The 63,583-nt window shown below is 52.9% G+C and overlaps 1 protein-coding gene across 1 annotated transcript; it reads left to right on the top strand.

The window, feature by feature from the left end:
• Positions 1-12,261: 12,261 nt before the first annotated feature.
• Positions 12,262-61,146, top strand: LOC144489403 (hypoxia-inducible factor 1-alpha-like). The gene is made up of 14 exons (XM_078207239.1): positions 12,262-13,233; positions 14,858-15,006; positions 15,226-15,310; positions 23,057-23,166; positions 24,155-24,357; positions 29,738-29,844; positions 35,027-35,174; positions 37,983-38,152; positions 40,477-40,733; positions 42,047-42,139; positions 44,957-45,591; positions 49,386-49,494; positions 52,651-52,774; positions 55,105-61,146. The coding sequence occupies exons 1-14, from the start codon at positions 13,014-13,016 to the stop codon at positions 55,248-55,250; spliced, it is 2,556 nt and encodes an 851-aa protein (XP_078063365.1). The 5' UTR covers positions 12,262-13,013; the 3' UTR covers positions 55,251-61,146.
• The last annotated feature ends 2,437 nt before the right edge of the window (positions 61,147-63,583 follow it).

The following is a 63,583-nucleotide window of genomic DNA, read 5'->3' as shown; positions in this document are numbered from 1 at the left end:
AAACTCAATTTACATGAATAATGGTTGGAATGCGAATACTTACAACTAATCAAGTCTTTAAGAAACAAAACAACGTGAGTGGAGAGAGCATCAAGACAGGCTAAAAAGATGTGTATTGTCTCCAGACAAGACAGCCAGTGAAACTCTGTGAGGGTTACAAATAGTGTGACATGAACCCAATATCCCGGTTGAGGCCGTCCTCGTGTGTGCGGAACTTGGCTATCAGTTTCTGCTCAGCGACTCTGCGCTGTCGTGTGTCGCGAAGGCCGCCTTGGAGAACGCTTACCCGAATATCAGAGTGGCTCTACGTGACTTATAGTGTGGCTTTTGCTACCAAATAAACCTGTTGGACTTTAACCTGGTGTTGTTAAACTTCTTACTGTGTTTACCCCAGTCCAACGCCGGCATCTCCACATCAGTGGTAAGTGTGCAGAGACAGGAAAGGGAGTGTCTGATTCTCTAACTGGAGAGGTCACTGGGTTTAGTCTTCACGAGCCAAGACGTTGGGTAAGCAATCAGACAATTCTGTACCAGTGAAGTTGAGAGAGGGAGGACGGTGTGTGGCTTCAGTGTAATGACTTCAATCAGGCCAGTGAGGTTGGCCGTTTGGGATACGAACTCCCTGATTACGGAGTCAATTGATGGGCCAATCAGGGAGTCTTTTCCTTGTCTTTAACCGGGCGTGTCAGTTCCTCTGGCACTTCCGGAGGTAGACTGCCGACTGCGAGCACTCTGTGCACTGCTGTCGGAATTGTAAATAAAGGAATTTTGGTGAAGGGGCTTCTGCCTCCGAGAATTTATTACACTCAGTGTACATGTAAACGCTAACACTCGGCTGGTCGAGAGGCAGAAAGTATGTGAGAAATCAGAGGAGGGGGAGGTGGGGGAAGGATAGATACTTCAGGGACACCAACGCAGGAAAATGGGAGGACTGCGACTTTAGTGGTAGTTATTGTCGGTGCGGACTCGACGGGCCGAATGGCCATTCCTGCTCTGTGTGACTCTGTGACTCTCTGATCAGCGGTAAGTGCGCAGAGGCAGGAAGGGGAGTGTCTGATTCTCGAACAGGAGAGGTCACTGGGTTTAATGTTCCAGCCGAGTCGCAGAGAGAGTCAGAGCTGTCACACGTGAGGGGAGGCAGGGAAAGTGGGTGAGAGGTCACGTCTCGGAGCCTCCAGGGTTCGGTTCACACTGATCTGGGCGGTGTTTGGTAACCGGGGACCTGGCTGTGGGAGGGACAGAAATCCGACACAGTGCCAGAGCGGAAGGCCAACGGGTTCAGACTGTTAGTGGCAGCGAGTATCTGACTGAGTCTGTCGCTGTGAACCAGATCTGGATTCCAGAGAGTTTAAACAATGCGCCTGTCTGCAGCCACCATTGCTGCAATCAACAATACACCCAAACCCTCAGCACTCACACCGAGAATTTTACTCTGTATCTAACCCCGTGCTGTAGCTGATGGGGGACAGTGTAGAGGGAGCTTTACTCTGTATCTAACCCCGCGCGATACCTGTCCTGGGAGTGTTTGATGGGGACAGTGTAGAGGGAGCTTTACTCTGTATCTAACCCCGTGCTGTACCTGTCCTGGGAGTGTTTGATGGGGACAGTGTAGAGGGAGCTTTACTCTGTATCTAACCCCGCGCGATACCTGTCCTGGGAGTGTTTGATAGGGACAGTGTAGAGGGAGCTTTACCCTGTATCTAACCCCGCGCGATACCTGTCCTGGGAGTGTTTGATGGGGGACAGTGTAGAGGGAGCTTTACCCTGTATCTAACCCCGCGCGATATCTGTCCTGGGAGTGTTTGATGGGGACAGTGTAGAGGGAGCTTTACCCTGTATCTAACCCCGCGCGATACCTGTCCTGGGAGTGTTTGAGGGGGACAGTGTAGAGGGAGCTTTACTCTGTATCTAACCCCGTGCTGTACCTGTCCTGGGAATGTTTGATGGGGACAGCGTAGAGGGAGCTTTACTCTGTATCTAACCCCGTGCTGTACCTGTCCTGGGAGTGTTTGATGGGGGACAGTGTAGAGGGAGCTTTACTCTGTATCTAACCCCGTGCTGTACCTGCCCTGGGAGTGTTTGATGGGGGACAGTGTAGAGGGAGCTTTACTCTGTATCTAACCCCGTGCTGTACCTGTCCTGGGAGTGTTTGATGGGGGGGACAGTGTAGAGGGAGCTTTACTCTGTATCTAACCCCGTGCTGTACCTGTCCTGGGAGTGTTTGATGGGGACAGTGTAGAGGGAGCTTTACTCTGTATCTAACCCCGTGCTGTACCTGTCCTGGGAGTGTTTGATGGAGACAGTGTAGAGGGAGCTTTACTCTGTATCTAACCCCGTGCTGTACCTGTCCTGGGAGTGTTTGATGGGAACAGTGTAGAGGGAGCTTTACCCTGTATCTAACCCCGCGCGATACCTGTCCTGGGAGTGTTTGATGGGGACAGTGTAGAGGGAGCTTTACCCTGTATCTAACCCCGCGCGATACCTGTCCTGGGAGTGTTTGAGGGGGACAGTGTAGAGGGAGCTTTACTCTGTATCTAACCCCGTGCTGTACCTGTCCTGGGAGTGTTTGATGGGGGACAGTGTAGAGGGAGCTTTACTCTGTATCTAACCCCGTGCTGTACCTGTCCTGGGAGTGTTTGATGGGGGACAGTGTAGAGGGAGCTTTACTCTGTATCTAACCCCGTGCTGTACCTATCCTGGGAGTGTTTGATGGGGACAGTGTAGAGGGAGCTTTACTCTGTATCAAACCCCGTGCTGTACATGTCCTGGGAGTGTTTGATGGCTCACAACACCAGGTTAAAGTCCAACAGGTTTATTTGGTAGCAAATACCATAAGCTTTCAGAGCGCTGCTCCTTCGTCAGCTGGAGTGGAAATGTGCTCTCAAACAGCGCACAGAGACACAGAAATCAAGTTACAGAATACTGATTAGAATGCCCTGCTTTCTTGCATGTTTGTAGAAACTTGATGTCTGTGTCGATATGCGTGATCTTCTAGGAGATCCTCTCCACTTGGAGCCGGCAGTTTGCGGTGTCGATGGTAGCCATGATGTGGAGCAGAGCTCCGAAAGCTTATGGTATTTGCTACCAAATAAACCTGTTGGACTTTAACCTGGGGTTGTGAGACTTCTTACTGTGTTCACCCCAGTCCAACGCCGGCATCTCCACATCGTGTTTGATGGGGACAGTGTAGAGGGAGCTTTACTCTGTATCTAACCCCGTGCTGTCCCTGTCCTGGGAGTGTTTGATGGGGGACAGTGTAGAGGGAGCTTTACTCTGTGTCTAACCCCGTGCTGTACCTGTCCTGGGAGTGTTTGATGGGGGACAGTGTAGAGGGAGCTTTACTCTGTATCTAACCCCGTGCTGTACCTGTCCTGGGAGTGTTTGATGGGGGACAGTGTAGAGGGAGCTTTACTCTGTATCTAACCCCGTGCTGTACCTGTCCTGGGAGTGTTTGATGGGGGATAGTGTAGAGGGAGCTTTACTCTGTATCTAACCCCGTGCTGTACCTGTCCTGGGAGTGTTTGATGGGGGATAGTGTAGAGGGAGCTTTACTCTGTTATTTGCTGAATTATTTGTTGAAATGTTGCCTCTGGTGACATTATCCGAGAGTGATGTTGGCGTGTAATCCTCCGCCAATTCCAGCAGCTCCATCTCAATGTTGCCACGTAACATGTCTCTCCCACCCCTCCCCCACCGACCCCCGCCCTCAGCGGTATTCCGCAGGGACCACTCCCTCTGTCACACCCTGATCCAGTGCTATATCACACTGCTGTCCTCAGCCCCTTTTGAATGGACCTACCTCGGATTAAGTTGATCTTTCTCTACACCCTAGCTATGACTGTAACACTACATTCTGCACCCTCTCCTTTCCTTCTCTATGAACAGTGTGCTTTGTCTGTATAGCGCTGCTCCTTCACTTGGTGATTAAGTTTATCTTTCTCTACACCTTAGCTATGACTGTAATGCTATATTCTGCGCCCTCTCCTTTCCTTCTCCCTTATGTATTCTATGAACGGTATGCTTTGTCTGTATAACACACAAGAAGCAATACTTTTCACTGTATCCCAATACATGTGACAATAATAAATCAAATCAAATCAACACCTTCCCTCACAATTAAAAAGTAAAGTTCATTTATTCGAGTCACAAGTAAGGCTTACATTAACACTGCAATGAAGTTACTGTGAAAATCCCCGAGTCGCCACACTCCGGCACCTGTTCGGGTACACTGAGGGAGAATTTAGCACGGCCAATGCACCCTAACCAGCTCGCCTTTCGGACTGTGGGAGGAAACCGGAGCACCCGGAAACCCACGCAGACACGTGGTAAACGTGCATACCGTTCATAGAATACATAGGGGAGAAGGAAGCAGACAGTGACCCAAGCCGGGAATCGAACCCAGATCCCTGGAGCTGTGAAGCAGCAGTGCTAACCACTGTGCTACCGCGCCGCCCAGTCCGCATCTGAACAGACAAGGGGACAGCGAATTTTAAAATGGTTTTCTTTTGTTGAAAAGAACTTTTAAAAAGTTAGCGTAACAGAAGCAAAGCAAAGTGAACTTGGAGACTGATTTCGCAGCCAGACCCTGGATCTGTTCTGAACTGAACTGAAACGTTTTAAAATCCAAACTATATTTCAACCCTTGTCTCGTTATTGGAAGTGTTTTTCGCAGACTGTCTCCAACAATCCTTGCAGCTGCTGTTGTTTGCCTGCGTTGTGTACCCTTCAGGAATGCAGACAGTTTTTAAGCTAACCCATCATGCCTTCTGATTCCACATGTAGTCAAGCCAGCTACAATTGTTCAGCTTAACAGAGTGAGTTGCACAGGCAGAAATATCTTAAAATGAAGTCTTTGCATTGTTGGAGCAAACAGGGCTAAGCAGGCACAGGATCGGGGAGGCCAAACGCAGACTGGGTCACCCGCTTTGCGGAACACCTTCACTCAGTCCGCAAGCACAGCGTCAACATTCCTGTCACTGTCATTTTAACTCCGCACCTTGCTCTCACACCCACATGTCTGTCCTTGGCCTGCTGCGATGTTCCAGTGAAGCTTCAACAAAAAAACGGCTTTATTCAACACGCATGAGGGAGAGCAGAGCTCGTGGCTGTAACTATAGCTTGCTCCCGAGCTGCTCTGCTAATTATTGATCCTGACATATTCTTATACATTTCGATTAGGTCATCAGATTGTTACTTTGAATTTGTTAAAGTTCTGTTTTGATCACATTATGCTGATCCATTGTCCTGTGTGTTTTAGCTTTAATCGTTTTCTGGACATATCCTGTCTACCTGTTTACAATATCAAAGTGTTGTATGAACGGTATGCTTTGTCTGTGTAGCAAACTGTCGGAGCAGCACCAGTTCGACACGTCACAACTTTTGGGATTCAACATCAGCCCGTAGCTTCCGATCGCTGGCGGAAAGCTGCAGGTCACCAGAAATAAAAGAAATATTTCCGCGCTTACCTGCTGTAGTCGGGCAAACCCAGGGAGTGTGGGCTGCAGCAGTGGAGGAAGGAAAGGAAAGGGTTAAGCAGATGGCCTGACTGTATTATTCACACTCACTGCAGGGAGACATGACAAATTACCGCATCCCAGACAACACGAACATAGTCACACCCTAGGTGAGATCGTTCCGAGGTTACAGCAACAATAAAAGAATTGATAGCACTCACCAAGGCTCCAAAAAGTCCGAAGGAGGCATTGTGCCTCTAGAAAACTAATCCAGTATCAGGAAGACAATTAACACACCATCGAAATCAGTTTGATTTTGATTCGATTTATTATTCTCACATGTGTTAGCCTTCAGTGAAAAGTATTGTTTCTTGCGCACTATACAAACAAAGCATACCGTTCATACAACGCTTTGATATTGTAAACAGGTAGACAGGATATGTCGAGAAAATGATTAAAGCTAAAGCACACCGGACAATGGATCAGCATAATGTGATCAAAACAGAACTTCAACAAATTTAAAGTGACAATCTGGTGACCTAATCGAAATGCGTTTTGTAACGCGAAAAAGTATAAGAGTATGTCAGAACCGATGATTAGTAGAGTAGCTCGGAAGCAAGCTGTAGTTACAGCCACGGGTTCTGCTCTCCCTCGCGTATGTTGAATGAAGCCGTGTTTGTTGGGGTTCTACATGGTCTCTGAAAACTCAGTCCGTTCATTCCCTCCCAAACCTATCCTGAAAAACTGCGCTGGAACTCCCGATGGGAGCATCAGCCATCGGCCTTTAGCGGAGCCATCTCCGCAGGCCCCAGCGGGACGCAGGAGGACCCGAACCACCGTTTCAATGCCCCATCCTTTTCAGATTTCCTACAAAATATAATTTTTCTCCGACAGCAATCAATCAAATATTTTTATGCGTCGGCACAACAGTTCTGTTGTCTCTGCACAAGGAGGTGAGGGAGGGATATTAGAAGGGGTAAGGAGGGGAGAAGGAGAGGAAAAGTTTAAGTTTATTTATTAGTGTCACAAGTAAGCCTTACATTAACACCGCAATGAAGTTACTGTGAAAATCCCCTAGTCACCTGTTCGAGTACACTGAGGGAGAATTTAGCATGGCCAATCCACCTAACCAGCACGTCTTTCGGACTGTGGGAGGAAACCGGAGCACCCGGAGGAAATCCACACAGACACAGGAGTGGAGGAAAGGGATGGGGAGGGGGAGGGGAGAGGAGGGAGGGGAGAGGGGGAGGGGAGAGGGGGAGGGGAGAGGGGGAGGGGAGAGGGGGAGGGGAGAGGAGGGAGGGGAGAGGAGGGAGGGGAGAGGAGGGAGGGGAGGGGGGGTGGGTAAAGGGAGAGAGGAGAGGGGAAGGGGAGAGGGAGAGGGGAGGAGGAAAGGGAATGGGGTTAGGGGGTGAGGGGGAGGGGAGGAGGGTGGGGAAAGGGGGAGGGGAAGGGAGGGGCAAGGGAGGGGGAGGGGAGGGGGAAGAGGGAGAGGGAAGGGGGAAGAGGGGGAGGGGAGGGGGAAGGGAGGGGGAAAGGAGGGGGAGGGGGAAGGGGGAAGGTGAAAGGGGGAGGGGTTGGGGAGAGGGGAGAGGGAGAGGAGGAGAAGAGGAGAGGGGGAAGGGTGAAGGGGACGAAGGAGGAGAGGGGGAGGGAAAGGGGAAGATGGAGGGGAGGGGGGAGAGGGGGAGTGGAGGGAGGGTGAGGATAAGGGGGAGGGGAGAGGGGGAGAGGGGGAGTGGAGGGGGGGGTGAGGATAGGGGTAGGGGAGAGGGGGAGTGGAGGGAGAGATAGTTCCCAGCAGCTTAAAAGAGATTTGCATTTGCCATCTTAAGGGATTAGACTTTCCTGAAGCGTTTGAACTTGCCGAGTTAGACAAGGAACATCAGGAAGACTCCTAAAATTGGGATAAAAACTGTTTAATATATATCGCAAAATCCAAATTTATTCCAGACACTAACATCCACCTCGTTGTAAATGAACACAGTATTTTGCTGGAATTAGTTGCCATGGCAAAATCGTAAAAATATTATTTTAAATCTTCCTTTCACATTCTGTGCATTCCGTCCGAGGCTAAACATCTTTTTAAAACATTTACCAACAACATCAACCCACCCAAAGAATGTTTGCTGCCTCTACTTGCTGGAGCCAGACCACAAAATAAGAGCGTAAATAAATAACGGCAGGAAAGCTCACCGAACAACAGCGCGAGTGATGGAGGTTACAGCGAGATCACAGCTCCGCGTCTCAACACCGCTGCTTCCCAAACCCCAATCCCAAATCAAACTTGGCGCTCTTTCAGCGCATGTGTCTATCCTCCCAGGAGGCGATGGCCCAGTGGTATTATCGCTCGACTATTAATCCAGAAATTCAGCCAATGTTCCGGGGACCCGGGTTCGAATCCCGCCACGGGCAGATGGTGGAATTTGAATTCAATATAAAATATCCGGAATTAAGAATCTACTGATGACCATGCAACCATTGTCGGAAAAACCCATCTGGTTCAGTAGGGGCGGCACGGTGGCACAGTGGTTAGCACTGCTGCCTCACAGCGCCAGGGACCCAGGTTCGATTCCCGGCTTGGGATCACTGTCTGTGTGGAGTTTGCACATTCTCTCCATGTCGGCGTGGGTTTCCTCCGGGTGCTCCGGTTTCCTCCCACAGTCTGAAAGACGTGCTGGTTAGGGTGCATTGACCCGAACAGGCACCGGAGTGTGGTGACTTGGTTAATTTCACAGTAACTTCATTGCACTGTTAATATAAGCCTTACTTGTTACTAATAAATAAACTTTAGCTTTATTTTTATTGTTTTCAGTCCAGAGTCAAACCTCTGTTTGAAAAGGGATGTTTTGCTGCAATTGTATAGGGTGTTGGTGAGGCCACACCTGGAGTATTGTGTGCAGTTTTGGTCTCCTTATCTGAGGAAGGATGTCCTTGCTATAGAGGGAGTGCAGCGAAGGTTTACCAGGCTGATTCCTGGGATGGCAGGTCTGTCATATGAGGAGAGACTAAGTTGGTTAGGATTATATTCACTGGAGTTTAGAAGAGTGAGAGGGGATCTCATAGAAACGTATAAATTTTACCATCATCCTTTGCTACTGCGAGACTTGGCCATTCCAGCACCCTCCTGGCTGCTTTCCCACATTCCACTATCCGTATATCCAAAACTCTTCTACCCCTCTGTGCCCTCTTCACTATCGGTAACCTCCTCCAGCCCCCACACCTCGTCCCTATCTTTGTAACCTCCTCCAGCCCCCTACAACCCTCCCTATCACTGTAACCTCCTCCAGCCCCTACATCCCCTCCCTATCTCTGTAACCTCCTCCAGCCCCCTACAACCCTCCCTATCTCTGTAACCTCCTCCAGCCCCCTACAACCCTCCCTATCACTGTAACCTCCTCCAGCCCCTACATCCCCTCCCTATCTCTGTAATCTCCTCCATCCCCTACACCCCCTCCCTATCTCTGTAACCCCCTCCAGCCCCACAATGCTCCCTATCTCTATAACCTCCTCCAACCCCTACAACCCTCCCTATCTCTGTAACCTCCTCCAGCCCCCTACACCCCTCTCTATCTCTGTAACCTCCTCCAGCCCCCTGCACCCCTCTCTATCTCTCTAACCTTCACCAGCCCTACACCCCTCCCTATCTCTGTAACCTCCTCCAGCCCCCTACACCCCTCTCTATCTCTCTAACCTTCACCAGCCCCGACACCCCTCCCTATCTCTGTAACCTCCTCCAGCCCCTACACCCCTCCCTATCTCTGTAACCTCCTCCAGCCCCACAATGCTCCCTATCTCTGCTCCAGCTCCTACACCCCTCTCTATCTCTGTTCCCTCCGCCAACCCTACAACCCTCTCTATCTCTGTAACCTCCTCCAGTCCCTACACCCCCTCCCTATCTCTGTAACCTCCTCCAGCCCCTACACCCCTCCCTATCTCTGTAACCTCCTCCAGCCCCTACACCCCTATCTCTGTAACCTCCTCCAGCCCCGACACTCCTCCCTATCTCTGTAACCTACTCCAAGCCCCTACACCCCCTCCCTATCTCTGTAACCACCACCAGCCCCTACACTCCTCCCTATCTCTGTAACCTACTCCAGCCTCTACACCCCCTCCCTATCTCTGTAACCTCCTCCAGCCCCTACACCCCCTCCCTATCTCTGTAACCTCCTCCAGCCCCTACACCCCCTCCCTATCTCTGTAACCTACTCCAGCCCCTACACCCCCTCCCTATCTCTGTAACCTTCTCCAGCCCCAACTCCCCAAGATCTCTGCGTTCCTCCAATTCTGCCCTTTGAGCATCCCCGATTATAATCACTCCACAATCGGCGGCCGCGCCTTCAGCTGCCTGGGGCCCAAGCTCTGGAATTCCCTCCCTAAACCTCTCTGTTTCCTCCTTTAACATAGAAAATAGGGGCAGGAGGAGGCCATTCGGCCCTTCAAGTCTGCTCCGCCATTCATCACCATCATGGCTGATCATCCAACTCAATAGCCTGAGACGCTCCTTAAAAGACTAAGTCGGTTAGGATTATATTCACTGGAGTTTAGAAGAGTGAGAGGGGATCTCATAGAAACTTATCAATTCTAACAGGGTTAGACAGGGTAGATTCAGAATGTTCCGAATAGTCCAGAACTCGAGGTCATAGTTTGAGGATAAGGGGTAAACCTTTTAGAACTGAGGTGAGGAGACATTTTTTCACCCAGAGGGTGGTGGGAGGCACGGTGGCACGGTGATTAGCACTGCTGCCTCACAGTGCCAGGGACCCGGGTTCGATTCCCGGCTTGGGTCACTGTGCGGAGTTTGCACGTTCTCCCCATGTCTGCGTGGGTTTCCTCCGGGTGCTCCGGTTTTCTCCCACAGTCCAAAGACATGCTGGTTAGGGTGCATTGGCCATGCTAAGAATCCTCCCTCAACGTACCCGAACAGGTACCGGCGTGTGGCAACTAGGGGATTTTCACAGTAACTTCACTGCAGTGTTAATGTAAGCCGCACTTGTGACACTAATAAATAAACTTTGAATGTGTGGAATTCACTACCACAGAAAGTAGTTGAGGCCAAAACATTGTGTGATTTCAAAGAGAAATTAGCTCAAAGAGAAATTAATAGATCTTGGGGCTAAAGGGATCAAGGGATATGGAGATATGGGCGGGGCGGAGATCAGGATATTGAAGAGACGCCGGGGTGTGGTGACCACGGGATTTTCATTGCAGCGTTAATGTAAGCCTACTTGTGACACTAATAAATAAATTTCCAATTTTGAATTCGATGATCGGCCATGATCAAGGTGAATGGGAGAGCAGGCTCGGGGGGCCGAATGGCCTCCTCCTGCTTCTAGTTTCTATGTTTCTAAAAGCTCTCTCTTTGACGGAGCTTTTGGTCGCCTGTCATAGAAATCATAGAAATCATAGAAACCCTACAGTGCAGAAGGAGGCCATTCGGCCCATCGAGTCTGCACCGACCACAATCCCACCCAGGCCCTACCCCCACATATTTACCCGCTAATCCCTCTAACCTATACATCCCAGGACTCTAAGGGGCAATTTTTAACCTGGCCAATCAACCTAACCCGCACATCTTTGGACTGTGGGAGGAAACCGGAGCACCCGGAGGAAACTCACGCAGACACGAGGAGAATGTGCAAACTCCACACAGACAGTGACCCGAGCCGGGAATCGAACCCGGGACCCCGGAGCTGTGAAGCAGCAGTGCTAACCACTGTGCTACCGTGCCGCCCACTGTCCCCCTAATATCTGTCTGGATGCGCGCTGTCTCGTACTTTGTTTAATTACACCTTGGGTGAATGAAGCCTCTTGGAATATTTAATGATCGAGTCACAGAGAGCCCCACAGTGTGCAAGGAGGCCCTTTGGCCCATCGTGTCTGGGCTGGGCCATCGTGCCAAAGGCGAGATGCAAGTATCGGTTGTTATTGTTGAAGATTTGAGAAGCGTGTGTGTCAGTCTCCTCCGTGTGAGGAATTTGCTGCCTTCCCCCCGACACCCCCGCAAGGATTCGGGGCGCGGGATGGGTGGGGGTTTGGCGGGGGGGGGGGGGGGGGGGGTGATGCAATGTTTGTTTGTGTAAAAGCTGAGTTTGCCTGCAGGGTAATTAAGGGCCGGCACGGTTTGTGTCGATTCTGTCAGCCAATTATCCTGCTCATAGAACATTCCAGTCTCCGACTGTACACAAACCAGTTCCAGCTGGTTTCGATGACCCTATCCACTTCTTAAACTGGTGGCTGGCGGAGGGAGGGGTTGGGGGCGGAGCAGGGGAACGGGTGAACGGGTTCATGCGGCTTTAGGCAACTGAGGAAAGTGTGGAACTTAACCCCTTGCTGGCAAGTCTGGGTGGAATTGGAGGAGCGCAGAGATCCCGACGTGGGAGGGAGAGGTGGAGAGTTGTTGGGGGAGTGGGGGGGGGGTGAGGTGGAGGGAGGGTGGGGAGGCTGGAGGTTCTGCGAGGCCACTTTTGAGATTTGAAAACAAGGATGGGAATTTTAGAATGGAAGGGTGACCGGATTGAGAGTCGATCTCCTGGACTAAAGACTTAAACTAAATAAAAATTAACTGAGGGACGGATTAAAAGGGGCAACCCCCTCCCCCCCCAACCCACCCAAAACAAAGAGAAGGGAACCACCCAAAACAAAATGAAACCAAGCATTAGGTTGAATGTGGCTAAAGGGGGGGCCATATTGGGAGTCAAGGGGGGGGGGGGGGCTCCTCGGCAGAATCGGCCTAATCTCCCCAGCGAAGGGTTAATGGGTTGCTGCCGCGGACTAATTGAGGCAGGCATGTGGTTTGTGAGGCCGCACAGGCCATTGGCTGGGAGATAATGAATGGCAGTCGGTGGAGTTTCGAACATAATGTTCTCAGGATTGTTTATTAAGTGTGTGGCAAAAAGCCAAGTTCCCCCCGCCCCGAGGGAGACCTGCTAAACAAACAGGAGGTGGAGCCTCATCACACACACACACACACACGCACAGAGAGAAAGACAAGAGAGAGAGAGAGAACCAACTGCTCTTTAGTTGCGACAAGAGATTGGGTGACTACAGAAGCCAAGCTCGCCTTGTTGCCCCTTTCGATCTCCCGTTAACTTAACCTTGAGGGGGCGGCGGGGGGGGTGGGGGGCGGGGGGAGAAGCCTGCAAGCGTGGGCAATTTGTGACTGGAATTTTCAGTCGGGGGGCCCAATCCGACAGAGAGGGTCTACTCGCTGCTTGAGGGTCTTCTGAGAAAAGTCCAGAAAACCGAAAGGAAGAGGTTTCCGAATTGGAACAGGCTGCACGGAGCCTCCTGAGGAAACAACGGGGGGCTCCAAGCTCCAATTAGGGGCCTAGTGTGTTAGGCTGACAGAACCCTTGCTTTGTCAATACTGGTCGGGGGTCGGGTCAAGGTTCATCGAGTGACCTTCCAACCCTCCAGTGAGTTTCGGCCAGGGTCGGGGGGGGGGGGCGGGGGGGAGGGAGGGAGGGAGGGAGGGAGGGGTGTCGCCTTTTCTTGCCACCGTCCCCACCCGCCCACCCACCTCCGCGGGCCGCCGGAGCCAGCGGGACTGGAGGGGTCATGGCCGCTGAGGTCCGAGCAGCCCCGGTCCGGGTGGCCGAGCAGAGGAAGGAGAAGTCGCGGGACGCGGCCAGGAGCCGGCGGGGCAGAGAGACGGAGGTCCTGTACGAACTGGGCCAGCAGCTGCCCCTGCCCCGCACCGTCATCTCCCACCTGGACAAGGCGTCCATCATGAGGGTCACCATCGGTTACCTGAGGCTGAGGAGGCTCCTGGAGGCAGGTAATCTCAGAAGGGGGGGGAGGGTGGTGGGGCGGGGGGGGGGGGGAGGGGCACTGCGCTCTGTCTGGGTGCTCTGGCGGGGTGGGGGGGATGCTAATGGGGGGGGGGGGGGCGTCACCCTCCTCCCACTCAGAAAGATGGAAACTGGAAGCAGGAGGAGGCCATTCGGCCCTTCAAGCCTGCTCCACCATTCATTTTGATTATGGCTAATCATCAAATTCAATATCCTGATCTCCCCCCTTCCCCCACAATCCCTTGATCCCTTTAGCCCCAAGAGCGATATCTCATTTCTTCTTGAAATCACCCAACGTTTTGGCCTCAACTACTTTCTGTGGGAGTGAATTCCACACATTCACCACCCTCTGGGTGAAGAAATTTCTCCTCGCCTCAGTTCTAAAAGGTTTACCCCTTATCCTCAAACTATGACCCCCTAGTTCTGCACTCCCCCCACCATTGGGAACATTCTTTCTGAATCTACCCTGTCTAACCCTGTTAGAATTTTATAAGTTTCTATGAGACCCCCTCTCACTTTTCCAAACTGCAGTGACTATAAGGTCACAGCTGACACTTAACTTCTCTCACCTCCCCCCCTCACTCCCACCCCTCACCCCCCCGCCCTCCCCCTCAACCCCCACCCTCCACTGCTGCATGACCCTTAATATCCTCACCAGTCAGTGCTGAGGGAGTGCCGCACTGTCAGAGGGTCAGTGCTGAGGGAGTGCCGCACTGTCAGAGGGTCAGTGCTGAGGGAATGCCGCACTGTCAGAGGGTCAGTGCTGAGGGAGTGCCGCACTGTCGGAGGGTCAGTGCTGAGGGAGTGCCGCAATGTCAGAGGGTCAGTGCTGAGGGAGTGCCGCACTGTCGGAGGGTCAGTGCTGAGGGAGTGCCGCACTGTCAGAGGGTCAGTGCTGAGGGAGTGCCGCACTATCAGAGGGTCAGTGCTGAGGGAGTGCCGCACTGTCAGAGAGTCAGTACTGAGGGAGTGCCGCACTGTCAGAGGGTCAGTACTGGGGGAGTGCTGCAATGTCAGAGGGTCAGTACTGAGGGAATGCTGCACTGTCAGAGGGTCAGTACTGGGGGAGTGCCGCATTGTCAGAGGGTCAGTGCTGAGGGAGCGCCACATTGTCAGTAAGGGCCACTAACTGGGGTCTCTCTATCCAGGGTAAGGGGCACTAGCTGGGTCACAGTATCCCCCAGTGTAAGGGACATTAACTGGGTCTTTCTATCCAGGGTAAGAGGCACTAACTGGGTTACTGTATCCCCCAGGGTAAGGGACATTAACTGGGTCACTGTATCCCCCAGGGTAAGAGGCACTAACTGGGTTACTGTATCCCCCAGGGTAAGGGACATTAACTGGGTCACTGTATCCCCCAGGGTAAGAGGCACTAACTGGGTCACTGTATCCCCCAGGGTAAGAGGCACTAACTGGGTCACTGTATCCCCCAGGGTAAGGGACATTAACTGAGTCTCTCTATCCAGGGTAAGAGGCACTAACTGGGTCACTGTATCCCCCAGGGTAAGAGGCACTAACTGGGTTACTGTATCCCCCAGGGTAAGGGACATTAACTGGGTCACTGTATCCCCCAGGGTAAGGGGCACTAACTGGGTCTCTCTCTATCTCCAGGGACTACGCGCCCAGCCTGTGCTGATTCGGACCGGCAGTTCGATGGGTTTTATCTCCGAGCCCTCGATGGCTTTGTCATGGTCCTAACAGAGGAAGGAGACATTGTTTATCTGTCGGAAAACGTCAACAGCTATCTCGGACTGACCCAGGTAATGGCAAGTGGCGACTGAAGGGTTAACAACCCAGCGGAGGTCCAGACCCTCGGCTTCCTGGGATGGCCAGCCTCCCTGGGTCTCTGGATTCCAATGTTGGGATGTAACATTGCGGGATGTCTGGGATATAATACAGAGCGATATTGGGAGTGTATTGGGGGTTTCAGGAGTGTAAATGTCCGGGCTTAGCTAACCTCTGTCTCTGTGGTTGAACAGTTGGATCTGGTTGGACACAGCGTCTTCGAGTTTGTCCACCCCTGTGATGAGGAGGAGCTGAAGGATCTGGTGACGCCCCAACCAGGTAACAATTAGCCCCACCCCCAGCCATTCCTGCCCAATGGGAGGGTGCCAGGGGGGTAGTGGGAGGGGGAGGGTTGGCAGGGAGAGGTGGTGAGGGGGCAGTGGGGAGTGAAGGGGAGTGGGGGGGGTACTGGAGATTGAGGGTACGGGGGAGTGATTTGATTTGATTTCCAGGTGCCCCGTTTCCTCCCACACTCCAAAGATGTGTAGGTTAGGGGGATTGGCCATGCTAAATTGTCCCTTAGTGTCCAAAGATATGTAGGTTAGGGGGATTGGCCATGCTAAATTGTCCCTTAGTGTCCAAAGATATGTAGGTTAGGGGGATTGGCCATGCTAAATTGTCCCTTAGTGTCCAAAGATATGTAGGTTAGGGGGATTGGCCATGCTAAATTGTCCCTTAGTGTCCAAAGATGTGCAGGTTGGGTGGATTGGCCATGTAAATTCCCCCTTAGTGTCAGAGGGACTAGCCATGGTAAATGCATGGGGTTATGGGGATAGGGCCTTGGTGGGATTGTGGTCGGTGCAGACTCGATGGGCCGAATGGCCTCCTGCTGTAGGGATTCTATGGATTTGATTTGATTTATTATTGTCACATGTATTGCGATACAGTGAAAAGTATTGTTTCTTGCGCGCCATACAGACAAAGCATACCGTTCATAGAGAAGGGAAGGAGAGAGTGCAGAATGCAGTGTTACAGTCATAGCTAGGGTGCAGAGAAAGGTCAACTTAATGCGAGGTAGGTCCATTCAAAAGTCTGACGGCAGCAGGGAAGAAGCTGTTCTTGAGTCGGTCGGTACGTGACCTCAGACTTTTGTATCTTTTTCCCGACGGAAGAAGGTGGAAGAGAGAATGTCCGGGGTGCGTGGGGTCCTTGATTATGCTGGCTGCTTTGCCGAGGCAGCGGGAAGTGTAGACGGAGTCAATGGTTGGGAGGCTGGTTTGCGTGATGGATTGGGCTACATTCACGACCCTTTTGTAGTTCCTTGCGGTCTTGGGCAGAGCAGGAGCCCAGACCAAGCTGTGATACAACCAGAAAGAATGCTTTCTACGGTGCATCTGTAAAAGTGGGGGAGTGGGTGGGGGAATGGGGGGGCGGGGAATGGAGAGTGGGGGAGTGGGGAGTGGGGAATGAGGAGTGGGGGAGGGGGGGGGCGGCGGGGGGAGAAGGAATGGAGAGTGGGGGAGTGGGAGGGGGGGCGGGGGGTGCGGAATGGAGAGTGGGGCAGTGGGGAATGAGGAGTGGGGGTGTGGGGGGGGGCGGCGGGGGGGGGGGGGGGGGGGAGTGGGGCAGTGGGGATACTGAGTGATGAGAGTGCCAGGGGGACTGCGGGAAATACATTTCTTGGAAGCGATGGTGAGGTTGTGTCTGATGACCCTGCGACGGGTTCTCCAGCCTTCACCAGACCCTGAGACAGGGAGGGAAGAACTGGAGGCGGTGAAACTCCCATCACCTCCCAACATTCCCTAAACTGGGACTAAGGAGAGACGTCACGGGAGGGAGCTATCAGAGTGGAATAATAACTCAACTAACCAGGCACTGACTGACGCTGACCAACCCACTCACTGACCAGCCGCTCACTGACCAGCCGCTCACTGACCAGCCGCTCGCTGACCAGCCGCTCGCTGACCAACCCACTCACTGACCAGCCGCTCTCAGACCAGCCGCTCGCTGACCAGCCGCTCACTGACCAGCCGCTCTCTGACCAGCCGCTCGCTGACCAGCCGCTCGCTGACCAACCCACTCACTGACCAGCCGCTCGCTGACCAGCCGCTCGCTGACCAACCCACTCACTGACCAGCCGCTCTCTGACCAGCCGTTCACTGACCAACCGCTCACTGACCAGCCGCTCACTGACCAGCCGCTCACTGACCAGCCGCTCACTGACCAGCCGTTCACTGACCAGCCGCTCACTGACCAGCCACTCACTGACCAGCCGCTCACTGACCAGCCACTCACTGACCAGCCACTCACTGACCAGCCGTTCACTGACCAGCCGCTCACTGACCAGCCATTCACTGACCAGCCGCTCACTGACCAGCCGCTCACTGACCAGCCATTCACTGACCAGCCGTTCACTGACCAGCCACTCACTGACCAGCCGCTCACTGACCAGCTGCTCACTGACCAGCTGCTCACTGACCAGCCGCTCACTTACCAGCCGTTCACTTACCAGCCGCTCGCTGACCAGCCGCTCGCTGACCAACCCACTCACTGACCAGCCGTTCACTGACCAGCCGCTCACTGACCAGCCGCTCACTGACCAGCCGCTCACTGACCAACCCACTCACTGACCAACCGCTCACTGACCAGCCGCTCACTGACCAGCTGCTCACTGACCAGCTGCTCGCTGACCAGCCACTCACTGACCAGCCGCTCACTGACCGGCCGCTCACTGACCAGCCGCTCACTGACCAGCCGCTCACTGACCAGTCACTCACTGACCAGCCACTCACTGACCATCCACTCGCTGAACAGCCGCTCACTGACCAGCCGCTCGCTGACCGGCCGCTCACTGACCAACAAGCTCACTGACCAGCCATTCACTGACCAGCCGCTCACTGACCAGCCGCTCACTGACCAGCCATTCACTGACCAGCCGTTCACTGACCAGCCACTCACTGACCAGCCGCTCACTGACCAGCTGCTCACTGACCGGCCGCTCACTGACCAGCCACTCACTGACCAGCCGCTCACTGACCGGCCGCTCACTGACCAGCCGCTCACTGACCAGCCGCTCACTGACCAGTCACTCACTGACCAGCCACTCACTGACCATCCACTCGCTGAACAGCCGCTCACTGACCAGCCGCTCGCTGACCGGCCGCTCACTGACCAACAAGCTCACTGACCAGCCATTCACTGACCAGCCGCTCACTGACCAGCCGCTCACTGACCAGCCATTCACTGACCAGCCGTTCACTGACCAGCCACTCACTGACCAGCCGCTCACTGACCAGCTGCTCACTGACCGGCCGCTCACTGACCAGCCGCTCACTGACCAGCCGCTCACTGACCAGTCACTCACTGACCAGCCACTCACTGACCATCCACTCGCTGAACAGCCGCTCACTGACCAGCCGCTCGCTGACCGGCCGCTCACTGACCAACAAGCTCACTGACCAGCCATTCACTGACCAGCCGCTCACTGACCAGCCACTCACTGACCAGCCATTCACTGACCAGCCGTTCACTGACCAGCCACTCACTGACCAGCCGCTCACTGACCAGCTGCTCACTGACCAGCCGCTCACTGACCAGCCGCTCACTTACCAGCCGCTCGCTTACCAGCCGCTCGCTGACCAGCCGCTCGCTGACCAACCCACTCACTGACCAGCCGCTCACTGACCAGCCGCTCACTGACCAGCCGCTCACTGACCAGCCGCTCACTGACCAACCCACTCACTGACCAACCGCTCACTGACCAGCCGCTCACTGACCAGCTGCTCACTGACCAGCCGCTCGCTGACCAGCCACTCACTGACCAGCCGCTCACTGACCGGCCGCTCACTGACCAGCCGCTCACTGACCAGCCGCTCACTGACCAGTCACTCACTGACCAGCCACTCACTGACCATCCACTCGCTGAACAGCCGCTCACTGACCAGCCGCTCGCTGACCGGCCGCTCACTGACCAACAAGCTCACTGACCAGCCATTCACTGACCAGCCGCTCACTGACCAGCCACTCACTGACCAGCCATTCACTGACCAGCCGTTCACTGACCAGCCACTCACTGACCAGCCGCTCACTGACCAGCCGCTCACTGACCAGCCACTCACTGACCAGCCACTCACTGACCATCCACTCGCTGAACAGCCGCTCACTGACCAGCCGCTCGCTGACCGGCCGCTCACTGACCAACCCGCTCGCTGACCGGCCGCTCACTGACCAACCCGCTCGCTGACCAGCCGCTCACTGACCAGCCGCTCGCTGACCAACCCGCTCACTGACCAGCCGCTCACTGACCAGCCGCTCGCTGACCAACCGCTCGCTGACCAACCTCTCGCTGACCATCCACTCACTGACCAGCCGCTCACTGACCAACCACTCACTGACCAGTCACTCACTGACCAGCTGCTCACTGACCAGCCACTCACTGACCAACCGCTCGCTGACCAACCTCTCGCTGACCATCCACTCACTGATCAGCCACTCACTGACCAGCCGCTCACTGACCAGCTGCTCACTGACCAACCCACTCACTAACCAGCCGCTCACTGACCAGCTGCTCACTGACCAGCCGCTCACTGACCACCGCTCACTGACCAACCGCTCACTGACCAACCGCTCATTGACCAGCCACTCACTGACCAGCCACTCACTGACCAGACGCTCACTGACCAGCCATTCACTGACCAGCCGTTCACTGACCAGCCGCTCGCTGACCAACCACTCACTGCCCAACCGCTCACTGACCAACCGCTCACTGACCAACCGCTCACTGACCAACCGCTCACTGACCAACCGCTCACTGACCAACCGCTCACTGACCATCCACTCACTGACCAGCTGCTCACTGACCATCCACTCACTGACCAGCCGCTCACTGACCAGCCGCTCACTGACCAGCCACTCGCTGACCAACCTCTCGCTGACCATCCACTCACTGACCATCCACTCGCTGAACAGCCGCTCACTGACCAGCCGCTCACTGACCAGACGCTCACTGACCAGCCGCTCGCTGACCAGCCATTCACTGACCAGCCGCTCGCTGACCAACCGCTCACTGCCCAACCGCTCACTGACCAACCGCTCACTGACCAGTCACTCACTGACCAACCGCTCACTGACCATCCACTCACTGACCAGCCGCTCACTGACCATCCACTCACTGACCAGCCGCTCACTGACCAGCCGCTCACTGACCAGCCGCTCGCTGACCAACCTCTCGCTGACCATCCACTCACTGACCATCCACTCGCTGAACAGCCGCTCACTGACCAGCCGCCCACTGACCAGCCGCTCACTGACCAGCCGCTCACTGACCAGCCGCTCGCTGACCAGCCGCTCACTGACCAGCCGCTCGTTGCCCAGCCGCTCACTGACCAGCCGCTCACTGACCAGCCGCTCACTGACCAGCCGCTCGTTGCCCAGCCGCTCACTGACCAGCCGCTCACTGACCAGCCCACTCACTGACCAGCCGTTCACTGACCAGCCGCTCACTGACCAGCCGCTCACTGACCAGCCGCTCACTGACCAGCCACTCACTGATCATCCCACTCACTGACCAGCCGCTCACTGACCAGCCGCTCACTGACCAGCCACTCACTGACCATCCCACTCACTGACCAGCCGCTCACTGACCAGCCGCTCACTGACCAGCCATTCACTGACCAGCCACTCACTGACCAGCCGCTCACTGACCAGCCCACTCACTGACCATCCACTCGCTGAACAGCCGCTCACTGACCAGCCGCTCACTGACCAGCCGCTCACTGACCAGCCGCTCACTTACCAGCCGCTCGCTTACCAACCCACTCACTGACCAGCCGCTCGCTGACCAACCCACTCACTGACCAGCCGCTCACTGACCAGCCGCTCACTGACCAGCCGCTCACTGACCAGCCGCTCACTGACCAACCCACTCACTGACCAACCGCTCACTGACCAGCCGCTCACTGACCAGCTGCTCACTGACCAGCCGCTCGCTGACCAGCCACTCACTGACCAGCCGCTCACTGACCGGCCGCTCACTGACCAGCCGCTCACTGACCAGCCGCTCACTGACCAGTCACTCACTGACCAGCCACTCACTGACCATCCACTCGCTGAACAGCCGCTCACTGACCAGCCGCTCGCTGACCGGCCGCTCACTGACCAACAAGCTCACTGACCAGCCATTCACTGACCAGCCGCTCACTGACCAGCCGCTCACTGACCAGCCATTCACTGACCAGCCGTTCACTGACCAGCCACTCACTGACCAGCCGCTCACTGACCAGCCGCTCACTGACCAGTCACTCACTGACCAGCCACTCACTGACCATCCACTCGCTGAACAGCCGCTCACTGACCAGCCGCTCGCTGACCGGCCGCTCACTGACCAACCCGCTCGCTGACCGGCCGCTCACTGACCAACCCGCTCGCTGACCAGCCGCTCACTGACCAGCCGCTCGCTGACCAACCCGCTCACTGACCAGCCGCTCACTGACCAGCCGCTCGCTGACCAACCGCTCGCTGACCAACCTCTCGCTGACCATCCACTCACTGACCAGCCGCTCACTGACCAACCACTCACTGACCAGTCACTCACTGACCAGCTGCTCACTGACCAGCCACTCACTGACCAACCGCTCGCTGACCAACCTCTCGCTGACCATCCACTCACTGATCAGCCACTCACTGACCAGCCGCTCACTGACCAGCTGCTCACTGACCAACCCACTCACTAACCAGCCGCTCACTGACCAGCTGCTCACTGACCAGCCGCTCACTGACCACCGCTCACTGACCAACCGCTCACTGACCAACCGCTCATTGACCAGCCACTCACTGACCAGCCACTCACTGACCAGACGCTCACTGACCAGCCATTCACTGACCAGCCGTTCACTGACCAGCCGCTCGCTGACCAACCACTCACTGCCCAACCGCTCACTGACCAACCGCTCACTGACCAACCGCTCACTGACCAACCGCTCACTGACCAACCGCTCACTGACCATCCACTCACTGACCAGCTGCTCACTGACCATCCACTCACTGACCAGCCGCTCACTGACCAGCCGCTCACTGACCAGCCACTCGCTGACCAACCTCTCGCTGACCATCCACTCACTGACCATCCACTCGCTGAACAGCCGCTCACTGACCAGCCGCTCACTGACCAGACGCTCACTGACCAGCCGCTCGCTGACCAGCCATTCACTGACCAGCCGCTCGCTGACCAACCGCTCACTGCCCAACCGCTCACTGACCAACCGCTCACTGACCAACCGCTCACTGACCAGTCACTCACTGACCAACCGCTCACTGACCATCCACTCACTGACCAGCCGCTCACTGACCATCCACTCACTGACCAGCCGCTCACTGACCAGCCGCTCACTGACCAGCCGCTCGCTGACCAACCTCTCGCTGACCATCCACTCACTGACCATCCACTCGCTGAACAGCCGCTCACTGACCAGCCGCTCACTGACCAGCCGCTCACTGACCAGCCGCTCACTGACCAGCCGCTCGCTGACCAGCCGCTCACTGACCAGCCGCTCGTTGCCCAGCCGCTCACTGACCAGCCGCTCACTGACCAGCCGCTCACTGACCAGCCGCTCGTTGCCCAGCCGCTCACTGACCAGCCCACTCACTGACCAGCCGTTCACTGACCAGCCGCTCACTGACCAGCCGCTCACTGACCAGCCGCTCACTGACCAGCCACTCACTGATCATCCCACTCACTGACCAGCCGCTCACTGACCAGCCGCTCACTGACCAGCCACTCACTGACCATCCCACTCACTGACCAGCCGCTCACTGACCAGCCGCTCACTGACCAGCCATTCACTGACCAGCCACTCACTGACCAGCCGCTCACTGACCAGCCCACTCACTGACCAGCCGCTCATTGACCAGTCACTCACTGACCAGCCGCTCACTGACCAGCCGCTCACTGACCAGCCATTCACTGACCAGCCACTCACTGACCAGCCGCTCACTGACCAGCCGCTCGCTGACCGGCCGCTCACTGACCAAGTGACGTTTCCAGTTTGGTGATGAAGCTGCACTCTGATTGGGTCTTTCTGACGGTAGGTTTGCCGATGAAACATGATGTTCACGCAGAGAGAGATTTCTTCATGAGGATGAAATCCACTCTGACCAATCGCGGACGCACGGTCGCCATCAAATCAGCAACCTGGAAAGTGAGTAACGTAACGGATAGTAAACCAATCACCATGACAACGCCCTAAGCAGGGCCTCAGGTTCCAGTCTATCTCCCCCACCCAAATCATTGACTTACACACGGAGAGAGGTTCCAGCATGCAGAGGGCACTGACCCTGTGCTGGGGTACAGTTCAAAGGGCATTGACCCAGTGCTGGGGTACAGTTCAAAGGGCATTGACCCAGTGCTGGGGTACAGTTCAAAGGGCATTGACCCAGTGCTGGGGTACAGTTCAAAGGGCACTGACCCTGTGCTGGGGTAGAGTTCAAAGGGCACTGACCCTGTGCTGGGGTAGAGTTCAAAGGGCACTGACCCTGTGCTGGGGTACAGTTCAAAGGGCACTGACCCTGTGCTGGGGTACTGTTCAAAGGGCACTAACTCTGTGGTGGGTACAGTTCAAAGGGCACTAACTCTGTGGAGGGTACAGTTCAAAGGGCACTGATCCTGTGTTGGGGTAGAGTTCAAAGGGCACTGACCCTATGTTGGGGTACAGTTCAAAGGGCACTGACCCTATGCTGGGGTAGAGTTCAAAGGGCACTGACCCTGTGCTGGGGTAACAGTTCAAAGGGCGCTGATGCTGTGCTGGGGTACAGTTCAAAGGGCGCTGACCCTGTGCTGGGGTACAGTTCAAAGGGCACTGACCCTGCGCTGGAGTAAAGTTCAAAGGGCACTGGCCCTGTGCTGGGGTAACAGTTCAAAGGGCGCTGACCCTGTTGGGGTAAAGTTCAAAGGGCGCTGACCCTGTTGGGGTAAAGTTCAAAGGGCGCTGACCCTGTTGGGGTAAAGTTCAAAGGGCGCTGACCCTGTTGGGGTCCAGGTGACTGTTGCGTTAGCAGATGGCGAGTATCTGCTTCAAGTTTGCAGTTCGGTGTTTAGTTCCAGGTGAGAGCCAGGGGAAGAGTTAATTCAGGGTCGTACATTGAGCAGACAGCTTTAACTGAAGTGTTTCACTCGATGCCTCTTGTCAGGTTCTGCACTGCACGGGACGCATGAGGAGGTGTGAGGTGAGCAGCAAGAATGCCGACTGCGAATTCCCAGAATTCCCAATGTCCTTCCTGGTGATGATCTGCGAACCGATTCCGCACCCGGCTAACATTGAGCTGACGTTGGACAGCAAGACATTCCTGAGTCACCACAGTCTGGACATGAAGTTCACTCACTGTGACCAGAAGTAAGGGAATAGATCAGCGGCAGCTTTACACACACCCGGGAAAGGACCAGTGAGTTGTATCCAGCTGTGGGCGCCGTACTCTGGGAAGGATGTGGCGGCGTTGTGAGGAACGATTCACGAGAATGGTTGCAGGACTGAGGGATTTCAGTTACATAGAAACATAGGGGATAGGAGCAGGAGGAGGCCATTCGGCCCTTCGAGCCTGCTCCGCCATTCATCACCATCATGGCTGATCATCCAACTCATAGAAATCATAGAAACCCTACAGTGCAGAAGGAGGCCATTCGGCCCATCGAGTCTGCACCGACCACAATCCCACCCAGGCCCTACCCCCACATATTTACCCGCTAATCCCTCCAACCTACACATCCCAGGACTCTAAGGGGCAATTTTTAACCTGGCCAATCAACCTAACCCGCACATCTTTGGACTGTGGGAGGAAACCGGAGCACCCGGAGGAAACCCACGCAGACACGAAGAGAATGTGCAAACTCCACACAGACAGTGACCCGAGCCGGGAATCGAACCCGGGACCCTGGAGCTGTGAAGCAGCAGTGCTAACCACTGTGCTACCGTGCCGCCCATTGTTGACTCAATAGCCTAATCCTGCTTTCTCCCCATAACCTTTGATCTCATTCGCCCCAAGTGCGATATCCAGCCGCCTCTTGAATACATTCAATGTTTTGGCATCAACTACTTCCTGTGGTAATGAATTCCACAGGCTCACCGGGTGAAGAAATGTCTCCTCACCTCCGTCCTAAATGGTCTACCCCGAATCCTCAGACTGTGAGCCCTGGTTCTGGACTCCCCCACCATCGGGAACATCCTCCCTGCACCTGCCCTGTCTAGTCCTGTTAGAATTTTATAAATCTCGATGAGGTTCCCCCCTCATTCATAGATTAGAATCCCTACAGTGCAGAATCGGCCCATCGAACCTACACAGACAACAATCCCACCCAGGCCCTATCCCTGTATCCCCACGTATTTACCCTGCGAATCCCTCTGACACTAAGGGGCAATTTAGCACGGCCAATCAACCTAACCCGCACATCTTTGGACTGTGGGAGGAAACCCACGCAGACACGGGGAGAATGTGCAAACTCCACACAGACAGTGACCCAAGCCGGGAATCGAACCCGGGTCCCTGGCGCTGTGAGGCAGCAGTGTTAACCACTGTACCACCGCGCCGCCCATTGTCTGAACTCCAGTGAAAACAATCCTAACCTAGTCAATCTCTCCTCATACATCAGTCCCCGGAGTCAGCCTGGTAAACCTTACATGGATAGATCGGAGAAGTTGGGAATAAGACCGTAAGAAATAGGAACAGGAGGAGGCCGTGCGGCCCCTCGAGCTGCTCCCCCATTCAATTGGATCATGGTTGATCCGATATTTCTCACATTCCTGCCCTTTCCCCATAACCATTGATTCCCTGAAGAAGATAATGGTTCCTCTTGAGTAAGAGGAGGTTGAGAGGAGATCCGATTGAAGCTTTCAAAATTGTGAGGGGTCTGGACAGAATCGACAGGGACAAACCATTCCGATTGGAACATCAAAAGTCTGCAGAGGGATGTAGATAGTCTAAGTGAGTGGGGAGAATCTGGCAGATGGAGTACAATGTTGGTAAATGTGAGGTCATCCATTTTGGTAGGAATAACAGCAAAATGGACTATTATTTAAATGGTAAAAAATTGCAGCATGCTGCTGTGCAGAGGGACCTGGGTGTCCTTGTGTATGGATCGCAAAAAGTTGGTTTGCAGGTGCAGCAGGTAATGAAGGCGGCAAATGGAATTTTGTCCTTCATTGCTAGAGGGATGGAGTTTAAAAACAGGGAGGTTATGTTGCAGCTGTATAAGGTGCTGGTGAGGCCACACCTGGAGTACTGTGTACAGTTTTGGTCTCCTTACTTGAGAAAGGATATACTGGCACTGGAGGGGGTGCAGAGGAGATTCACTAGGTTGATTCCGGAGTTGAGAGGGTTGGTTTATGAGGAGAGACTGAGTAGACTGGGGCTATACTCATTGGAATTCAGAAGAATGAGGGGAGATCTTATAGAAACGTATAAGATTATGAAGGGAATAGATAAGATAGAAGCAGGGAGGTTGTTTCCACTGGCGGGTGAAACTAGAACTAGGGGGCATGGCCTCAAAATAAGGGGGAGCAGATTTAGGACTGAGTTGAGGAGGAACTTCTTCACACAAAGGGATGTGAATCTGTGGAATTCCCTGCCCAGTGAAGCAGTTGAGGCTACCTCATTGAATGTTTTTAAGGCAAGGATAGATACATTTTTGAACAGTAAAGGAATTAAGGGTTATGGTGAGCGGGCGGGTAAGTGGAGCTGAGTCCACAAAAAGATCAGCCATGATCTTATTGAATGGCGGAGCAGGCTCGAGGGGCCAGATGGCCGACTCCTGCTCCGAGTTCTTATGTTCTTATTGGTGGAAGGTTGGGAAACCGGAGGACGTTGATTTCAAGTGGTTGACAAACACTGTAGCAACAACGTCGAGTGGTTCGGATCCGGAGAGTGCAACAGAGGGAGGGTTCAATCGAGATTTTCAAAAGGGAAATTGGATCATTATCGGAAGAGGAAAAGAAACCATTCGCAGAGCTATGGTGGGGGAAGGGCCGGGAGGTGGGCTAGCTACAATTATTTCGTTCATGGGATGTGGGCATCGCTGGCTGAGCCAGCATTTATTGCCCATTCCAGAGGGCATTTAACCACATTGCTGTGGCTCTGGAGTCACATGTAGGCCAGACCGGGTAAGGACGGCAGATTTCCTTCCCTAAAGGGACATTAGTGACCCAGATGGGTTCTTCCGACAATCGACAATGGTTTCATGGTCATCAGTAGCACTGCTGCCTCACAGCGTCAGGGACCCGGGTTCAATTTCGGCCTCGGGTCACTGTCTGTGCGGAATTTATACATTCTCCCCGTGTCTCCGGGTGCTCCGGTTTCCTACCAGTCTCCAAAGATGTGCGGGTTAGGTGGATTAGCCACGCTAAATTGCCCCTTATTGTCCAAAGACGTGCAGGTTCGGTGGATTGGCCATGCTAAATTGCCCCTTAGTGTCCAAAGATATGCGGGTTAGGTGAATTGGCCATGCTAAATTGCCCCTTAGTGTCCAAAGATGTGTAGGTTAGGTGGATTGGCCATGCTAAATTGGCCCTTGGTGTCCAAAGATTTGCAGGTTAGGTGGATTGGCCATGCTAAATTGCCCCTTAGTGTCCAAAGATGTGTAGGTTAGGTGGATTGGCCATGCTAAATTGGCCCTTCGTGTCCAAAGATGTGTAGGTTAGGTGGATTGGCCATGCTAAATTGGCCCTTAGTGTCGGGGGTTGGCTAGGATAATTAAATGGGGTAATAGGGATAGGATCTGGGTAGGATTGTGGTCGGTGCAGACTCAATGGGCCGAATGGTCTCCTTCTGCACTGTAGGATTCTATGAGAAAGTAGGTTCTTATTTCCAGATATTTTTGTAGAATTCAATTTCCACCATTTGCCGTGATGGGATTCGAACCCACGTCCCCAGAGCATTACCCTGGGTCTCTGGATTACCAGCCCAGTGACAATACCACTACGCCACCTCCTCCTTTCCTGCAGCCAAGACAACTTGGGCTCGACTGGCCAAAAGGCCTCTGTCTCACAGGGTGGGATTTGAACCCAGAACCTTATGGCAAGATGCCAATCACTGAGACAGAGCTGATGGCGTATTATCAGGGCGTTGGGATTCTCTGAGGCGTTCCAGGTTCTGACTCAGGAGCAGCCCAAGCTGAGATTGGACGTGTGGAATGAAATTTCTCCCATGTTCTTTTCTGTAGACGGTGGTGATCCCATTACCCTGGTAACTTCCGCAATCTTTGGTTTAATCATAACAATAACAGCATGACGTGGAGCTGCGCTATAGGGGTTACATTCTGTCCCACAGCATTACCATCTGAACTATCTGTCACTGGCAGTGTTCCAGCCCTTGAACTGAACAAGGAAAGAACATTAGCTTCCAACTAATTCTCCTTAACAGTCACGGACATTCAGACCCCTAGGAACAGGGCTGAAGCGTGTAGTAAACCAGGATCGTAACATGACACACCGTGCCAACACGCACCACACCAGAACAACACACTAAACACCGTGCCAACACATACCGTACCAGGACAACACACAAAACACCGTGCCAACATGTACCGCACCAGGACAACACACAAAACACCATGCCAACACGCACTACGCCTGAACAACACACAAAACACCATGCCAACACGCACCGCGCCAGGACAACACACAAAACACCATGCCAACACGCACCGTGCCAGGACAACACACCAAACAGCGTGCCAACACGCACAGCGCCAGAACACACAAAACACTGTGCCAACACGCTCTGCGCCAGGACAACACACAAAACACTGTGCCAACACGCGCTGCGCCAGGACAACACACAAAACACTGTGCCAACACGCGCTGCGCCAGGACAACACACAAAACACCGTGCCAACATGCACAGCGCCAGGACAACACACAAAACACTGTGCCAACACGCTCTGCGCCAGGACAACACACAAAACACTGTGCCAACACGCGCTGCGCCAGGACAACACACAAAACACTGTGCCAACACGCTCTGCGCCAGGACAACACACAAAACACTGTGCCAACACGCTCTGCGCCAGGACAACACACAAAACACCATGCCAACATGCTCTGCGTCGGGGTAAATGCTAACATACAGAGGGAAGGGGACGGTAAAAGGGGAAAATGATTGAGAAATGTATCGCCTTCCCTCACTGAGGGCACCCGGCAGTGGACCAGGCTGGGTGAGGCTGGGTGGCGCACTGTGGGTGGTCAGTAATGGATTTGATTTGATTAGATTTGATTAATTATTATCACATGTATTAGTATACAGTGAAAAGTATTGTTTCTTGCGCGCTATACAGACAAAGCATACCGTTCATAGAGAAGGAAGGGAAAAGGTGCAGAATGTAGTGTTACAGTCATAGCTAGGGTGTAGAGGAAGATCAACTTAATGCGAGGTCGGTCCATTCAAAAGTCTGACAGCAGCAGGGAAGAAGCTGTTCTTGAGTCGGTTGGTGCGTGACCTCAGACTTTTGTATCTTTTTCCCGAAGGAAGAAGGTGGAAGAGAGAATGTCCAGGGTGCGTGGGGTCCTTAATTATGCTGGCTGCTTTGCCGAGGCAGCGGGAAGTGTAGACAGAGTCAATGGATGGGAGGCTGGTTTGCGTGATGGACTGGGCTACATTCACGACCTTTTGTAGTTCCTTGTGATCTTGGGCAGAGCAGGAGCCATGCCAAGCTGTGATGGAAGCCACCATCGTGATGTGAGTGTGGATGATGCTGAGTTTCTGTTCACTCTCCCTCTCTCCCTGCAGAATCACTGATCTGATTGGTTACCACCCAAAGGCAATGCTTGGCCACACTTCCTACGAGTTCTACCATTCGCTGGACTCCGATCACATGACCAAGACACACCGTACCTGTAAGTCTGTCCTCTTGTGCAACTGTTCAGAAGGTACTCCACCTCATTGGACAAAGCAGTGACCCGAATATCAACCCAGCCTGCGAGAGCAGCCCCCAGACAGGCCCGCTGTCAATCTAGGCAGCAAATTAGCCCGGTCCCAGGAGCTTTACTCTGTATCTAACCCCGTGCTGTACCTGTCCTGGGAGTGTTTGATGGGGGTCAGTGTAGAGGGAGCTTTACTCTGTATCTAACCCCGTGCTGTACCTGTCCTGGGAGTGTTTGATGGGGACAGTGCAGAGGGAGCTTTACCCTGTATCTAACCCCGTGCTGTACCTGTCCTGGGAGTGTTTGAGGGGGACAGTGTAGAGGGAGCTTTACTCTGTATCTAACCCCGTGCTGTACCTGTCCTGGGAGTGTTTGATGGGGACAGTGTAGAGGGAGCTTTACTCTGTATCTAACCCTGTGCTGTACCTGTCCTGGGAGTGTTTGATGGGGACAGTGTAGAGGGAGCTTTACTCTGTATCTAACCCCGTGCTGTACCTGTCCTGGGAGTGTTTGATGGGGACAGTGTAGAGGGAGCTTTACTCTGTATCTAACCCCCTGCTGTACCTGTCCTGGGATTATTTGATGGGGGACAGTGTAGAGGGAGCTTTACTCTGTATCTAACACCGTGCTGTACCTGTCCTGGGAGTGTTTGATGGGAACAGTGTAGAGAGACCTTTACTCTGTATCTAACCCCGTGTTGTACCTGTCCTGGGGGTGTTTGATGGGGGATAGCGTAGAGGGAGCTTTACTCTGTATCTAACCCTGTAATAGTGAAGGGATCCCAGCATACACTCTGCTATCTCTCCATACATCCCACCTGAAGGGAAAGATGTCCCCTCTGAAGCGAAGTTGTGGTTGATCTCTCTTCGCGTCGGTGCTTTCGGGAGAGTTGCGGTGAAAATTGAATCAAAGAACCAGAGAACTTTAAGGAACATTTAAGTGTTCAGTCATCTTCAGACGAGACCCCAGTCCCAATGTTCCGATATTCTCTCTGATTACTCCTGGATTTGTGGCCTTTCTCCAAACAATCCCTCCTTCTTCCAGCTTCTCCCATCTCACTCTCATCACCCCTTCGCTCAATCCCTCCCTCACACGTACCTTCCCTCCACTCCCCCTCCCTCAATCTCACCTCCCTCCCAATCGGCATTCCTCACTCTTACCATCCCTCACTCTTGCTTGTCCACATCCCTCCCGCATGTGTCACAGCTTGGTATGGGCTCCTGCTCTGCCCAAGACCGCAAGAAACTACAAAGGGTCGTGGACATAGCCCAATCCATCACTCAAACCAGCCTCGCATCCATTGACTCTGTCTACACTTCCCGCTGCCTCCGAAAAGCAGCCAGCATAATCAGGGACCCCACGCACCCCGGACATTCTCTCTTCCACCTTCTTCCGTTGGGAAAAATATACAAAGGTTTGAGATCACGTACCAACCAACTCAAGAACAGCTCCTTCCCTGCTGCTGTCAGACTTTTGAATGGACCTTCTTGCATTAAGTTGATCTTTCTCTACACCCTAGCTATGACTGTAACACTACATTCTGCACCCTCTCCTTTCCTTCTCCATGAACGGTATGCTTTGTCTGTATAGCGCGCAAGAAACAATACTTTTCACTGTATGTTAATACATGTCACAATAATAAATCAAATCAAATCAAATCAATTCTCCCTCCTTCAGTTGCACCTCCCTCAATCTTACCTCTCCCCTCTGTGTGCGCTCCCTCAGTCACTTCCTCCACCCTCCCTCCCTCCCTCCCTTTCTCAAACCTGAACTTGGCATCTCTGTGATCCACCCCTTTCTCTCCGACTTTTTTCCAGCCCCCCGCCCCTCCCCCCCCCTCCCCCACCCCACTGTGGGCCTTGCCTCTGAGGCTCTAGCTGTTGGGAGAGGCTGGGGACTCACTGGGCCTCCCGCCCTCCCCTGAAGCCTGTTGTGGTTCACCTAACGCCACCATAGCAACGGGTTTTTATTTGGAATGGGTTCAGATGGATAAATCTGTCGCTGTCATTGGATCCTGCTGTTTACTCAGGCAGACAGCTGGAGACCTCGGCTGAGAATCTGTCAGGGGGGCCCTGAGTTGTGCGTAACTCGAGAGCTTCCATGGACACAGCCAAAAACAAGTTGCATTTATACAGCGCCTTTCACCTCCCAGGGTTCTTCACCACAGCATCGTTAGATTCATTTTCAACCGCACAAAGAGAAATAAGAATTGACGATCAAAAGCTCGGTCAAAGAGGCCAGTTTTAGGAAGCGGCAGAAAGGAGGAGAGAGAGAGAGAGGTAGAGAGGTTTAGGGAGGGAAGTCCGGAGCTCGGGGCCCCCAGGCCGCTGAGGGTACGGCCGCCAATGGTGGGGCAATGGAAATCGGGCATATGCAAGAGGGTGGAATTGGAGGCCGGTGGCGCAGTGGTTAGCACTGCTGCCTCACAGCGCCAGGGACCCGGGTTCGATTCCGGCCTCGGGTCACTGTCAGTGTGGAGTTTGCACATTCTCCCTGTGTCTGCGTGGGTTTCTTCCGGGTGCTCCGGTTTCCTCCCACTGTCCAAAGATGTGTCGGTTAGGGGATTGGCCATGCTAAATTGCCCCTTAGTGTCCAAAGATGTGCAGGTTAGGTGGATTGGCCATGCTAAATTGCCCCTTAGTGTCCAAAGATGTGCAGGTTAGGCCTCTTTTAGGGCAAACCAAATAAACCAACTCAAATTAACTCAGGGATAAAGTAAAAGGGGCAGCTCCCCAAAAGGAGGGGGAACAGCCCGAACAGAAGTACAAAGGAAACTTAAAACATCAAATCATAATGTGATTAGTGGGGTCTATAATGCACCCCAGCCCCTGCGGTGCCCAACGGGCGCGGAAGGCGCCAACTGCGCCCGTGGACACCACATGCTCCCTCTCCAGGGACACCTGGCCGCGAATGTAGCCGCGGTAGAGGGGCAGGCAGTCAGGATGGATGATCCCGTCGATCGCCCGCTGCCTGGACCTGTTCATGGCGAGTTTCGCCAGGATGTGCGGGTTAGGTGGATTGGCCATGTTAAATTGCCCCTTCGTGTCCCAAGGATGTGCAGGTTAGGTGGATTGGCCATGCTAAACGCATGGGGTTACAGGAATAGGGCGGGGACGTGGCCCTGGCTGGATAAGATGCTCTGCCAGATAATTGATGGAGACTCAATGGGCTGAATGGCCTCCTTCTGCACTGTAGGGATTCTACAGTTCTTATCTGGGGGTGGTTATAGGATTGGAGAAGATTGCAGAGATGGGGAAGGAGCGAGGGCGTGGAAGGATTCTGGAATCGGACTGGGCTCATTGGACGAGTAGATGACCACACAGGCTAAATGCTCACTAATCCTCGGGGCCCGGTGCCTCTTGTTGGTTAGTTGGTTCCCTGCTATCTCCAGGTGAGGTTAACCCGGACTGGGTCACTCAATGTGTGACTCTCTGTCCCCTCAGTGAGAACTACCTCAGCATGAGCACACAACTTGTAAAAATCCTGAACAAGCGGCCCAATTTATTAATGTCCAACTGGGATACCACCGCCCCCCCCCCCCCCCCCCCCCCCGCTGCCCCCCCCCCCCCCCAAATTGTTCTGTCTCGGGTGAGGAGGGATAAATTTGATCCTCTTTCTTTATTCACTCCTCCTCTGCTGTTCGCAACAGGATCAATCTGAAAAGATCTCCACTTCCACAGATTCCCAATCCCAATATTTACCTTTCAAAAGGAGGTAATTTGACCAGGGTTAAAGAAAGAGTGAATGTATTTACTGCCAAAAGCAAGAGAATGATCCAACACATTCAGAAAACCATCCATCCGGATTGGAAATGAGAATTGAACCCAAAGAACGTGGGCCAAATAGAGCAGCTGGAACAGTGCAACAGGAAGATTGTGGTTGTTGCGATTAGTGATTGCAGTAGCGCTGACTTCAGCCCAGCCGATTGTGGGTTTTGAGATCGCTGTGGCGTACAGTTTGCCAAAGAACTTTCTCTGCTTTTGTTTTGATCATTGCTGACCTATCCCGAATGCTGACCTATCCCGAATGCTGACCTATCCCGAATGCTGACCTATCCCGAATGCTGACCTATCCCGAATGCTGACCTTGCATAACTCAATCAAAGAGAGAGAGAGATATGTACAACACACACGCACGGACACACTCTCACACACACTAAACTTCACTTAAACACACACACACACACTGCACTCACTTACACACACACACTCTCACACACACACTCACACTCTCACACTCATACTCACACACACACTCTCACTCACACACACACTCTCACACTCACTCTCACACTTACACTCATACTCACACACACACTCACACTCTCACACACACACACACACACTCACACTCTCACACTCATACTCTCACACTCATACTCACACTCTCACACTCACACACACTCTCACACTCATACTCACACACACACACTCACACACACACTCTCACACTCACACACACTCTCACACACTCTCACACTCACACACTCTCACACTCACATGCACACACTCACACACACACTCTCACACACACACGCACACACACACTCACAACACCCCTCATTCACACACACTCACAACACCCCTCATACACACACACACACACACACACACTCACAAACTCACAAAGGTGAAATGTAGAAATCCATCTGAAACATGCAGGATATTTCTTATTTCGCATTGTCTCCACGAGAGATGGCAATTAGTGTTGCTCTGCTATAGAAGTATCTTTGTCTGGAAACGGGGTGTGGTTCCATTGTCTCTGAGTGTCACGCACCGGCATTGCAGCCAATGAATGACTTTATCCACTCGGCCATACTAGCCCCGTGCGTCCATTCGAGACAACTCCCGGGTCTTATTTCCAGTTTCAGTATTTCCAGCTGTAATTCGATGCCTTTTCTCCGTTGTTACAACACCCTGGATTAATATCACTTCACGGTATCACCTCTCTTTGCCTCTGTAACTTCCTCCCGGTCCCTCTGACTCCACACCTCCCTCTTCATCCACCCCTGGCAATGCTGTCTTCTCTCCGTGGTTCCCTCTCCCCCTGCCTCGCCGGCTTGGCTCCCACTGCGATGGTCCATGTTCTCAGACACCCCACCCGCAGCCTCGGTTGTTTCAGCAGATTAACCCTATCCTCTCCGTTTCATTTCCAGTGCTGAGTAAGGGACAGGTCACCTCAGATCATTACCGCTTTCTGGCCAAGAATGGAGGTTATGTTTGGCTGAAGACGCAAGCCACCACCATCTACAACAGCAGGAACACACGGCCTGAATGCATCATCTGCATCAACTTTGTCCTCAGGCGAGTTATCACCAACTGTTCACCTGGGCAAGGTGTCAGTGTGGGGCAGGAGAGCGGGCACAGAATGCTTGGTGAATGAGAGCAGGGATAAGTCTTGTGGAGAGAGTGTACTCACTGCATAGAATACATCGATTTCTAAATCCTCATTCTTATCTTCCATCTCTCTGTAGTCATATCTCTTTGTAGCTCCATAACTTTCTCCAGCCCCTACACCTCTCCCTATCTCTGTAACCTCCTCCAGCCCCTACACCCCTCCCGATCTCTGTAACCTCCTCCAGCCCTACACCCCTCCCTATCTCTGTAACCTCCTCCAGCCCCTACACCCCTCCCTATCTCCGTAACATCTTCCAGCTCCTACATCTCTTCCCTATCTCTGTAACCTCCTCCAGCCCCTACACCCCTCCCTATCTCTGTAACACCCTCCAGCCTCTACACCCCTCCCTATCTCTGTAACCTTCTCCAGCCCCAACAACCCCTCCCTATCGCCGTAACCTTCTCCAGCCCCTATACCCCCCTCCCTATCTCCATAACCACCTTGTCCCTACACCCTCTCCCTATCTCTGTAACCTCCAGCCCCTACACCCCTCCCCATTCCTGTAACCTCCTCCAGCCCCTACACTCCTCCCTATCTCTGTAACCTCTTCTAGCGCCTACACCCCTCCCTATCTCTAAAACCTCCTCCAGCCCCTACACCCCTCCCTATCTCTGTAACCTCCTCCAGGCCCTACACCCCTTCCCATGTCGATAACCTCCTCCAGCCCCTACACTCCTCCTATCTCTGTAACCTCCTCCAGCCTCTACACCCCTCCCTTTCTCTGTAAGCCCCTCCAGCCCATACACCCCCTCCCTATCTCCATAACCTTCTCCAGCCCCTACACCCCCTCCCTATCTCTGTACCTTTCTCCAGCCCCTACACCCGCTCACTATCTCCAAAACCTTCACCAGCCCCTACACCCCATCTCTATCTTCGTAGCCTTCCCCAGCCCTTCCCTATCTTCGTAACCCTCTCCAGTCCTTTCACCCCCTCCCTATCTCTGTAACCTCCTCCAGCCCCTACAACCCTCCCTATCTCTGTAACCTCCTCCAGCCCCTACACTCCTCCCTTTCTCTGTAACATCTTCCAGCACCTACACCCCTCCCTGTCTCTATAATCTCCTCCAGCCCCTACACCCCTCCCTATCTCTGTAACCTCCTCCAGCCCCTACACCCCTCCCTATCGCCATAACCTCCTCCAGTCCCCACACCCTACCCTATCTCTGTAACCTCCTCCAGCCCCAACACCCCACCCTATCTCTGTAACCTCCTGCAACCTCTACACCCCTCCCTGTCTCCGCAACCTCCTCCAGCCCCTACACTTCCTCCCTATCTCTGTAACCTCCTCCAGCCCCCTAGGTCCCTCCCTATCTCTGTAATCTCCTCCAGCCCCTACACCCCTCCCTGTCTCCGCAACCTCCTCCAGCCCCTACACTTCCTCCCTATCTCTGTAACCTCCTCCAGCCCCCTAGGTCCCTCCCTATCTCTGTAATCTCCTCCAGCCCCTACACCCCTCCCTGTCTCCGCAACCTCCTCCAGCCCCTACACTTCCTCCCTATCTCTGTCACCTCCTCCAGCCCCCTAGGTCCCTCCCTATCTCTGTAATCTCCTCCAGCCCATTCACCCCTCCCTATCTGTCACCTCCTCCAGCCCCTACAACCCTCCCTATCTCTGTAGCCTCCTCCAGTCCTGTACCGCTCAGTGCTGAGGCCCTCCTCCGGGCCTCACTTTCATAGAGTCAGTCCAGACTCGATGGGCCAAATGGTCTCCTTCAGGTAGAGTTGAGGAGGTCTTTGGCAGGGAGTCCCCAATTATGGCACTAACCATTACATTTTGTCAATGACAGTCAGGTGACTGACTGTGTGGAGTCTGCACGTTCTCCCCGTGTCTGTGTGGGTTTCCTCCGGGTGCTCCGGTTTCCCCCCCATACTCCAAAGATGTGCTGGTTAGGTGAATTGGCCAAACTAAATTGTCCCTTAGTGTCCAAATATGTGCGGGTTAGGGGGATTGGCCATGCTAAATTGCCCCTTAGTGTTCCAAGATATGCGGGTTAGGGGGATTGGCCATGCCAAATTGCCCCTTAGAGTCGGGGGACTAGCCCGGGTAAATAGGTGGGGAATAGGGTCTGGGTGGGATTGTTGTCGGTGCAAGCTCGATGGGCCGAATGGCCTCTTTCTGCACTGTAGGAATACACCTCCCCCCGAGCAGAGGAAATAGTTCCTCTCCGTCAACCCTTCCGAATCCTTTCACCCTCTTCAACCCCGAATCTTCGGAAGGCGAGAGACGGCAAAACTGGTCGATCAAACTCACCTTCAGAACATTGCCCCTTTGTTCCTGCATCATTCCAGAGTAAGTTATGAGAGTTGGTCGGGCTGGAGATTTTGGGGGAACCGATGGAGGGCAAATTGGTAAATAACTCCGTACGAGGCAGACAAAGGTGTCTTCGCTCCCTCCAATCTCGTTCCGGCGAGATTCGAATCAGCAGCAATGCCTTTCCTTCACACCCTGGGCGGGATTTTCCAGCCGCTCCGACAGGGGGATTTTCCAGTCTTGCACCACCTGTCCGCGTGGTGGTTTACATCGTGGCGAGTCATAATAAATGGTGGGAACATTGACAGGACTGGAGGATAGCACCAATGGCCATTGGCAAGACTTTCCTGCCCCTGGAAAACACGCCACGGGGGCCGTTGGGGGGGGAGAATCGAGGGCCGTGTGTTAGCTGATGCCAGTTGTGTGCCCGATGTTTGACCACCTCTCTGCTCTCTCCCGCTGCAGTGCGGTGATCGAGGACACGGCGGTCTTCTCCTTGGACCAGACACGCCAGGAATCCGGCACCGACCCCGGGGAAAACCAGGATCTCTTCAGCCTGTGGAAGGAGAATCCCGAGAAACTGGATGGGTTGGCACCGAATGCCGGGGATATCGTCGTGGCCCTGGAGTTGACAGGTACCCGCTAGGCCGGGGGCTGCGGGTTAGGTCACTGGTGGTTATTTTCGGGGGGTCCACAATGACTTTAATTCTCTCAGAGCCACGGAGGTGTCACCCGTTGCAATGTCAGAAATGCACCATTCCGGTTAGTGCAGAGCACGATCCCACAGACAGCAAAGCGACAGTCACTCCCTGTTCCTCGCCAATTGCAACATGGGAGGTGAGGGATCAATTTAACAGCTAATGTGGAAGAGAGATCATCTGACAGTGCGGCGCTCCCTCAGCACTGACCCTCTGACAGTGCGGCACTCCCTCTGTACTGACCCTCTGACAGTGCGGCACTCCCTCTGTACTGACCCTCTGACAGTGCGGCGCTCCCTCAGCACTGACCCTCTGACAGTGCGGCACTACCTCAGCACTGACCGTCTGACAGTGCGGCACTCCCTCTGTACTGACCCTCTGACAGTGCGGCACTCCCTCAGCACTGACCCTCTGACAGTGCGGCAATCCCTCAGTACTGACCCTCTGACAGTGCGGCACTCCCTCAGTACTGACCCTCTGACAGTGCGGCACTCCCTCAGCACAGACCCTCTGACAGTGCGACACTCCCTCAGTACTGACCCTCTGACAGTGCGGCACTCCCTCAGCACTGACCCTCTGACAGTGCGGCACTCCCTCAGCACTGACCCTCTGACAGTGCAGCACTCCCTCAGCACTGACCCCTGACAGTGTGGCACTCCCTCAGTACTGACCCTCTGACAGTGCGGCACTCCCTCAGCACTGACCCTCTGACAGTGCGGCGCTCCCTCAGTACTGACCCCTGACAGTGCGGCACTCCCTCAGTACTGACCCTCTGACAGTGTGGCACTCCCTCAGTACTGACCCTCTGACAGTGCGGCACTCCCTCAGTACTGACCCTCTGACAGTGCGGCACTCCCTCAGCACTGACCCTCTGACAGTGCGGCACTCCCTCAGCACTGACCCTCTGACAGTGCGGCACTCCCTCAGCACTGACCCTCTGACAGTGCGGCACTCCCTCAGTACTGACCCTCTGACAGTACGGCGCTCCCTCAGCACTGACCCTCTGACAGTGCGGCACTCCCTCAGTACTGACCCTCTGACAGTGCGGCACTCCCTCAGTACTGACACTCTGACAGTGCGGCACTCCCTCTGTACTGACCCTCTGACAGTGTGGCACTCCCTCAGCACTGACCCTCTGACAGTGCAGCACTCCCTCAGCACTGACCCTCTGACAGTGCGGCGCTCCCTCAGCACTGACCCTCTGACAGTGCGGCACTCCCTCAACACTGACCCTCTGACAGTGCAGCACTCCCTCAACCTGACCCTCTGACAGTGCGGCACTCCCTCAGCACTGACCCTCTGACAGTGCGGCACTCCCTCAGTACTGACACTCTGACAGTGCGGTACTCCCTCTGTACTGACCCTCTGACAGTGCGGCACTCCCTCAGCACTGACCCTCTGACAGTGCGGCACTCCCTCAGCACTGACCCTCTGACAGTGCAGCACTCCCTCAACCTGACCCTCTGACAGTGCGGCACTCCCTCAGCACTGACCATCTGACAGTGCGGCACTCCCTCAGCACTGACCCTCTGACCGTGTGGCACTCCCTCAGCACTGACCCTCTGACAGTGCGGCACTCCCTCAGCACTGACCCTCTGACAGTGTGGCACTCCCTCAGCACTGACCCTCTGACAGTGCGGCACTCCCTCAGCACTGACCCTCTGACAGTGCGGCACTCCCTCAGCACTGACCCTCTGACAGTGCGGCACTCCCTCAGCAGTGACCCTCTGACAGTGCGGCACTCCCTCAGCACTGACCCACTGACAGTGCGGCACTCCCTCTGCACTGACCCTCTGACAGTGCGGCACTCCCTCAGCACTGACCCTCTGACAGTGCGGCACTCCCTCAGCACTGACCCTCTGACAGTGCAGCACTCCCTCAACCTGACCCTCTGACAGTGCGGCACTCCCTCAGCACTGACCCTCTGACAGTGCGGCACTCCCTCAGCACTGACCCTCTGACAGTGCGGCACTCCCTCAGCACTGACCCTCTGACAGTGCGGCACTCCCTCAGCACTGATCCTCTGACAGTGCGGCACTCCCTCAGCACTGACCCTCTGACAGTGCGGCACTCCCGCAGTACTGACCCTCTGACAGTGTGGCACTCCCTCAGTACTGACCCTCTGACAGTGCGGCACTCCCTCAGTACTGACCCTCTGACAGTGCGGCACTCCCTCAGCACTGACCCTCTGACAGTGCGGCACTCCCTCAGTACTGCATTCCAGATCTCGGTCACCAATTTCGCTTCCTTTCCTTGTTTAGATCCATTGGATTCGAAAGCTTTCCACTTCACCAGGAAGCTGCCTGAGGACGGCGATGTGGCCTTGTCACCCGAGGAGTTCTGTACACCCGAACTCTGCAAACTTCTAACCCCCATCTTTGGCCAACCGGAAGGGGTGAGATTGAACAGCGATAGACAGCAGGAACCACTGAACAAGACACTCGAAAGCGAGAAGGAAAATGCCAAGACACCAGGGGCTACAGTCCCCAAGCTGGACAGCAGCGAACATTCTGATAAGGTGAGTGTGGGATTGTGCAGGTCTGAGGGGCAGGAGTCACCTTGCTGACTCTCACTGGGATACAGTTTCCTGAAGGTGCTGAGTCTCACTGGGATACAGTTCCTGAAGGTGCTGACTCTCACTGGGATACACTTCCTGAAGGTGCTGACTCTCACTGGGATACAGTTCCTGAAGGTGCTGACTCTCACTGGGGGACAGTTCCTGAAGGTGCTGACTCTCACTGGGATACAGTTCCTGAAGGTGCTGACTCTCACTGGGACACAGTTCCTGAAGGTGCTGACTCTCACTGGGATACAGTTCCTGAAGGTGCTGACTCTCACTGGGACACAGTTCCTGAAGGTGCTGACTCTCACTGGGATACAGTTCCTGAAGGTGCTGACTCTCACTGGGATACAGTTCCTGAAGGTGCTGACTCTCACTGGGATACAGTTCCTGAAAGTGCTGACTCTCACTGGGATACAGTTCCTGAAGGTGCTGACTCTCTCTGGGGGACAGTTCCTGAAGGTGCTGACTCTCTCTGGGGGACAGTTCCTGAAGGTGCTGACTCTCTCTGGGGGACAGTTCCTGAAGGTGCTGACTCTCACTGGGATACAGTTCCTGAAGGTGCTGACTCTCACTGGGATACAGTTCCTGAAGGTGCTGACTCTCATTGGGATACAGTTCCTGAAGGTGCTGACTCTCACTGGGATACAGTTCCTGAAGGTGCTGACTCTCACTGGGATACAGTCCTGAAGCTGCTGACTCTCACTGGGATACAGTTCCTGAAGGTGCTGACTCTCACTGGGATACACTTCCTGAAGGTGCTGACTCTCACTGGGATACACTTTCTGAAGGTGCTGACTCTCACTGGGATACAGTTCCTGAAGGTGCTGACTCTCACTGGGATACAGTTCCTGAAGGTGCTGACTCTCACTGGGGGACAGTTCCTGAAGGTGCTGACTCTCACTGGGATACAGTTCCTGAAGGTGCTGACTCTCACTGGGATACAGTTCCTGAAGGTGCTGACTCTCTCCGGGATACAGTTCCTGAAGGTGCTGACTCTCACTGGGATACAGTTCCTGAAGGTGCTGACTCTCACTGGGATACAGTTCCTGAAGGTGCTGACTCTCACTGGGATACAGTTCCTGAAGGTGCTGACTCTCACTGGGATACAGTTCCTGAAGGTGCTGACTTTCACTGGGATACAGTTCCTGAAGGTGCTGACTCTCACTGGGGTTGCTGTGGGGTTGGTGGGAGGGGCGGATGGGAGTTCTGGAAAATGTGTTGCTGTGTTTTTGGTTTGCTGAGGTGTGTTTCTTTCTCCATTTTTCCAGAAACGTGACGTCAAAGATTACTGCCTCGAGATGGGGACTGTGCAGAATCTGATTACTGTCGATAGCAAATCTCCGCAAACCCAGACAGGCCAGGTAAGTCTCTCCCCCGTAACGTTCACCCCTCCAATTCCCCTCCTCATAACTTTGAACGGTCAAGATGTCAGGATTTGGTTATGGTGCAGAGAAATACTAACTGCTTCTGAATTATAGAGAACAGGAAAACCAGCCAACGCTCCCGCTCCCGTTAGTAAACACAAGGCCAGGACCAGATCAGAATAAGCTCAGTTAAAGTTAATTTATTACTGTCACAAGTAAGGTTTACATTAACACTGCAATGAAGTTACTGTGAAATTCCCCTAGTCGCCACACTCCGGCGCCTGTTTGGGTCAATGCACCCTAACCAGCACGTCTTTCAGACTGTGGGTGGGAACCGGAGCACCCGGAGGAAACCCACGCAGACACGGGGAGAACGTGCAAACTCCACAGTGATCCAAGAGGGGAATCGAACCCGGGTCCCTGGCACTGTGAGGCAGCAGTGCTAACCCACTGTGCTACCGTGCCAGCTTAAGGGGGGGACAATGGCCCAGTGGTATTATCGCTAGACTATTAATCCAGAAACTCAGCTCATGTTCTGGGGACCCGGGTTCGAATCCCGCCACGGCAGATGGTGGAATTTGAATTCAATAAAAAATATCTAGAATTAAGAATCTACTGATGACCATGAAACCATTGTCGGAAAAACCCATCTGGGTCACTAATGTCCCTTGAGGGAAGGAAATCTGCCGTCCTTACCCGGTCTGGCCTACATGTGACTCCAGAGCCACAGCAATGTGGTTGACTCTCAACAGCCCTCCAAGGACAACTAGGGATGGGTAATAAATGCTGGTTAGGGTGTGGTTAAAACTCTTACTGTGTTCACCCCAGTCCAACGCCGGCATCTCCACATAATAAATGCTGGCCAGCCAGCGACGCCCATGTCCCAGGAATGAATTTTTAAAAAGCAAAATACTGCGGGCGCTGGAATCCAAAACAGGATCAAAGGATGCTGGAAAAACTCAGCCGGTTTGGCAGCATCTGTAAGGGGAGAAACAGAGTTGATGTTTCGAGTCCACTCCAAATGCTTTCTCTCTCCTTACAGATGCTGCCAAACTTGCTAAGTCTTTCCAGTATCCTCTGATCCATGGATAGGCTTGGAGCATGCTGTGACAAAAAGGGACAGGGGGTGACCATTCAGCCTTTCTGGCCTGTTCCACTGCCATTCAATGACAGCCTGCAGTCCAAGTCCACACACCCACTATTTTCCCCCATGCTTCAGCACCACCTGGTGGCACAGTGGGTTAGCATTGCTGCCTCACAGCGCCAGGGACCCGGGTTCGATTCCCGGCTTGGGTCACTGTCTGTGTGTAGTCCGCACGTTCTCCCCGTGTCTGTGTGGGTTTCGTCCGGATGCTCCGGTTTCCTCCCACAGTCCGAAAGGCGTGCTGGTTAGGTGGATTGGCCATGCTAGATTGCCCCTTAGTGTCCAAAGATGTGTAGGTAAGGTGGAATGGCCATGGTAAATTGCCCCTTAGGTCCAAAGATGTGCAGGTTAGGTGAATTGGCCATGCTAAGTTGTCCTTTAGTGTCCAAAGATGTGCAGGTTAGGGGGATTGGCCATGCTGAGTCGTCCCTTAGTGTCCAAAGATGTGCAGGTTAGGTGGATTGGCCATGTTAAATTGTCCCTTAGTGTCCAAAGATGTGCAGGTTAGGGGGATTGGCCATGCTAAATTGCCCCTTAGTGTCCAAAGATGTGTAGGTAAGGTGGATTGGCCATGGTAAATTGCCACTTTGTGTCCAAAGATGTGTAGGTAAGGTGGATTGGCCATGCTAAATTGCCCCTTAGTGTCCAAAGATGTGTAGGTTAGGGGGATTGGCCGTGCCAAATTGTCCTGGCGCTGTGAGGCAGCAGTGCTATCCACTGTGCCACCGTGCAGCCCTTAATCAAAGAGGTAAGTTTTAAGGAATGTCTTAAAGGAGGCGAAAGAAGGGGGGGTGGGGGAGGGTTCCAGAGCTCGGGGGCCACCCGCAGGAGCTGAAGGCACGGCTGCCAATGATGGAGCGACGGGAATCAGGAGATGCGCAAGAGGTCGGAACTGGAGGAGCGCAGAGATCTGGGAGGGTTGAAGGGGATGGAGGAGATGACATGGGGGGGGGGGAGAAACGAGGCAGCTTTTAAAAAACAAATTTGAACATCTTCAAAGTCAAAGTGAAGGGTTTACTTAACCCGGAGACAGTGAGGGTCAGCGAAGAGGGGCGGGGGGAGGGGAGGGGAGGAAGAGGTCTTAAAACATGGGCAATAGAGCTTTGGATGAGCTTGGATTTGCTGAGGGTGAAAGGTTAGAGGTCGGGGAGCAGAATTATCAAGTCTGGAGTGAATAAAGGCGCAGATGGAGGTTTCAGCAGCAGAGGGGCTGAGACAGGGGGCGAGGTGGAGTGGGGTTACGGAGGTGGGTGTAAGCACTTTGACGATGGCGCAGATACTGTCTGTGTGGATTCTGCACGTTCTCCCCGTGTCTGCGTGGGTTTCCTCCGGGTGCTCCGGCTTGCTCCCACAGTCCAAAAGACGTGCTGGTTAGGGTGCATTGGCCATGCTAAATTCTCCCTCAGTGTACCCGAACAGGCGCCGGAGTGTGGCGACTAGGGGATTTTCACTGTAACTTCATTGCAGTGTTAATGTAAGCCTACTTGTGACACTAATAAACAAACTTTAAGATATGGCGTCGCAGCGAGCCAGGGTTCAGGTACGATATGGAGGGTCAAAGAGGAAGGGGAGGAAGTCACTGGAGATTGGGTCATTGGAGGGAGGGGAGGGGGGACTGGAAATCTGTTATTCATTAAGAAGGAGGTTGATTAATGGCTTGGTGCTGACAGGTTTCTTCGGAGCTGGACCTGGAGATGTTGGCACCGTACATCTCCATGGATGAGGACTTCCAACTCAGCAGCTTTGAATCTCCAGAGGAGAAGGATGGCCAGGCCTGTGGGAAGGAGCCCCCGGACACAGATCCCAGCGACCAGCCCGTCACGAGGGAAGACTCTCCCGGGGCACCGACTGCCCAGGAGAAGGTGGACGTTGCCCCTCTCCACCCTCGCTCCAGCGGTCTGCGCTCCGCCCTGCCCAGCAAGGCCTCCAACGCTCCGAGGTGGCCACACTACAGCGGTCCGAGGGAAGCCCCCCAGCCGGCCGGGGGTCCAGCCACCATGCAATGTTCCAGCAGCACGACCGATCTCAGTGAGACTCCGGCCCCCGGCCCCGGCAACAGGCCGATGTTCTTCGGAGGGCCAGCATTCACCGTGGCGGTGGAGAATGTGCTGCTGGCGTTATTCCAACCCCAGCACACAGCCAATAGCTCCGAGGCCGCGGGTCACGCCAACCAGTTAGCCAGTGGACAGGACGAAGATTCTTTAAAGGCTGGAGTTGGGCTCAAACCGAGTGACCAACTGGACTTGGTTGGAACTGAGAGTGCGACGCCGGCGGATCCCACCCAGCAATCACCATCCAAACAGAAGTACCATTCTCATTTTGTTTCACGTCACCTCAGAAACAGTGTCAGATTCTGGCCTCCATGTTATGAAAAAGACACAAAGGACTTAGGGTGGCACAGTGGGTTAGCGCTGCTGCCTCACAGCGCCAGAGACCCGGGTTCAATTCCCAGCTTGGTCACTGTCTGTGTGGAGTCTACACATTCTCCCCGTGTCTGCGTGGGTTTCCTCTGGATGCTCCGGTTTCCTCCCACAGTCCAAAAGACATGCGGAAGATGTGCAGGTTAGGTGGATTGGCCATGCTAAATTGCCCCTTAGTGTCCAAAGATGTGCAGATTATGTGGATTGGCCATGCTAAATTGACCCTTAGTGTCCAAAGATGTGCAGGTTAGGGGGATTGGCCATGCTAAATTGCCCTATAGTGTCCCAGATGTGCAGATTAGGTGGATTGGCCATGCTAAATTGCCCTTTAGTGTCCCAGATGTGCAGATTAGGTGGATTGGCCATGCTAAATTGCCCTTTAGTGTCCCAGATGTGCAGATTAGGTGGATTGGCCATGCTAAATTGCCCTTTAGTGTCCCAGATGTGCAGATTAGGTGGATTGGCCATGCTAAATTGACCCTTAGTGTCCAAAGATGTGCAGGTTAGGGGGGATTGGCCATGCTAAATTGCCCCTTCGTGTCCAAAGATGTGAGAGTTAGGTGGATTGGCCATGCTAAATTGCCCTTTAGTGTCCCAGATGTGCAGATTAGGTGGATTGGCCATGCTAAATTGCCCTTTAGTGTCCCAGATGTGCAGATTAGGTGGATTGGCCATGCTAAATTGCCCTTTAGTGTCCCAGATGTGCAGATTAGGTGCATTGGTCATTCTAAATTGCCCCTAGTGTAAGGGGGATTAGCAGGGCAAATACATAGGTTTACACAGGTAGGGCCTGGGTGGGATTTTTGTCGGTGCAAGCTCGATGGGCAATTGGCCTCCTTCTGTGCTGTAGGGATTCTGTGAGTCTATGACTGGAGAAGGCAAGGAAAAGATTTATTGCGATATCAGAACCGAGAGGTAACAATGATCAGAAAGGGCTAAACTGTCTTTTCCCAAAACCTGGATCAAAATTTTGGAATTTCCTCCCTAACAGCACTCTGGGTGTACCTACACCTCAGGGACCGCAGCGATTCAAGAAGGCAACTCATCTCCACCTTCTCAAGGGGCAATTAGAGATAGATAACAAATGTCCCAGATCAGTGTCCATGGAACTGGATACCAACATTGGTTGATGTCTATGGAGCTTAGAAACTTATGCTAACAGGGTTAGACAGGAAGAATGATCCCGATGGTGGGGGAGTCCAGAACTAGGGGTCACAGTTTGAGGATAAGGGGTAAACCATTTAAGACTTTGGACTCTGCATTTTGGAAAGTCAAACCAGGGTCGGACTTGTACAGTGAATGGTAGGGTCCTGGGGAGTGTTGAGGAACAGAGGGACCTCGGAGTACAAGTAGATAGTTTGTTGAGAGCAGCGTCACAGGTAGACAGGGTGGTGGAGAAGGAGTTTAGCACACTGGCCTTCATCAGTCAGGGCATTGAGTATAGGCGTTGGGACAGTATGTTACAGTTGTATAAGGCATTGGTGAGGCCGCACTTGGAGTATTGTGGACAGTTTTGGTCACCCTGTTATAGAACATAGAACATAGAACAGTACAGCACAGAACAGGCCCTTCGGCCCACGATGTTGTGCCGAGCTTTATCTGAAACCAAGATCAAGCTATCCCACTCCCTATCATCCTGGTGTGCTCCATGTGCCTATCCAATAACCGCTTAAATGTTTCTAAAGTGTCTGACTCCACTATCACTGCAGGCAGTCCATTCCACACCCCAACCACTCTCTGCGTAAAGAACCTACCTCTGATATCCGTTCTGTATCTCCCACCACGAACCCTATAGTTATGCCCCCTTGTAATAGCTCCATCCACCCGAGGAAATAGTCTTTGAACGTTCACTCTATCTATCCCCTTCATCATTTTATACACCTCTATTAAGTCTCCCCTCAGCCTCCTCCGCTCCAGAGAGAACAGCCCGAGCTCCCTCAACCTTTCCTCATATGACCTACCCTCCAAACCAGGCAGCATCCTGGTAAATCTCCTCTGCACTCTTTCCAGCGCTTCCACATCCTTCTTATAGTGAGGTGACCAGAACTGCACACAATATTCCAAATGTGGTCTCACCAAGGTCCTGTACAGTTGTATAGGAAAGACTTTGATAAACTGGAAAGAGTGCAGAGAAAATTGACGAGAATGTTGCCGGGATGAGTGGGCCCGAGTTACAGGGAGAGGTCGGCCAGGCTAGGACTTTATTCTTTGGAATGTAGAAGAATGAGGGGTGACCTTACTGAGGTGTATAAAATCATGAGGGGCATCGATAAGATGAACGCACACAGTCTTTTCCCTAGGGAAGAGGAATTGAAAACTAGAGGGCAGATGCTTAAGGTGAGCGGGGAAAGATTAAAAAGGGAGCTGAAGGGCAAATTCTTCACGCAGAGGGTGGTGCGTGTATGGAACGAGCTGCCAGAGAAAGTCATTGAGGCGGGTACAATAGCAACATTTACAAAGCATTTGGATAAGTTACGTGGATGGGAGAGGATTAGAGAGATATGGGCCAAACGCAGGCAATTGGGACTAGCTGGGAGAGCACCATGGTCGGCATGGACTGGTTGGGCCAAAAGGCCTGTTTCCGTGCTGTATTGCTCTGTGACTGAGGTGAGGAGGAATTTCTTCACCCAGAGGGTGGTGAATGTGTGGAATTCACTCCCACAGAAAGTAGTTGAGGCCAAAACGTTGCGTGGTTTCAAGAAGAAATTGGAAATAGCTCTTGGGGCTAAAGGGATATGGAAGGAAGAGGGGATAAGGATATTGAATTTGATGATCAGTCATGGTCATAATGAATGGTGGAGCAGGCTTGAAGGGCCGAATGGCCTCCTCCTGCGTCTAGTTTCTATGTTTTGATGTTTCTATGAACTGTATCCAGTGTCTATGGAACTGAATCCCAGAAGAGGTCAGTGTCTTCAAGGCAGGAAGGATGAGTATTATTGAAGAATAGATCTCATTGGAGGACATACAAAGGCGCTCTGGTAACTGGGAGGCGTATGGGGAGAGATTGAATAGTTTGGGTTTGTACTCACTGGAGCTTAGAAGGATGAGAGGGGATCTGTTCGAGGTATATAAAATTTTAAAGGGGATTGATAAAGTAAATGTCGACCAAGTGTTTCCCCTTGTGGGGCAATCTAGAACAAGAGGTCACAGGTATAGGTTGAGAGGCGGTAGATTTAAAACTGAGATGAGGAGGAACTGCTTCTCGCAGAGGGTGGTGAATTTGTGGAACTCGCTGCCCCATCGCGCGGTGGAATCTGAATCATTGGAATGGTTTCAAGAAGGAGATGGATATATTTCTAATAAAAAAAGGGATAAGGGGATATGGGGAACAGGTGGGGAGGTGGATTTGAGACCAGGGGGAGATCAGCCATGATCTGATTGAATGACAGGACAGGTTCGAAGGGCTGAATGGCCTCCTCCTGCTCCTAATTCCTATGTTCCCTGCCTTGTGGCAGCCCCTTGTTACTGAGTGTCTCCAGTGTTTCAGAATCTTTGATTGGCCGCTCAGTCTCCTGGTTACAACCAATGATTGCGGAAGTTGCTCCAAACCGGACATACCGTAAAGTTCCTCAATGTCTTTGAGACGATAGCGGTCGAGTGACTCCTTGCGCTGCCTGAACGGTTAGTGAAGTCACTACTGCTCGATGTGTAACCATATCCATCACCTCGTACTCTGCAGGGCACTGGACGCGTGGCCATTCGGGAAAGGCCAGGAGGAACTCAGTCCCCAAGGCTGGACCCTTCGTAACCCGAAACGCAAACACTCTCTGCAGAATGAAAACGTACAGGTATGAACGGAATTATCTGAACTATCCTGAAGGCTGGGGCGGCACACTGGGTCGTTAACTGGTTAATTAGATAACTAATTGCATAATCCGGCGGTGACAAATTAACTAACAGACGAGTTGATAGTTGAGCTAGTCACCTGGCGAGGAGATGTGGCTGGCAGGTTGACCCGTTACTTGGCTGTACGAATGACTAGCTGGTTTGGTTGCTAGTTAATTGGCAAGTAGGGTGGTCAGGTATTGGTAGTTGGCAGGGTTGGTAGATTGGCAAACTTGTCAGGTGGCCATCAGATTAGTAGAATGAGCAGTTACTTGGCATATTAGTCGGAGATTGGTGGGCTCGTTGGGTGGCTGGTTGGTTAGTGGGCAAGTTTGGATAATGAACTGGTTTAGTTAGAGTCATAGAGGTTCACAGCATGGAAACAGGCCATTCGGCCAACTTGTCCATGCCGCCCTTTTTTTTTAAACCCCTAAGCTAATCTCAATTGCCTGCATTTGGCCCATATCCCTCTATCCCATCGTACCCATGTAACTATCTAAATGCTTTTTGAAAGACAAAATTGTACCTGCCTCTACGACTACCTCTGGCAGCTCGTTCCAGACACTCACCACCCTCTGTGTGAAAAAATTGCCCTTCTGGACACTGCTGTATCTCTCCCCTCTCACCTTAAACCTATGCCCTCTAGTTTTAGATTCCCCTACCTTTGGGAAAAGATATTGACTATCTAGCTGATCTGTACCCCTCATTATTTTATAGACCTCTACAAGATCACCCCTCAGCCTCCTACACTCCAGAGAAAAAAGTCCCAGTCTAACCAGCCTCTCCTTATAACTCAAACCATCAAGTCCCGGTAGCATCCTAATAAATCTTTTCTGCACTCTTTCTAGTTTAATAATATCCTTTCTCTAATAGGGTAATCAGAATTGTGCACAAGTGTGGCCTTACCAATGTCTTGTACAACTTCAACAAGACATCCCAACTCCTGTATTCAATGTTCTGACCGATGAAACCAAGCATGCTGAATGCCTTCTTCACCACTCTGTCCACCTGTGACTCCACTTTCAAGGAGCTATGAACATGTACCCCGAGATCTCTTTGTTCTGTAACTCTCCCCAACGCCTTACCATTAACTGAGTAAGTCCTGCCCTGGTTCAATCTACCAAAATGCATCACCTCGCATTTGTCTAAATTAAACTCCATTTGCCAAGATTCCGTTGCAATTGGAGATAACTTTCTTCACTGTCCACTATGCCACCAATCTTAGTGTCATCTGCAAACCTACTAACCATGCCTCCTATATTCTCAAGCAAATCATTAATATAAATGACAAATAACAGTGGGCCCAGCACTGATCCCTGAGGCACACCACTGGTCACAGGCCTCCAGTTTGAAAAACAACTCTTTACAACCACCCTCTGGCTTCTGTCAAGAAGCCAATTTTGTATCCAATTAGATACCTCACCCTGGATCCCGTGAGATTTAACCTTATACAACAACCTACCATGCGGTACCTTGTCAAAGGCCTTGCTAAAGTCCATGTAGACAACATCAACTGCACTGCCCTCATCTACCTTCTTGGTTACCCCTTCAAAAAACGCAATTAAATTTGTGAGACATGATTTTTCACTCACAAAGCCATGCTGACTGTCCCTAATCAGTCCTTGCGTCTCTAAATGCCTGTAGATCCTGTCTCTCAAAATACCTTCCAACAATTTACCCACCACAGATGTGAGGCTCACCGGCCTGTAGTTCCCAGGCTTTTCCCTGCAGCCCTTTTTAAACAAAGGCACAACGTTTGCCGCTCTCCAATCTTCAGGCACCTCACCCGTGACTATTGATGGTTCAAATATCTCGGCTAGGGGACCTGCAATTTCCTCCCTAGCCTCCCACAATGTCCTGGGATATACTTCATCAGGTCCCGGGGATTTATCTACCTTGATGCACTTTAAGACTTCCAGCACCTCCTTCTCTGTAATATGTACACTCCTCAGGACATCACTATTTATTTCCCCAAGTTCCCTCACATCCATGCTTTTCTCAACAGTAAATACTGATGAGAAATAGTCATTTAGGATCTCACCCATCTCTTGTGGATCCGCACATAGATGACCTTGTTGATCCTCAAGAGGCCCTACTCTCTCCCTTGTTACTCTTTTGCCCTTTATGTATTTGTAGAAGATCTTCGGATTCTCCTTTGCCTTATCTGCCAAAGCAATCTCATGTCCCCTTTTCGTCCTCCTGATTTCTCTCTTAACTCTACTCCTACTCTTCAAGGGATTCACTTGATCCCAGCTGCCTATGCACGTCATGTGCCTCTTTCTTCTTCTTGACCAGGACCTCAATATCCCGAGTCATCCAGGGTTCCCGACTTCTGCCAGCCTTGCCCTTCACTCTAAGAGGAATGTGTTTACCCTGAACCCTGGTTAACACACTTTTGAAAGCATGCCACTTACCAGACGTCCCTTTGCCTTCCCACAGACTCTCCCAGTTAACTTTTGAAAGTTCCTGCCTGATACCATCAAAATTGGCCTTGCCCCAATTTAGAATTTTAACTTTTGGGCCAGACCTATCATTCTCCATAGCTATCTTAAAACCAATGGAATTATGGTCACTGGTCCCAAAGTGATCCCTCACTAACACTTCTGTCACCTGCCCTTCCTTATTTCCCAAGAGGAGGTCACGTTTTGCCCCCTCTCTAGTCGGACCATCCACATACTGAATGAGAAGTTCCTCCTGAATACACTCAACAAATTTCTCTCCATCCAACACTCTAATACTATGGCTGTCCCAGTCAATGTTGGGAAAGTTAAAATCTCCGACTATTACCACCCTATTTTTCTTGGAGCTATCTGTAATCTCCTTACATATTAGCTCCTCAATTTCCTGCCGACTATTTGGGGGGACTATTAGTTTGCTTAACTAACTGATTTAGATAATGAACTGGTTTGGTGAATGAACTGGATTGTTTCGTGGTCTTCTTTGATTATTGAGTTGATTTGGTTAGTGGGCTGGTTTACAGGTCTGGCTGGTTCATTGAGTGGATGATCAGCTAGTTAGTTAACTAGTTGGGTTAACCTGGTTAAATGGGCTGTTGCTAACATGGCTGCCATTTATTTTGAGTCGGTTATTAAACCCCTTTGATTTGATTGGCTACACAGGATTCTATTCCGGATGTTTCAAGCATAGCAGAACTTGTTCAGGCTACAGCAAAACGCCTGAGGAAGGTTGCAGAGAGCAAAAGCAGCCCAGAGACAGATCCCCTTTCATCAGCAACACCGATGAGTAAGCTCACTTTCGATCTGTCTTTCATTTCAGTTTTGCCGATTGTCGGTCTGATGTAACCAGTTTGCTGTTTTTAATGTAGTTTAGCAGAAAGAAGCAACGGTAACAGCGGTTATATCATAGAATCCTACAGTGCAGAAAGAGGCCATTCGGCCCATCGAGTCTGCACCGACCACAATCCCACCCAGGCCCTATCCACATATCCCTACATATTTACCCACTAACCCCTCTAACCTATGCATCCCGGGACACTACGGGGCAATTTAGAATGACCAAATCAACCTAGCCTGCACATCTTTGGACTGTGGGAGGAAACCGGAGCACCCGGAGGAAACCTATGCAGGCACAGGGAGAATGTGCAAACTCCACACAGACAGCAACCCGAGCCGGGATTCGAACCCAGGTCCCTGGAGCTATGAAGCAGCAGGGCTAACCACTGTGCTACCGTGCCACCCATGATGAACCTGGAGCCAAACCCATCTGGGTCACTAATGGCCTTTATGGAAGAAAATCTCCCATCCTTACCTGCTCTGGCCTACATGTGACTCCAGGTGCACAGCAATGTGGCTGAGTCTTAAATGCCCTCGGAAGCCAGTTTGTAGGCAATTAGGGTTGGGCAATAAATGCTGGCACCCACATCCTATGAATGAATAAAAAACAAAGATTCCATTCCCCTTGCAATAAACAATATTCCATTTGCTTTCCTAGTCACTTCCTGTAAATGCATGTTAACGTTTTGTGATGCAACTCCAATGGAGACAAGCCTCAACCTTTCCTCATAGGATATCCCCTTCATCCCAGGAATCAGTGATACAGGGTCTGACAGTGCGGCACTCCCTCAGCACTGACCCTCTGACAGTGCAGCACTCCCTCAGCACTGACCCTCTGACAGTGCAGCACTCCCTCAGTACTGACCCTCTGACAGTGCGGCACTCCCTCAGTACTGACCCTCTGACAGTGCGGCACTCCCTCAGTACTGACCCTCTGACAGTGCGGCACTCCCTCAGTACTGACCCTCTGACAGTGCGGCACTCCCACAGTACTGACCCTCTGACAGTGCGGCACTCCCTCAGCACTGACCCTCTGACAGTGCGGCACTCCCTCAGCACTGACCCTCTGACAGTGCGGCGCTCCCTCAGCACTGACCCTCTGACAGTGCTGCACTCCCTCAGCACTGACCCTCTGACAGTGCAGCACTCCCTCAACACTGACCCTCTGACAGTGCGGCACTCCCTCAGTACTGACCCTCTGACAGTGCGGCACTCCATCGGTACTGACCCTCTGACAGTGCGGCACTCCCTCAGTACTGACCCTCTAACAGTGCAGCACTCCCTCAGTACTGACCCTCTGACAGTGCGGCACTCCCTCAGCACTGACCCTCTGACAGTGCAGCACTCCCTCAGTACTGACCCTCTGACAGTGCAGTAGTCCCTCAGCACTGACCCTCTGACAGTGCGGCACTCCCTCAGCACTGACCATCTGACAGTGCGGCACTCCCTCAGCACTGACCCTCTGACAGTGCAGCAGTCCCTCAGCACTGACCCTCTGACAGTGCAGCAGTCCCTCAGCACTGACCCTCTGACAGTGCAGCACTCCCTCAGCACTGACCCTCTGACACTGCGGCACTCCCTCAGTACTGACCCTCTGACAGTGTGGCTCTCCCTCAGCACTGACCCTCTGACAGTGCGGCACTCCCTCAGTACTGACCCTCTGACAGTGCAGTAGTCCCTCAGCACTGACCCTCTGACAGTGCAGCACTCCCTCAGCACTGACCCTCTGACACTGCGGCACTCCCTCAGTACTGACCCTCTGACAGTGTGGCTCTCCCTCAGCACTGACCCTCTGACAGTGCGGCACTCCCTCAGTACTGACCCTCTGACAGTGCAGTAGTCCCTCAGCACTGACCCTCTGACAGTGCAGCACTCCCTCAGCACTGACCCTCTGACAGTGCAGCACTCCCTCAGCACTGACCCTCTGACACTGCGGCACTCCCTCAGCACTGACCCTCTGACACTGCGGCTCTCCCTCAGCACTGACCCTCTGACAGTGCAGCACTCCCTCAGCACTGACCCTCTGACACTGCGGCACTCCCTCAGCACTGACCCTCTGACAGTGCGGCACTCCCTCAGCACTGACCCTCTGACAGTGCGGCTCTCCCTCAGTACTGCACTGGGTGTGTCGGCCTGGATTTTGTTCTTAAGCCATTAGGATGGGAGCTGAAGTGAGAACATTCTGACTCCGAGCTGATTTTGCCACAATGCAAAATAAAAGAAGAATGACAAGGTCTGGGAATGTTCAATGCCGCCTAACATTCTGCCCTCTCTCTGTAGCGTTGACTATGCAATTGCTCGGCAAGGAGCTGTCTGGACCTCCGGAGCTGACCCGTTACGACTGTGAAGTTAACGCACCTCTACCTGACAGGCACCACCTCCTCCGGGGGATCGACTTACTCAAAGCCCTCGACCAGGTCTCCTGAGGCCTCTGCTCTGAACAAACCGCCGTCGGAAACCCTTACGGACTCTGCACTGATCCCCAGGGCAGGGGCTAGTCACAGTCACCTCGATTAAACAGTCACCGTTCCCCCCCCCCCCCCCCCCCACGCCCCCAAGTAAAAATTAAAGCAAACTACTGGAAATCTGAAACCACTAAATGCTGGAAAAACCTCAGCAGGTCCGACAGCATCTATGGTGAGAGAACAAAGCCAACGTTTCGAGTCTGGGTGACCCTTAGTCAGAGCTCAGGAGAACTGGAAATAGGATGAGGGTTATACTGTTGCAGGTGCGTTGGGGTGGGGTGGGGGTGGCGGAGCAGTAGGGGCTGGATAAAGGGCTGGCGATTGGCTAGGGAGAGATCGACAAAGATGTCACAGTCAAAGAGACAAAGGGACAGTGAATGGTGGTGAAGGGGGCTGATAGCAGAGATCAGAATATGTCAAAGGCAGAGCAAAGGTCGGCAGTGGGTCAAAGGACAACCTGGGAAATGTAAGAGATGTCACGAGTGGAGTGGGGTTCTGTAGAATCCATAGACTCCCCCCAGTGCAGAAGGAGGGCCATTCGGCCCATCAAGTCTGCACCGACTCTCCGAAAGAGCATCCGACCCAGGCACTATCCCCATAACCCCATGTATTTACCCCGCTAATCCCCCTAACCTGCACATCTTTGGATATTAAGAGGCAATTTAGCATGGCCAATCCACCTAACCTGCACATCTTTGGATACTAAGGGGCAATTTAGCATGGCCAATCCTCCTAACCTGCACATCTTTGGACCCTAAGGAACAATTTAGCATGGCCAATCCACCTAACCTGCACATCTTTGGACACTAATAGACAATTTAGCATGGCCAATCCACCTAACCTGCACATCTTTAGACACTAAGGGGCAATTTAGCATGGCCAATCCACCTAACCTGCACATCTTTGGACACTAAGGGGCAATTTAGCATGGCCAATCCACCTAACCTGCACATCTTTGGACACTAAGGGGCACACAGTCAGTGACCCGAGGCCAGAATCGAACCTGGGTCTCTGGCGCTGCGAGGTAGCAGTGCTAACCACTGCGCCACCGTGCCGCCCATGACAGTTCAGAGTCTGGAGTTGCTGAACTCAAATGTTCAGTCCGGAAGGCTGTCAAGTGTCCAATCGGAAGATGAGATGCTGTTCCTCCAGTGCGTGTTGGGGTTCACTGGAACATTGCAAAAGGCCAAGGACGGACATGTGGACAGGAGAGAGGGTTAGGGTTAGGTGTGTTGAAATGGCAAGCGACAGGAAGGTCTGGGTCCTGCTGGCGGACGGGCTGAAGGTGTTGCGCAAAGGGTGTCCTGGGTGGTTCTGACAAACAATCATCCTGACTCGAAACGTTAGCTCTGACCATCTCCGATCGTGCTTTGGGGGGGAAGGAAACCAGAGATCCTGAGTTTGGGATGCAGCCCGAGCTGGAAGCTTTCTCTCACTCACCAAAAGCCAACATTTATACCCTCGAAATTCAACAAAATATTACCCAGCCGATCAGCTTCCATCTTCCTTCCCCCACTGTGTCCCTCAGCACATCCGAACCAAGAGAGTGTTGGATTGAGGATTTGCGCTGGAGTTTAACTCCCAGACTCTGCATTCAGCAGCCTCATCAACTCTTCCACCCTCTGACCCTGGCCAATCTCTAGGGTGACTGTTTAATCCGTAAATTACTGAATGACTGCCCTCTGCGGAAATTTTTATCTCTCTCACAGCTCTATCTGTCTCTCCACCTCACTATCGCTCGCTGTCTACGTCCCTGTCTCTTTGACTCTCTCTGGTGTGTTTGTCAGTCTCTGTCTGTCTCTATCAATGTCTGTCTCTCTCTGTGTTTGCCTGTCTCTTTATCTCTCTTTCTGGTGAGTTTGTCAGTCTCTCTCTCTGTGTGTCTCAGTTTCTCTCTGTCTTGTCCATCTGTATGTCTCCCTCTCTCGCCCCCTCCCTCCCTCTCTCTCTCTCTCCCCTTGCTATTTTTACGCATCTGCATTGGGAATAAACCCCAGAGTAGTTTTAGCCCCTCACTGCAGGGTGGTACCAGACTGGAACACGAGGCAGTTCTGTGGAAAAGCCTCATTATGTTGCAGGTGAGCCCGGCTGTGCCAAGAGAGATTCTCATCTCTAAATAATCGGTTGAAGACGGGAGATTTTCATATCGAATAGGTTGCATGCTTTATCCGGGCTGCAGATCTGAGTTACCATCCGATCTCGTCGAGAGGCAGACCAGACTCGAGGGGCCGAACGGTAGCATAGTGGTTAGCACTGCTGCTTCACAGCTCCAGGGTCCTGGGTTCGATTCCCGGCTCGGGTCACTGTCTGTGTGGAGTTTGCACATTCTCCTCGTGTCTGCGTGGGTTTCCTCCGGGTGCTCCGGTTTCCTCCCACAGTCCAAAGATGTGCGGGTTAGGTTGATTGGCCAGGTTAAAAAAATTGCCCCTTAGAGTCCTGGGATGCGTAGGTTAGAGGGATTAGCGGGTAAAATATGTGGGGGTAGGGCCTGGGTGGGATTGTGGTCGGTGCAGACTCGATGGGCCGAATGGCCTCCTTCTGCACTGTAGGGTTTCTATGATTTCTATAACGGCCCACTCCCACTCTTTGATCGTGTGTGGGAATCAAACCAGTTTGATAGTGTGGAATCGAGCCATTGGTTCTTGTGGAACAGAACTGCGCACACTTGCTATTGTGACACAGGGAGCGTAGTCACACTTGTATCTGTGCACACAACTCTGTACAGATTACCCCTTCCCTCGGGAATGTTTTCTTCTGGACTGGGATTATGGCACTTTCTGAGAAGCTCTTTTGTCCAGAGAGTCCTGCCGTCACAAAGGCTGCCCCCCGTGTGTCTGAGCGGAGAGGGACAGGAACTCCATAGCTCCGTTTGGAGTGTGTGAGAGAGGGGAAATCGGGACTGAGAGGAGGAAAAGCAAGTTGATAAGGAACTGCCTCCTTTCTGGCGCCGTCTCCCAGTCCCCCCTGAGGCTACCAGATCTTCAGCTGCACACACCCTAAACTCTCGAATTGCCTCCTTAAAATCTCAGTCGCTGAAGATGGGTAAAGAAGGCAAATGGTATGTTGGCCTTCACAGTGAGAGGATTCGAGTACAGGAACAGGGATGTGTTGCTGCAATTATACAGGGCCTTGATGACGCCACACCTGGAATATTGTGTGTAGTTTTGGTCTCCTTATCCGAGGAGGGATGTTCTTGATATAGAGGGAGTATAGCAAGGGTTTACCAGGCTGATTCCTGGAATGGTGGGACTGACGTATGAGGAGAGATTGAATTGGTTAGGATTATATTCGCTGGAGTTCAGAAGGGTGAGGGGGGGAATCTCATAGAAACTTAGAGGACAAGACAAGGTAGATGTAGGAAGGATATTCCTCATGGTGGGGGTGCCCAGAACCAGGGGTCACAGCCTGAGGATACAGGGGTAGGCAGAGAAGAGAAATTTCTTCACCCAGAGAGTGGTCAGCCTTTGGAATTCACTAGCACAGAAAGTAGTTGAGGCCAAAACAGAATGTTTTTCAAGAAGCAGTTAGACATCTCTTGGGGTGAAGGGGATCGAGGGGGAGGTGGCAGCAGCACAGCGGTTAGTGCTGCTGCCTCAGAGTGCCAAGACCCTGGGTTGGACTCCCGGCTTGAGTCACTACCTGTGCGGAGTCTGCACGTTCTCCCCGTGTCTGCGCGGGTTTCCTCCCACACTCCAAAGATGTGCTGGTTAGGTGCATTGGCTATGCTAAATTGACCCTAGTTTCAGGGGGACTAGCTAGGGTAAATATATGGGGTTACGCGGATAGGGTGGGGTTGTTGTCAATGCAGGCTCGATGGCCTCCTTCTGTCCTGTAGGGATTCTATGGGGGGAATGCGGGATCAGGCGATTGAGTTGGACGATCAGCCATGATCAGAATGAATGGGGGAGCAGGGCCGAACGGCCTCCTCCTGCTCCTTTTTTTCTATGTTCCTCTCCACCTCTCAGACCCTTCCCAAAAAACCTACCTCTTTGACCAGGCTTTTGGTCGCTTGTGCTAACCTCACGTTACGCGAGTCAGTGGCAGATTTTAAGCGTGAAAACTCTCATGTGAAGTGGCTGCGGATGTTTTTACTCTAAGGCGTTACGTACAAATGCAATTCGCTGTTGCAAATCCCCAGCGTGGTGTGGGGAGGCTGGAACCCAGTGGGAAAAATGCGATCCTGTGTATGTGTGTGTGAGAGTGAGGAAACGAGCTGACAAGTCCAACTTCGTTCACCTCCCAGTGAGCGCCGTCTAATGACGCATGGCAGCCAAGATGGACAAGGAGGGTGGGGAAGAGAGAACTTATAAACACGGCAATATCCCAGTTATCGTAACGGGAACTGATTGGAAGCTGTGCCACTTGCCACAAGACATTGAATGTATTCAAGAGGCGGCTGGATATGGCACTTGGGGCAAATGAGATCAAAAGGTTATGAGAAGAAAGCATTAGGCTATTGAGTTGGACGATCAGCCATGATGGTGATGAATGGCGGAGCAGGCTCGAAGGGCCGAATGGCCTCCTCCTGCTCCTATCCTCTATGTTTCTATTTGGCCCCAATGTTCCTCAGTACTTAGCTCCGTACTGACTGGATGAACGTCCTCACTCACACTTCAGGACAGATCTGGATCATGTTCCACCCATCCCACTCGTTCACCCAAACCCTCAGCCAAGCGGTGAACAGAAAAGCAAAAAAAATAAATAAAAACCCAGCAGATTTTTACATGCCAAAACGCAGAGAATCACTCCCCGCAGCGTGAAACATTACTGGTGTAATCTCTTGTCAATTTTACAATGGTGCTACAGACTTGGGCAGTCAACCCTCCCAAGATTACTCTGACCTCTTCACAAATTCACATACCGCACACACAAAGCTAGTGAGATAAATCACTGTGGCATTAATAATAGAGAAGTTATGTTTTACTCCCCCCTCCCCTGTTTTTACTTTGAAGGATTTTGTTCGTTAGTTTTAGGAACTTAGAAGTTGGGAAAATGGGTGTCAACCAAGGATCAACCAATCAGGTAAGGGACAGTCCGCTCGCGCTCTACAATTGGGCCAGGCCGTAAGAAGGGTCAGGGAGGGCGTCGGGCGGTCAAATGGTTGGGAGACGCTCGGGGGGGCGGGGAGGCGGGGGGGGGGGGGGGGGTGACTGGCAGTAATGGCAGAGTGGACTCTCGATAAAAGATGGGACCACCTCACCCCATCCAAGGTCAGCGGCGGACCACCACCGACCAAGGAACCAGCACAGGGGGTGGTGATGGCCGAGTGGTATTATCGCTAGACGATTAATCCAGAAACTCAGCTGATGTTCTGGGGACCCGGGTTCGAATCCCGCCACGGCAGATGGTGGAATTTGAGTTTAGTAAAAAAAAAAAAATCTGTAAGAATCTACTGATGACCGTGAAACGATTGTCGATTGTCGGAAAACCCCCCCATCTGGTTCCCTAATGCCCATGTGACTCCAGAGCCACAGCAATGTGACGCTCAACTGCCCTCTGAACAAGGGCAACTGGGGATGGGCAATAAATGCTGGCCTAGCCAGCGACGCCCATGTCCCACAAATGAATAAAACAAGTATCAGAAAATGACCTAACTTTTCCCAGAGCTCCTGTCCCACAGTGAACATGGGGTGAAATAATTGCTCACAGGGATATCCTGTCATTGGTTCCGGCCAATGGGAATTTTGTACCCGATTCCCACAGAATGATGTCTCCGACACCAGATTGGGTCTCTGTTCAAACCTGGATTGTACTGTGATTGGTGACAATATAATCTGTGATTAAATGTATATCTTTTGAAATTGTAATCGTCGGAATTCTCTGGATCGGGGGAAATAAAGGAATCTTTAATAACGCTCCAGCGGTTTGTCTTGTCAGTGACTCGAGTGGCTGGTTTTTTCAATCGCCTTTTCGGTGTTTAATGACAGTGAACTTTGCACTGAAATCACTGAGTGTCCTTGTATACGGGCGGCACAGTGCTTAGCACTGCTGCCTCACAGCGCCAGGATTCGATTCCCGGCTTGGGTCACTGTCTGTGTGGAGTCTGCACGTTCTCCCCGTGTCTGCGTGGGTTTCCTCCGGGTGCTCCGGTTTCCTCCCACAGGCCGAAAGATGTGCGGATCAGGTGGATTGGCCGTGCTAAATTGCCGCTTAGTGTCAGGGGAATTAGAAGGGTTAAAAGGTTAGAGGAATAGGGCCTGGGTGGGATTGTCGACGGTGCGGGCTCAATGGGCTGAATGGCCTCCTCCTGTACTGTAGGGATTCTATGGATATTAAAGAATCCTGCTTCTAAAGCACTTTCCAGCTATTCAGGGCACCCCGAAACAGTTAACAATTGAGCATTTTCGCAACATCAGGGACACTGCAGCCCATTTATGCAGAGCAAGCTCCCACAAACAGCAATGATCAGGAACCCTGGCTGATTTCCCCTCTCTCTCTAACCCAGGGATCACTGGACAGGGATCAGGAGCAGGAACCCTGGCTGATATCCTCTCTCTCTCTAACTCTGGGATCACTGGACAGGGATCAGGAGCAGGAACCCTGGCTGATTTCCTCTCTCTCTCTCTCTAACCCAGGGATCACTGGACAGGGATCAGGAGCAGGAACCCTGGCTGATTTCCTCTCTCTCTCTCTCTAACCCAGGGGTCACTGGACAGGGATCAGGAGCAGGAACCCTGGCTGGTTTCCCCTCTCTCTCTAACCCAGGGATCACTTGACAGTGATCAGGAGCTGGAACCCTGGCTGATTTCCCCTCTCTCTCTAACCCAGGGATCACTGGACAGTGATCAGGAGCAGGAACCCTGGTGGATTTCCTCTCTCTCTAACCCAGGGATCACTGGACAGGGATCAGGAGCAGGAACCCTGGCTGATTTCCCACCTCTCTCTCTCTAACCCAGGGGTCACTGGACAGGGATCAGGAGCAGGAACCCTGGCTGATTTCCCCCCCCTCTCTCTCTAAACCAGGGATCACTGGACAGGGATCAGGAGCAGGAACCCTGGCTGATTTCCTCTCTCTCTCTCTCTAACCCAGGGATCACTGGACAGGGATCAGGAGCAGGAACCCTGGCTGATTTCCTCTCTCTCTCTCTAACCCAGGGATGACTGGACAGGGATCAGGAGCAGGAACCCTGGCTGATTTCCCCCCTCTCTCTCTCTAACCCAGGGATCACTGGACAGTGATCAGGAGCAGGAACCCTGGCTGATTTCCCCCCTCTCTCTCTCTCTAACCCAGGGGTCACTGGACAGTGATCAGGAGCAGGAACCCTGGCTGATTTCCTCTCTCTCTAACCCAGGGGTCACTGGACAGTGATCAGGAGCAGGAACCCTGGCTGATTTCGCCCACCTTCTCTCGGTGTGGGGTTGCTGGACAGTGATCAAAGGCAGACCCATAGGAGCTGGAAGCAGAATGTGAGCAGGTCAGTGTCCTGTGGGCCAGTCAGTGATGCCGCACGGTGGCACAGTGGTTGGCGCTGCTGCCTCACAGCGCCAGGGACCCGGGTTCGATTCCTGCCTCGGGTCACTGTCTGTGTGGAGTTTGCACATTCTCCCCGTGTCTGCGTGGGTTTCCTCCGGGTGCTCCGGTTTCCTCCCACACTCCAAAGATGTGCTGGTTCGGGTGCACTGGCCGTGATAAATTGTCCCTGAGGGTAAATATTTAGATGGATTGGCCAATGTGCAGGGTTATGGTGATAGATGCTGTCGGAGAGTCAGTACAGACTGGATGGGCTGAACAGCCTCATTCTGCACTGTAGGGATTCTATGATTCTGTGCAGAAGGCGACATTACTCAATCTGAATCATTCTACCCCAGGGAATCTCGGAGAGGGACCAGGAAATAAGGTACAGGAATTATGATGTGGGTTAGGTTGCAGCAGGAGTTATACTGTATATGAAGCACCATGGAACTGCGGGGTGCAGTAGAGCGATGGGAATGGGTCCTGTTGGAACTTTCTATCCCTGAGGCACATATTCTGCCCAATGTTAAAGAACGGATTTTACTGGAGTCATTCCCACAATCTGTCTGGAATCTGGTCAATCTCAGGCGGTGAGAAAGCAGCTCGATGGCTCCTCCTGGTGGTTTAGTCGGTGGCACCAGGCAAACCAATTGCAGCAACTCATATTTCAACAGGTCCGAACTTCGTCGAAGGTCTCCCAACACTTTTGACGTGAGCATTGTCAGACTGAATATAACACGGAGCTGTACCCAGAGACATTCGGACAGGTGGTCAAACGGTGGTTTTAAAGAGCCTCTTAAAAGAAGACACGGTGTGGGATTTCCAGGGTGGCACAGCGGGT

Source organism: Mustelus asterias, unplaced genomic scaffold (assembly GCF_964213995.1).
Source record: "Mustelus asterias unplaced genomic scaffold, sMusAst1.hap1.1 HAP1_SCAFFOLD_2150, whole genome shotgun sequence".
Lineage (NCBI taxonomy): Eukaryota > Metazoa > Chordata > Chondrichthyes > Carcharhiniformes > Triakidae > Mustelus > Mustelus asterias.
Note: the sequence above shows the minus strand (reverse complement) of the source record. Positions and strands in the feature narration are given on the sequence as shown.

Coding starts and splice junctions, on each gene's coding strand:
- LOC144489403 (XM_078207239.1), top strand. CDS start 13,014: ATGGCCGCTGAGGTCCGAGCAGCCCCGGTCCGGGTGGCCGAGCAGAGG. Junction 13,234..14,857: donor GAGGAGGCTCCTGGAGGCAG/GTAATCTCAGAA, acceptor CTCTATCTCCAG/GGACTACGCGCCCAGCCTGT. Junction 42,140..44,956: donor CGCAAACCCAGACAGGCCAG/GTAAGTCTCTCC, acceptor TGGTGCTGACAG/GTTTCTTCGGAGCTGGACCT.